General features: G+C 29.9%; 3 protein-coding genes across 3 annotated transcripts; 2 read left to right on the top strand and 1 right to left on the bottom strand.

Annotated features, from left to right (window-relative positions):
• Positions 1-11,632: 11,632 nt before the first annotated feature.
• Positions 11,633-19,456, bottom strand: LOC123224038 (probable transcription factor At1g11510). Its single transcript, XM_044647515.1, has 2 exons — positions 18,992-19,456; positions 11,633-11,776 (listed from the first exon to the last, which is right to left on the bottom strand). The coding sequence occupies exons 1-2, from the start codon at positions 19,454-19,456 to the stop codon at positions 11,633-11,635; spliced, it is 609 nt and encodes a 202-aa protein (XP_044503450.1).
• Positions 19,457-28,854: 9,398 nt separating this feature from the next.
• Positions 28,855-37,117, top strand: LOC123222771 (lysine-specific demethylase JMJ25-like). The gene is made up of 12 exons (XM_044645722.1): positions 28,855-29,104; positions 30,177-30,270; positions 30,358-30,499; positions 30,588-30,651; positions 30,746-31,496; positions 32,213-32,542; positions 33,459-33,767; positions 33,990-34,062; positions 34,139-34,224; positions 34,306-34,425; positions 34,517-34,621; positions 36,977-37,117. The coding sequence occupies exons 1-11, from the start codon at positions 28,857-28,859 to the stop codon at positions 34,580-34,582; spliced, it is 2,283 nt and encodes a 760-aa protein (XP_044501657.1). The 5' UTR covers positions 28,855-28,856; the 3' UTR covers positions 34,583-34,621; positions 36,977-37,117.
• Positions 35,759-36,361, top strand: LOC123224036. The gene has a single exon (XM_044647514.1). It carries the CDS (start codon positions 35,759-35,761, stop codon positions 36,359-36,361), a length of 603 nt encoding a protein of 200 aa, XP_044503449.1.
• Positions 37,118-53,831: the final 16,714 nt, after the last annotated feature.

Raw genomic sequence — 53,831 nt, 5'->3', positions numbered from 1 at the left:
CTCCATCTATAGGAGGAAAGAAAGAAAGAAACTTGCGAGGGTGAAAAGCAGGAGAAATAAATGGGTTCATATATAGATTAATCATTGAAATCTTTTCAAACCTTTATATATTTTGAAAATGTTATTATAGACCCAATGGTTTGTTACACTACTAATTTGTTGCTAACTATTAAATTTTTGGGGTGTAACAATCAATTTTGAAACTATTGAGAGTTGCATTGAATTTTTAAAATATCAAAAACACCTCAAAATTTTTTCAAATTTTTCAAAGAAAAACCTAGAATATGTAATTAACACCTTTAATATTTATAAAAATTAGAGTTTTCCCCAAACATAAGATTATATATCATTGACATTTCTATTCATGGGGTGAAGGTTTAAAAAAAGGGAAATAAATGGGTTCTTATATTATTTGGTTATTAAAATATTTTTTTATTATTTTTTAATTTAGGGTTATATTATAATTTAGGGTGGAAAAAAGTAATTCACTCTTATTTCTAATTCATTTAAATTTTTAGTCACGTTTCTTAATAATGAATAAAGCAAAGCCCAATAAAATAAAAAAATGTGAATAAACAAATAAATAGAGAGAATTGGAAGCGTTCAATCAAGTTGATGTTGCATTTGGCATTGGGAATTGAATAAATATGGAATATAATATATTTATTTATTTATTAATGAAAAAAATTTATAAACTTAAATGGAGAAGACAAAAAGTTTATTACATTGAGAAATCAAAAGTAAATGCTTAATTTTTTATTATTTAAAAACTTCATTCGACTCTTATCATCCCAATGAATTTAATTTAATAGCTGTGTATAAATATAAATATAAATATAAATATAAATATAAATAATAAAATAAAAATAAAAATAAAATAAAATCTTTCAACGAAATAATAAGAAAATCAATCAACGAAACAAACACAACTTAAAAGTCTCTTGACATTTTACTTCAAATCAAACATATAAAAAAAAAAAAAAACTAAATTAAACCTTCAATGCAATGCAATGCAATGGTGAGACTTTTCTCTTAACTAAATTAATTTCATCTCATGATTTCATCGTAAGCCTCCAACAAAAACTTCGTCTGGCTCTTGACAATCTCCACTCTCTTTAGGTTCAGCTTCATCTCCATTCTTTCGATCTCCCTCAACTTCATTTCATACTTTTTTTTATCCTTCTTCTTCATCACTTTCACTCCTTTCAACCTCACATTCTTTTCATAAAATTTCCTCATTCCTTCCAAGCATGTTTCACTTGTTACTTGAGCACTCACTAAACCACCCCATATTTGTTTCGACAAATTCAATATTCTCTTCTGATGGGTATCATCAGAAACTGAAACAATCTCAGCCGGTGACTTAATCAAAGTCTTTTTGTAATTGTTCCTCATTTCCATCAGTTTCTTCTGTAACTCATTTTGAGAAATATCAACGCCACTTTGTGTTCGTTTTATGAATGCATAGAAATCAGTCAAGTAGGCTGAAGGATTCAAACCTTGTGCGGAGAACTGGATCATTGCAGTCAAGATAGAGATTTCTTGGTCTTCAGTCCAGGCTTTTTTGGTTTTCTCTGTAAGAATGTTGGGGGCTTCCATTGATGAATAAACTGGATGGGAGATGAGATGGGATAATAAGAGGGTATTATTTATTTATAGTTAGTTGTGCATGCATTGAATGGATAATTAAATTAGTTAATAGACCATTCACATTCTATTCTAAATATAATTACAATAATATTATTTATTATTTATTACTTTACTACTAAAAGAGAAATATAAATAAATAATAAGGAAAATTACTTAATATAACATTAATTTTGCATTTAATTTTGTAATCTAAAATTTTGGAAAGAGTAAGGATGGAAACCTTTTGTCGCATTTAATTTTGCATTAATTTTTAATGCTATTACTAATTTCATTTTGTATACAATTGGAATATAATTACTAACATTAATTAATATAAATAAATCAATACCTACTTTTCATATGGCTTAAACATTACAAAAAAAAAAAATCCTTCTTAAAGCTTAAATTTTTTGTATAATGCTTATTAAAAATTCCAAAAATAAATAAATAAATATTCCTTTAATATTTAAGGATTTGTCCCATAACCTGCCCTTTCCCAAATTAATCCATAGTTGGTTAATCAATGTCATTGAAAATATAAAGAATGTAAGAATACTTAAAAAAAAAATCGTAATTTTATATATCATATAACATATTATTGAGATTCTCTCCCTGTCCTTAAACGAACAAGGCCAAAGTACTATTTTACATCCAAGGTTTATTAAAATGACAATTTACATCCTTAAAGATTAAAAAAGCTAGATTCTTACCCATCATATCATCCATTTTCATTAGAGAATTCTATGAAGTGAAATGATAAAATGGTCATTTTGCATAGATTTTCTTATTTTCTTTTTCTTTTTCAAAATGACATATGTTTAGAGGATGGATTTAATTTTTGAAAATGATAGAATTATTAATAAAAATTTTAGGGGTTTTTTTTGAAATTCAAAAAATTTTTGATTGTTCTAAAAATTTTAATATATTCCTCAATAGATTTAAAAATGAAAATTAAACTCACAAAGATTTAAACAAAATACAATATTCTAAAATTGGTGGAGTTTTAATTTTATTAGGGGGCCTAAATGATAAATTTTAAATTAGTAAATATATATTGATAATTCGACATCTATATCTAGTTTTAATAACAATTTCATAATTTCAATGAAAGGGTAAAACAATCATTTATACAAAATTCAAACAAAATTCATTAACAAAAGTAGTGAATATTTTGAAATTTAACTTTTGAAAACTTAATGGGTGGGAAATAGTCATTTGGCCTATTGAATGTTGGTGTTGCGGAAATATTGTTGTCCGGGCTACCAAAGCAAGCTTGACTCATTCAAATTGGTGTCCATAAAAAAATTCAGACTCAAGCTTTAGGCCTAAGATTTTTTGTCTAGATCTAGTTTATTAAAATTTTTTGAAGTTCAAGCTTATTTTAGGTCTATTTCTAACCCGTTTTATAACTTAAAAAACTTGTAAAAACACTCTTACAATTTCTAGTAGGTTTGAAAATATGACAAATATACCCTTAACTACAAAGAATTTTTTAACCCATCAGACCTGAACTTTAATTGAACAATCTCTGCAAAAGTTCAAGTTTGATAATTTAATAGACAATTTTTTTTTATTTAAGGTTGTCTAAGATTCAAATTTTGTTTAGTTTGAGACTAAATTTTTCAAATCAAACAATTTGACCTTAGACTTACCTTACTCGTCTGAATTGATAGTCTTATCTAATAGTTGTAAAAGGAGACAAAAAAGTTTATCAAGGTTGAAGATAAATAGACATAGATAGTTGTGCGCTAATAAATGAAACAATATTAACCTTTAACAATTAATTATAAATAAATTTCACTTAGTTCTCATAAAACCATCAAATAATGTCGAAAAAAAGTTTATATTCATGCAAAATCTCGTATTACATTGAAATTCTACATACATCCTTCTAGGAAAAAAAAAACAATAAATTGACTTTACATTATCATATATAAAAGTTTATATCAAATCAATAAGACTAAATAACATTTCTGCATCAAGGTTTGAGCTAAAAATACTTTTTCACTCCTAACTCTAAGTTACTATAAATAATATTATTTTACCCAAAATCAAACTATGTTAAAAAAAAAAGAGAAATTATATTAAATACCTTAAATTAAGGGGGTTTAAGAAAATTACCCAAAAAAATTAGGTTTAAGAAAAATTACCCATAATAATTAGGTTTAAGCAAAATTACCCAGAACAATTAGATTTAAGCAAAAATCCCCCATTTTGTGAAATGTTCAAATTGCCCTTATAAAATAAACCAAGAATTTTATATATTTGTCTCATTATTTTTTCACAGTTTTACTGTACAAAATCAGAGAATTTTGCGTCTCCCATAGGTATCCCATAGGCCTTCCACGGGCGAAGTGATTTTCGTCGATTTTTTTGTTTTCTGATAACCAAAAATGGCAAAGAAGGTTAGTACATCTTCCTTACTCTTATTTGAATTAATTTATTGTTAAGATTATTGAGATTTGAGGGAGATTTTGAGGTTTGAAATTTTAGGGTTCCAATTTTGAATAATACATAAATTGTTTTAATTCTTGGTTGTTTTGGTTGAATTTCTTGAGGGGTTTTCTACTATAGAAAATGTAGATTTGATTTGTGTTAAAATTGAAGTCAGAAACGATGATTTTTTTGGCCGAAAAAGGGATTAGAATCATCGATGCTCCTGTCTATGGGACCAGTGGATCTCATAGACTGAATGAATTCTCCCATGGTCAGGACAATTTTAAATTCATCCATGATTATTTTGGAGGACAAAAGCTTAGGATTTATTTTTAAAGGTATTTTTAGTTTCGTTTTTGAATGATAATTTTAGAGATGATTTTATTTTCGTTCTAGAATGATAATTTTAGGGGATAAAATTTTGTCACCAAAGATATAGGATTTATTTTTAGGGATAATTTTAATTTCGTCCTAGAATGATAATTTTAGAGATAATCTTATTTTTGTTCCAAAATTATAACTTTAGATGACGAAATTATACTTTTGTCCCCAAAACTTAGAATTCATTTTTAGAAACAATTTTAGTCTGATGATGAATTTTACTAGACGAAAGTTTATTCGTCCCCAAAAACTTAGGATTTATTTTTGGTGACATTTTTTGTTTTGTCTCATAATGTTAATTATAAAAAATAATAATTTCGTCTCAAAATGATTATTTTAAAGAACAAAATCTTAATTCATCCCAAAAAACTAAAGACTTGTTTTTTAAAACATTTTCAATTTCATTCTAAAATGATATTTTAGGAGACAAAATTTTAATTTGGTTCTCATAACTAAATATTCATTTTATTTTTGTCTCAGAATTATAATTTTAGGGGATGAAATTCTAATATTATCTCCAAAAATATAGCATTTACTTTTAGGACAATTTTAATTTTGTTTTAGAGTGATAATTTTAGGGATAATTTTATTTTTGTCCTAAAATGATAATTTTAGAGGATGAAATTATATTTTTATTCTCAAAATTTAGAATTCATTTTTAAGGATAATTTTAGTTTTTTTCCAAAATGATAATTTTAGGGGATGAAATTAAAATTTCATTCCAAAAATCTTATGATTTATTTTTAACGATATTTTTAGTCTCATCCCAAGATAATGATTTTACGGACGACTTTATTTTTGTCCTAAAATGATAATTAATTTCGTCCTCAAAACTTATAATTCCTTTTTAGGGGCATTTTTAGTTTTGTCCAAAATGATAATTTTATGAATAATTATAATTATGTTCCAAAATGATAATTTAACACAACAAAATTTTAATTTCGTTTGCAAAAATTTAGGATTTATTTTTAGAAAATTTGAGTAAAATCATATCAAATTAATAATTTATTATTACCAACTAAATATAAAAATTATTTTGATATATATCAATTTTCTCAAATATAATAATAATAATAATAATAATAATTTACACAAGCAAACTTATTAAAATAAAATATTTTTAATGAAAATCTATTATTACTTTTAACAAAAGATTATCCCAAATAAATGATTTTGTCAAATTCTCTTCTTCTTGGTCTTTCCATTTTTTAGTTTTCGTTTGTGGTAACTAACTTTGTTTGCTTTGTCAAACCATTAAGATGTAGGAAAAGAAATGTTGCAGACAAGATTATATATAAAATTGATAGGAAAATGATTGTTTGATGAATGTATAAAATTGAGTCCTGTTGCCATGGGCAGTTGGGTCGAGTCCTTTTAGATTTGAAAAATGGATTGCAGTGTTTAGGATTGAAATCTCTTCATCCTCACTCCAAAAGGTCTTAGTTGATGAATGTTGCTTTGTCTTTTTGGTGGGGTTCATTTGGCCTTTTGATTCATCACCTTCCACATTGTCATGAGGCCTCTTTTCGGACGCCAGCGATGATAATCTTTTTTAACCTGTAATCAATTGAAACAATAAAATGGTAAATCATTGAACTGAAAGTTATATATTCTTACTTACCATCAACAGAAAAATTATATAATAGAAAAGTTAACTATAAACAAATTAAAACGCTCACCCAACAGTAAATTCTTCCTCCTTGAAGATTCAGTTTCCAAAATATATAAAGCCCCAAGCAGAGAGGAGAAGAAGAAGAAGAAGCGTCACCCGGCGGGAAGCTTAAAGGTTGGACCATCTTTGCTACCTAATTAATTCATCAACATGCATCCATTTATTTATTAAATATATTTTTTCTTGATTCACTCAAAATTAATGCAACCCTAAACCCATCATCTTCTTCATCCATCACAAATCATTTCAATATATTGGAACTTCAAATTTTGATTGGTTAGGTTGCATGCAGATAAAGACTCCATTATTAATATTTGCAGGCTTTTGGGATGCTAAAAAATTATACAAAAACAAATCTTAATATTCTGCACCAAATCTTAATGCAAACATGTCCATTTCCAAGACTCTTTCATTATATATATATATATATATATATATATATATATATATATTGGAAAATATGCCATTTTCTTAAATTTTATAGCTAATGTAACTTCACTCAAATATGCTCTTTCAAAATAATTTGAATTGAATAACCAAACTAACGTGGACTTTATTTTATTTATGAACGAACAAAATAATTAAACAACTTATAAAATATTTTTTAATAGAAAAATATTTTCCAATTAATTGTCCTTATTAGTCCTTGGAAATAGAAAGTTCAGCCTCAATGTATTACCTAAAGAAATAAAAAAGTGCATAAAGTCACAAAAATGCTTTGGAAATACTTGTTTTTCACTTATTTCCCAACCGAAACCGTACCCAGGTGACAATTTACCACCTTGAAGTAAAAAAGTGATATTTTCACTTTTCCTTTTTTTTTTTCAAAACTCAAATGTTATTTTTAACAACAAAATGATATTTTTGTTATTTTATAAATATTATTAGATTAATATTATTTACACTCCTAAAATATAAATAAAGTTTATAATTTATTACTTAAAACACTCTTATTCAATTAAAAATAAATAAAAAAACATAATCTTAACTTCGATTAGTCTCAAACTAATAACTATATCAATTACAATTAAATTTATGATTAAAAAATAAATCAAAATTATAATTGAATTATGCGTAATTAATCAAAATCGCACCATTTAGTTGAAACCGCACTATTCTGATGCTATTTTAACAAGAATTACATCCAAAATAATGTCATTCTTATGCATTTTTTTGTCAAAATCACTCTAACATGATGTGATTCCAACTAAACACATTGGCTTGGTGCAATTGAAGTGTCATCAATGATGAATGTCTACCAAAAATTGTTTGTAATAAAGTAAGGGGAAAATGCTATTTAATTTTAATAAATACTAAATATAATAAAGGGCATTTTTTTTTAGTATGTCTATTATAAAAATTAAAGAGTTTCACAAATGATACCTAACAAAAGGTGGGAATTCGACTTTAAAGATGATTTATTTATCATTTTTGTATAGTTCAGATGAAAAATAGTCGTTCTCTCTTTTCAATTCTATGTCAAATGACTATTTCCTAACCATTGTTTGATTAAATGATAGATTTCCATCTGTTTTATTTGAAAAAGTCAATTCCCCACCTATTTGTCAAAATCAATTATTAATTTTAATAGTCAAAAAATATTTACGTTATTTTCTTCAAATATTATAATGGATGTGTATTATGGAGTGTCAATATTTTTTTTAAAAAAAACTCATTAAGAATAAATGCATAATTTTTTAAATCTTATTTAGGAAACTAGTATATTCACCCTATATATTTTTAAAATATAATTAATATAATCTTAATAATTTGTAATATAACATTTACATCTCTTATTATATATTTTTAAGTGGGGAAATTAATTAAAATAAGAAAAATTATAAGGGTTTATATATTTTTAGGCCACCGTAGAAAAGTTTTACTAAAATAAGCAAACCGTATTTTTTTTTACCCATTTTACCTTTATGTTGAAAAACCAAGTAAAATCCAAAGTCAATCACTTTCAAAGTTACTTTTGCCGAAAACGAAAAAGAGAAGGCCGAAATAAGAAATCTGAAAACACTGAGCGAGAATCACTGGCGAATATCCTAAAAGCAGTAGAAGCGGCACCGACAACGATAATATATCAACCAACAATGGCTTCACAGGTTAGTTATCATTTGTATTTATTTATTTGGTTTAATGTTGTTGATAAATTGATGATTCAGTGTAAATAATTTATTGAGATGGTTTAGTGTTGGGATGTATTGGATGAAAAAATTATTTTTGTTGAGAATATGCATCAGTTGTGGTGGTTACGGTGGTGGGTAGGGTTTTTACAGTGAAACCCTAAAATCTGTCGATTTATGTATATATGTTTTTGAATGTTTTGAATGGTATAAAATGATGTAGTTTTGATGTTAATAGATGTCTGAAAGCACAACTGTCGAAAGATAAAACCCATGCAAATTTGCAGAGCCACCGCGCAAACCGTGCAATCTCGCAAAGCGCACATACTGCGCAAACCACATCGACTATGCAAACCACGCCAACTGCGCAAACTGTCCGTTCCCAAACCGCGCTAATGCGCGCATAAACTGCATAAACTGATTATCCACATGCATACACTGCGTAAACATCGCATAGATACTGTGCAAACATCATGCAAACCGCGCGCAAAGTAACACAAAATGCTAATTACAGAATGTGAAATCTGCTTTATAACTATTTACATTTAAGCTTTATTGAATGAAACTAAAAACATTTCATTTCATTTTAAACTCGATTTCACAAAAATTTCCAATTAATAATCAAGTGGGAGAGAGGCGATTTCATGATGTGCATGATTAGAGTTACCATTAATATTCGTAGTCACAAGGATACAGTGAAACATATTAGAGAGCATAAAATATTATTTAGACGAACGTGTTTTGGACATTTTTTGGATCTTGAAATGCATGAATCTAGTTCAACCCTATTACATAGTGTATTATTTCGACAAGTAAATAAGGGTGAGTTGGGAAAAGTGTTTTGGTTTCGATTAAATGGGGTCGATTATAGATTTAGTCCGATTGAGTTTGCTATGATTACTGAATTGAGGTTTAGTACAGAATCGGATATAATTGATTACATAACCATAGATTCTTTGAATTTTAGAAACAAATACTTTCGAATTGGTAAATCAGTGACTCATGGGGATTTAGGTAAAAATTTCATATCTAAGGCATGGGGAGACAATGATGAAGATGCGGTCAAAATAGCTGTATTATATCTGATACATTATGGATTATTGGGAGCAGATAACTGAAGAGTGGTGTCAGAACATATAATGCAGTTAGTAGATGATTGAGACAGTTTCAATAGATTTCCATAGGGGACTATGGTTTGGAGGTTGACTGCGGAATCAATGAGTCGAACAGTGGAGAAACGATATGAAGAAGTTATGAATGAGCATCGAGCATACGATCCAGACATTCCAGTGCAAGGTTATGCATTGATGGGATTTACAGTTGCATTTCAGGTAACCTTATAAATAAATATGACTTATATTATTTACTTTTTTGGGTTGCATATTCATTTCATAAATTTTATCTTTATATGGGATGCATATATGGATATATGAAACTCTCAGTAGCCTGAGGGGTTTCGCAGCTTGCAAGTCCAAAGATAGGATCCCTCGCATGTTGAGATGGAAGTCACTTGAGCGGCCGGGGTGGGATCTTGTGAACAACATATTTGGAACTTCTTAGGTACGTTAATTTATTTTTTGACATAAAAAATCAAGTTAATTAGTTATATATAAAAAATTGATATATTTATTAAAATATTTGTTAGAATGTTGTCACTCTTGTCTTAATTCCATCTGTTGAGGAGAAAGCAATCAGTTTGGTTTAGAGAGGTTATGGATTACATGGGGTACACAGATGAATTTGATGATAACCGTATCTCTATTCAATCTAGCGTTGCAATCCAATCTCCTCACCCCATACGTCAAAGCACACCTATACATAGTCCAAGCATGTCTGGATGGTCTCCACCACCGGTTACTAGATCAGAGCGTCGTTCCACACATAGAACATCAATGTCCCCTCATGAAACGACAAGAAGATCCCCCGGTGTTACACATACTGCACCCACATCTACTACTGAATATGTTCGTATTGAGAAAATGCTACGTGGGTTTATGGAAACAGTGGAAGAACGTTTTAGACAATTTGAAGAGCGACAAACATCCATTGAAACAAAAGTGTGTGAGATGCAACGTATGTTTCATGCCACCCTTGGATATGAGGTTAGTAAGTCCAAAAATCATTTGTTTAACATTTAAAATGTAACGATGATAATTATATTATAATAATCTTTCGTGATAACACAGGATGAGTCAGCGAAGGTCATTATTGAGGTCGCCCAGGATGATGATGTTTGTGCGCCTGATTATTATGAGGTGGTCACTGAGCATAGACCTGTGGAGACACCATTTCAACCTCGGTCGAATACCCGAAAGACATTACAGGGAAGAATTATCAAGAAGGGGCGGTTACTACTCAACCCTTTTATAGATCCTATGAGACAACATCGGGCACGGGAAGGGAACCAACCAACAAATATTGATTTTGACCAATGGTATGATAACGCCGACAATAATGACACAACATTAACTTATTTGCACGGGCCTTGTAAGAAGCTTGACTGGTAGGACGAGATTTACACCGAAACCAAATGGCTAACGAATGATGTGACTAAGTTATCAATATATTTTTATATTATATTTGTACATTGTCATTACTATAAACAAAGTAATTTTATGTTTATATTGTTTTTTTAGCATATGGATAGTTACTTGGTGATGTTGCCCATTCCTACCCAAATGCTAATTGGACATGTGTTGATGCGTTTTGGGATGGTTGGCTACCACGTATTTTACAGGATTGAGAAGTGGTTAATTGTGACAACCTTCAATGGCCTCGACTATTACTAGATCATATTGAAAGGATATGTCCGCAGCTGTTAGAACGGGGAAAGGATATGAGATACGTTGCATAGGCGAGAGTTGACAAAGTAATTAAAAAGTTCAAAATTATATAATCGGTTACACATCTTTAATTAAGATTATGTTATATACTAACTTTTTGTTATTTCTTTTACAGGTGTACATTCCTATTAATTATGATTGTCAACATTGGGCGTGTGGGGAAATTGACCTCAATGCATGGACTCTGACCATTTAAACAAAAGGCCTTATGAAAAAATATCAGACAACCTCGACAAGAAAACACGCTTTGTGTCATGATACTGCACCTTCAGACAACCTCGAAAGTACGTATCTCTGATCTTATGTCAGGAGGAGCGAGGAATATATGAAAAAATATCAGTGCGTCCACTAAACAAAAGGCCTATCACCAGAGCAAACTCAAACGGGCTAAATCTCACATCAACCTCGCTAACCCTAAACCAAAACTCGTCTCTAGCAGAGGGCTGATGTAGCTGTCGTAGTAGAAATGTATGAACCAATATCCTAGAGAATTTAGTTTTAGATAAACGAATGAGATACCCGAAACATGTCCTCTCAAATAGTCATAGCTGATCCAGGGTCAATGTAGAAGTAATCCTAGATAATGCAATGCATTGTGCACGACCTATCACATTTGCCCAGAAGTATCTGGACTCATCGGGGATTTGCAGCTCACCTTCAACACGTTTTCTTTTGCGAGAAATATCCTACAAAAATTTTAAAAATTCGTAAGACATTCATAAAAAGCAAATATGTAAACAAATGTAGTAATAAAAAAACATAGAAAGATGAAAAACAGAAAACAATCAAAAAGCAAATGACAAAATTTTAAAAATAAGATTTCAGTATCTCAAAACAGTGAAAATAAAAAAATGGAACTGAAATTCAAATTTTATACGTTGAAATACCTTAGAATGTTAATAATCGAAAAATCGTTTAGAAATCTTAAAAATCACTAGTCAATATATTCTAAAAGAGCGTAAATCAGAAATACGAAACTGAAATTCGAATTCTAAACGTTGAAATACCCTAGAATATGAACAAATGAAAAATTGTTCGAAAATATGAAAAATACGAGTTAATATATCCTAAAACAGTAAAATTTGAAAAAACGAAAATGGAATTCGAATTTTATACGTTGAAATACCATAGAATGGTAACAATAAAAAAATCAGTTGAAAATTTGAAAAATGAAATGTTATATCCAAAAGGACGAAAATAAAAAAAATAGAACTAAAATTTGAATTCTATACTTTGAAATATCTTAAAATGTCAATAAGCGAAAAATCGTTCGAAAATCTTCAAAATACCAGTCGATATATCCTAAAACGGTAAAATTCAAAAAAATGAAACTGAAATTCGAACTCTAAACGTTGAAATGCCCTAAAAGGTCAATAATTGAAAAATCGTTTAAAAATCTGGAAAATACGAGTCGATGTATCTTGAAAGAGCGTAAATAAAAAAAACCAAACTGAAATTGGAACTCTAAACATTGAAATACCCTAAAAGGTCAATAATCAAAAAATCGTTTGAAAATCTGGAAAATACAAGTCGATATATCCTGAAAGAGCGTATATCAAAAAAACGAAACTAAAATTTGAATTTTGAACGTTGAAATACTCTAGAATGTCAACAATCAAAAAATCGTTCAAAAATCTGGAAAGTACGAGTCGATATATCCTGAAACTATGAAATTCGAAAAAACGAAAATAAAATTCGAATTCTACACGTTGAAATATCAGAGAATGTTAACAATCGAAAAATTAGTCAAAAATATTAAAATATGAATCGATATATCCTGAAAAAATGAAAATCAAATAAACGGAATTGAAATTCGAATTCTATACTTTGAAATACCTTAAAATGTTAATAATCAAAAAATTGTTCGGAAATCTTCAAAATACGATTCAATATATCTTAAAATGGTGAAATTCGAAAAAACGAAACTAAAATTCGAGTTCTAAACGTTGAAATACCCTAGAATGGCAACAATCAAAAAATCATTCAAAAATCTGGAAAATACGAGTCGATATATCATAAAACGGCAAAATTTGAAAAAACAAAAATGAAATTCGAATTCTATACGTTGAAATCACATAGAATGTGAACAATCAAAGAAACGAAATTGAAAATCAAACTCTATCAGTTGAAATACGTAAGAATGCCACTAATGGAAAAAATAGTTGGAAAATCTGAAAAAATACGAGTCGATATATCATAAAACGATGAAATTTGGAAAAACAAAATTGAAATTCAAAAATACGAGTCAATATATTTTATAAACGAGAAAATCGAAATATTGAGTGAAATTACGTTATTACATCGTAAAATGTGTCCAAAAGGCACAAAAATCGAAAAACTGAATCTCAAATTCAAAAATTACATATTGAAAAACCCTAAAACAGAAAAAACGAATATGAAATTCGAAAACTACACGTTGAGAAACCCTATATGTGAAAAATATCAATTTACCCCTTGAGAAAATTTTTATTACAAACAGGTCTAATATTTATCCCTTACCCCCTCAGTAATTTTCGAATCTATTAGCGCCCCTGCAATTTCAAAAAGAAAATTTTCCCCCCAACCCACAGTATTCACGGCAACAACCCATTGTCACATGACAAATTTCAGAAACACCTGTCGTGGACTAATCTCTAACGGCCAACTCCCTAATGTTTTAAAAAAACTACTTAACCCCCTAACCCATGGTCAATGTCTCCTGACTGTGGGAGTATTCGTCATGACCGTGGGATACACTATTCCCACGGTCGGACTGTCGATTACTTTGGACGCATTTTTCAGCCAAAAATTTGTCGTTTCGGCCTCCAATTTCAACATAAATCAAATCTACATAGGCTATAACCCAAAACCTCTCAACAAATTCAACGAAAACACCTAAGAATCAAAACATTTTAAGCATTGTTCAAAATTGAAACCCTAAAGTTTCAAACCGTAAAATCTCTCTCAAATCTCAATAATATGACAATAACTTGATTCAAACAAGATTAAGGAAGATATATTAACCTTCTTTACCATTTTCGATTGTCGGATGCACGAAAATCGTTGAAAATCTATTTGACCGTGGGACAGTGGAAAGAGCACGATTTATCTACTGATTTGCATAGTGAACCGTGGAAGTTTACCATGGGAAATATGAAAATTTTCCTTGTTTATATATAGGGGCAGTTTGGTCATTTCACAAAAAGTGGGCATTTTTGCTTTAACCTGATTATTTTGGGCAATTTTGTTAGACCCCCTTAATTTTGGCCTTTTATTATAATTTCCCCTTTAAAAAAATCGTAATTTTATATATCATATAACATAGTTGGCCAAAGTACGTTTTACATCCAAGGTTTATTAAAATGTCAAATTTACATCCTTAAAGATTCAAAAAGCTAGATTCCTACCCATTATATCATCTATTTTCATTAGAGAATTCTATGAAGTGAAATGATAAAATGGTCATTTTGCATAGATTTTTTAATTTTATTTTTCTCTTTCAAAATGACATATGTTTAGAGGATGAATTTAATTTTTGAAAATGATAGAATTATTAATAAAAATTTTAGGGGTTTTTTTGAAATTCAAAAAACTTTAAATTGTTCTAAAAATTTTAAAATTTTAATATATTCCTCAATAGATTCAAAAATGAAAATTAAACTCGTAAAGATTTAAATAAAATACAATATTCTAAAGTTGGTGGCGTTTTAATTTTATTAGGGGTCCTAAATGATAAATTTTAAATTAGTAAATATATATTGGTAATTTGACATTTATATCTAGTATTAATAACAATTTCATAACTTCAATGAAAAGGTAAAACAATCATTTATACAAAATTTAAACAAAATTCATTAATAAAAGTAGTTAATATTCGGAAATTTAACTTTTGAAAACTTAATGGGTGGGAAATAGTTGTTTGGCCTATTGAATGTTGGTGTTGTGGAAATATTGGTGCCTAGAGTTGTCAATCAGGCCTACCAAAGTAAGGTTGACTTATTCAAATTGATGCTCGTAAAAAAAATTCAGACTCAAGTTTTAGGCCAAAGATTTTTTGTTTAGATCTAGTTCATTAAAATTTTTTGTAGTTCAAGCTTGTTTTAGGTCTATTTCTAACCCATTTTATAACTTAAAAAACTTTGCAAAAACACCCTTAGAATTTCTAGAAGGTTTGAAAACATGACAAATATGCCCTTAACTACAAAGAATTTTTGAACCCCTTAGGCCTAAACCTGAACAATCTCTATTAAAGTTCAAGTTTGATAATTTAATAGACAATTTTTTTTATTTAAGGTCACCCAAGATTCAAATTCTATTTAGCTTGAAACTAAATTTTTCAAACCAAACAATTTGACCTTAGACTTACCTTACTCGTCTGAATTGATAGTCCTATCTGATAGTTGTAAAGGGAGAGAAAGAGGTTGATCAAAGTTGAAGATAAATAGACATAGATAGTTGTGCATTAATAAGTGAAACAATATTAACAATTAACAATTAATTATAAATAAATTTGACTTAGTTCTCATACAACCATCAAATAATGTCGAAAAAAAGTATATATTCATGCAAAATCTCGTGTTACATTCAAATTCTACATACATCATTCAGGTTAAAAAACAATAAATTGACTTTATATTATCATATATAAAAGTTTATATCAAATTAATAAGACTAAATAACATTTCTGCATCCAAGGTTTGAGCTAAAAATACTTTTTCACTCCTAACTCTAAATTACTATAAATAATATTATTTTACCCAAAATCAAACCATGTTAAAAAAAAAAAAAGAAATTATATTAAATGCCCTAAATTAAGAGGGTCTAAGCAAAATTACCTAAAACAATTAGGTTTAAGCAAAAATGCCCCCTTTTGTGAAATGACCAAACTGCCCTTATAAATAAACCAAGAATTTTACATATTTTTCTCATTATTTTCCCATGGTTTCATTGTACAAAATCAGAGAATTTCACGTCTCCCATGGGTATCCAACAGGCCTTCCATTAGCAAAGGGATTTTCATCGATTTTCGTGTTTTTTAATGATCGAAAATGATAAAGAAGGTTAGTACATTTTCCTTCCTTTTGTTTGAATTAATTGATTGTTAAGATTATTGAGATTTGAGGAAGATTTTGAGGTTTGAAATTTTAGGATTCCAATTTTAAGCAATGCATAAAATGTTTTGATTCTTGGTTGTTTTGGTTTAATTTCTTGAGAGGTTTTGTGTTATAGAATATGTAGATTTGATTTATATTGAAATTAGACTCAGAAACGACGATTTTTGGGCCGAAAAAGGGATTAGAATCATTGGTGCTCCTGTCCGTGGGAATAGTGGATCCCATGGACAGAATGAATTCTCCCATGGTCAAGAGAGATCGACCATGGATTAGGGGGAAATAGTTTTTTCAAAATATTAGGGAGTTGGGGAAGAGGCTTTGTTTCAGTGGGTTTATATTCTTCATCATCTTCCTCTTCTTGAGATGTGTCTTCTTCTTCTTTCCAATGAGAACGGACCGTTTCTTTGGTGCCATAAATGAGGTGATTAGAACTTATTATAGGGAGATAAAAAGATTGATTTAAGGTTAGAGAGAGATATAATTATGTATTTGGAATAATATTTCAAAGAAATATTATGCTAATTGATTCACTTTTAATAATATTTCAAAGGCCGAAAAGAAATGTATTTGGAAGCATGTGATGATGTGCATGAATGTATTTAATCTACTTATTCAATGAAAAGATTAAGATACCCATGATTCTTAATAAATCCTTTAAAAAACAAAAAAAAAAAAACCCTTGATAGGTGACATCTACAATTCTACAAGTATGATCAAAGAGTTCATACACTATATTTTTTTGTCAAATAAAATTTTTCCCATAAAAATATTAAGAAAACTTACGAAGGCCATAATAATTTCTTTTGGCTTAATGTAAGTAAACTTGTGAATTGTGTTTACATATACAAACATAAGATAGAAAACTCAAAATTTTTACAAGTTCCACAACGTTAATGAAATTCTAGAAAGAATAAGAACACTTGAAAATATCGTTTTATTCAATTAAAAAGACCGAACTTGGTTTTTATCTATTGATGAAATTGAACTCTCAAAATTTTTTTATTAAAATAATTAAACTTTTAGATTTTCCTATAAAGAGACTCAATCTTTAGTATTTTTTATTGAAGTTACTGAAAAACACAATCATAAACTTTTTATTTTGTCTTGTTTTAGAAAGATTAGTTTGGTACCTTTAATAAAAAACTATAAACATGTTCACTATAACAAATATTTAATTGAGAGATGAAATATTTATGGACAATTTTAAATTCATCCATGATTATTTTAGAGGACAAAAGCTTAGGATTTATTTTTAAAAGCATTTTTAGTTTCATTTTAGAATGATAATTTTAGAGATAATTTTATTTTTGTCCCAGAATAATAATTTTAGGGGATAAAATTTTGTTACCGAAGACATAGGATTTATTTTTAGGGACAATTTTAATTTCGTCCCAGAATGATAATTTTAGAGATAATTTTATTTTTGTTCTAAAATTATAACTTTAGAAGCTTTACTGGACAAAAGTTTATTCATCCCCCAAAAACTTAGGATTTATTTTTTGTGACATTTTTCGTTTTGTCTCATAATGTTACTTATAAAAAAAAATTTGATTTTGTCTCAAAATGATTATTTTAGAGGACAAAATCTTAATTCATCCCAAAAAACTAAAGATTTATTTTTTAAAACATTTTCAGTTTCATTCTAAAATGATAGTTTAAGAGACAAATTTTTAATTTGGTCCTCATAACTAAAGATTTATTTTATTTTATTTTATTTTTGTCTCAGAATTATAATTTTAGGGGATGAAATTCTAATATTATCTCCAAAAATGTAGCATTTACTTTTAGGACAATTTTAATTTTGTTTCAGAGTGATCATTTCAGGGATAATTTTATTTTTGTCCTAAAATGATAATTTTAGATGATGAAATTATATTTTTATTCCCAAAACTTAGAATTCATTTTTAAAGACAACTTTAGTTTTTTTCCAAAATGATAATTTTAGGGGATGAAATAAAATCTTATGAAAATATAATAATTTTACGGACGATTTTATTTTTGTCCTAAAATGATAATTAATTTCGTCTTCAAAACTTATGATTCCTTTTTAGGGGTATTTTTGGTTTTGTCCAAAATGATAATTTTAGGAATAATTATAATTATGTTCCAAAATGATAATTTAACACAACAAAATTTTAATTTCGTCTACAAAAAATTTAGGATTTATTTTTAGGAAATTTGAGTGAAATCATATCAGATTAATAATTTATTATTATCAACTAAATATAAAAATTATTTTGATATATATCAATTTTCTCAAATATAATAATAATTTACACAAGTAAACTTATTAAAATAAAATATTTTAATGAAAATCTATTATTACTTTTAACAAAAGATTATCCCAAATAAATGATTTTTTCAAATCCTCTTCTTCTTGGTCTTATCATTTTTTAGTTTTCATTTGTAGTAACTAACTTGTTTGCTTTGTCAAACCATTAAGATGGAGGAAGAGAAATGCGGCAGACAAGATTACATATGGTATTACTTAACTCTTAAATTTCCTCTATGTTTGTTTTGTAATAAGTTAGTGCTTCAAAATACCCAAAACTACACTTGACACAAAGGACCCCCCCTTGTAAAGCTCAATTGGTATTTCTTTCTTTTATATATATTTACACGTTTTTGGGGTCTTTCTTTGTATTTGATGATTGTTCATTATTAAGTTAAAAAATGAAATAAGTGAGAAATAATGAAATAAGTGAATATGTTAAATGAAAAATAAAATCAAAGTTTTAATTTAATGACCGTAAAAGTGCTTAAAGAAGAAAGTGAAAACACATCATCTGAGTTTCAAACATCACAAACTTTTCCCTCTTCTTCAACTTCACTACCAATTTGAGTTGCGTCTTGGACCTCTTCATTGGCAGTAGCAGGAGTATCTTTGCTTATGCTTTTGCTTCCCCATAAGTTGAGAGAAAGCTCAAACACTTTGTTTTGATGTGGATCTAAAAAGGCCTTTGATTCGACAACATTTCTTTCGAAATTTTTCTTCAGGCTTTTCAATTTTTTGCGAACTTGGCGTTTGGAAAAATCATGATAGGAAAATGATTGTTTGATGAATGTATAAAATTGAGTCCTGTTGCCATGGGCAGTTGGGTCGAGTCCTTTTAGATTTGAAAATTGGATTGCAGTGTTTAGGATTGAAATCTCTTCATCCTCACTCCAAAAAGTCTTAGTTGATGAGTGTTGCTTTGTCTTTTTGGTGGGGTTCATTTGGCCTTTTGATTCATCACCTTCCACACTGTCATGAGGCCTCTTTTCGGACTCCATCAATGATAATCTTTTTTAACCTGTAATCAATTGAAACAATAAAATGGTAAATCATTGAACTGAAAATTATATATTCTTACTTACCATCAACAGAAAAATGATATGATATAAAAGTTAACTATAAACAAATTAAAACGCTTACCCAAAAGTAAATTCTTCCTCCTTGAAGATTTAGTTTCCACAATATATAAAGCCCCAAGCAGAGAGAAGAAGAAGAAGAAGAAGAAGCGTCACCCCGGCGGGAAGCTTAAAGGTTGGACCAACTTTGCCACCTTATTAATTCATCAACATGCATCCGTTTATTTATTAAATATATTTTTTTCTTGATTCACTCAAAATTAATGCAACCCTAAACCCATCATCTTCTTCATCCATCACAAATCATTTCAATATACTGGGAACTTGAAATTTTGATTGGATAGGTTTCATGTAGATAAAAGACTCCATTATTAATATTTGCAGGCTTTTTGGATGCTCAAAAATTATACAAAAACAAAATCTTAATAGTTTGCACCAAATCTTAAGGCAAACATGTCCATTTGCAGACTCTTTCATTATATATATATATATATATATATATATATATATATATATATCCAATAATCAAATATATAATGGAAAATAAGCCTTTTTCTTAAATTTTATAGCTAGTGTAACTTCACTCAAATATGCTCTTTCAAAATAGGGAAATTAAAATAATTGCCCCAAAGATTAAGGGGCAAAACAAAATTACCCCTAAATTTTAACATTAAACAAAACTGCCCCAAAATTGCGAAGAGGCGAAAATGCCCCTCCACTCAAAATCGTCCATAACCACGCGCACCACCGCCAAACACACGAAAACAGACAAATTTGAACACACGTTTCACACACTTGGCAACTCTGATTTCATCCGGTGCTTTTTTCGACGTTTCCAACGATGACGATGGACAAAAAGGTTAGTAAAACAACCCTTGTCATCTCTTTATGCATTTCATTTCACGATTTGAGCAATTTGATGTGAAATTTGGGTGTTTAGCGTTAGGGTTCGAATTTGAAATTTTCGAAGAAAATGCTTGATTGTTTGCTGATTTTGATGAATTATGTTAGGGTTTTATGTTAGATTAGGTGTAGAGTTGATTGTTGTTGAAATGGAGTTTGAAAAACGAAGTTTGGAAGGTGAAATGTGGCCACACGAATTTGACAGTCACCACGCGAATGGCGCAGTGACCAAACGAATTCATGTGGTCATAATTCGTGTAGACGGGGAGGTGTTTTGCACTTTTCAAACTTCGTGGACTACACGTAATCGTGTGGTTGGGGGTGAAACTGCGCTTTTTCATCGTGTGGTAGGGTATAGTAGAAATTGGAAAACTTTGTGGACTCGCATAATTACGGTCAAACCCTCGAATTCGTGCGGTTGACTCACGAATTCGCGCGGTTGACGCGTGAATTCGCGTGGTGGGGGCAAATTGCGGTTTTCCAGAGTTATCCAACATGTGTTTCCTTTGGTTGGAATCAGGGGGGAGAATGTGATTTTATTAAATTTTAGGGCTTTTTTGATAATTTTCATATGGGATCAAATTGAAATTTAACCATCTTAAGGTTTTTTGACGTGTAGAATTCGAATTTGATATCTGTTTTTTCGAATAAGGCCTCTATGTATAAAATTGAATAATTTATTCCCTAAAATTTATATAAATTTAATATAATTGTAATTTAATTTTCATACAAGGAGCTATACAAAAGAGAAAAAGAGACGAAAGCAGAGATGAACTGCGATTTCCTCTCGAAAAACACTTTAAGGCTCAAGTTACTACACGTGGATATAGAGATATTGGAGCCATGATAAAAAAATTATTAACAGAGAGACCATTACAAATGTTTCGACATACATGTTTCGGACACTTCCTAGATTTGAAGGATAGTCGATTTAGTGGGGTCCTAATACATTCCTTCATCCTTCGAGCGATAAATAAGGTGACTTCTGGAGAGGAGTTATGGTTTCGGGTTAATGACATGGATGTCAGATTCAGTGCATATGAGTTTGCTATTATGACAGGTCTTCGATTCAGTCATCTGGTAGATATTGACCTTTACATTCCATCGAAGGCCACAGATCGGATCTTCCAAACATATTTTCACGGGTGTAAATCAGTTACATATGCTGATATGAGTCGTGTTTTCCTGCAGAGACCGTAGGGGGAGGATGACATTGATGTAGTGAAGTTAGCACCATTGTTTTATCTTCACATGAGGTTGTTAGGGAGTCACTTGAGAAAAACAATTCCCCAAAAGATATTACAATTAACTGATCATCTTGATGGGTTCAATGCATACCCGTGGGGAGTACGAGTGTGGCAGATGACATATCGCTCTATATGCGATAACATCTCCCGAATTTCTATGGATTCCAGTCCGAAAAAGAAAAAGGAAAACCAGCTTAAGCAGTATGACATCATGGGATTTCCATTAGCATTTCAGGTAATTATGGTACTTATTAATTCAAACAAAAAATGAATGTTTAAAATAAAATTAGTTTAATATGATTGTAAATATATACAATAATCGATTTATATTGATATTGCAGTTTTGGATTTACGAGACGCTGGACTCGTTATTTCAATGGGTAGAGGAGTTGTCGTATGTGGGAGCTGCCTGGATGTTGAGATGGCACACGAAGGACATTCCGGGATAGGATTCTATCTCAGCTATCTTCACTGGAGATACAGTAAGTACTAATTTATTAAGCATTAACATATACTCTGAATATAACAATAATGAATACTGAAAATAAATATTTTGTAGGATGATGTTAATTTTTCATTAGATTTATCTCCGGTTGAGAGAGATACAGAGTGGTATGAGGATATTGTCCGATATACAGGGGTGTCAGATAGTCGATCTTCTTCGACGTCAGGAGATGCACCATCGAGTCCTCATGATGTTAGTTCTTCGATCATTGCTCCTCCTCCTTTTGATGCTTGTGTTCAGCCTCCTCCCACGTGCCCGATTAGCGACCCTATCGAGGAGCACATATCATCAGATCCCGTGCTTAGGCCCCCTACCACTGAGCACATATCACCGGATCCCGTGCCTATGTCTCCTACCACTGAGTAGATATCAGATGATCTTCCTGTCACTGTACCAGATTTCTCCATTCATCACTTCGATGCTGCATTGGCTCGATGGGGAAATCTTATCTTAGCTCGACTTACTGGGTTAGATGCTAGGATGGAGGATAGGTTTAGTCGCATTGAAGGTAGGATGACTCTCGTGGAGGATAGATTGAGTCGTATAGTGGATGCAACGACTCGTACAAAGGCCGGACGATCTCATCACCATACAAATACTGTCGGACAGGTAAACAAGTTAATACTTTACAAGATATTTCATCTATTTATATACGAAATCATCTATAACCTTATAATAATTGTACATGCTATTATAGTCTTCTCGGGATGATGGTGACAGACTATCGACAGGGCCTTTTACATTCCCATCTCCATCTGTTATTGATGTGAGTGCTAACTATTTCGAGTGTTTTAAAAATGTTACTTTTGAAATAAATTTTAATCTGTTAAAATTATTACAGAGTTAGTTGTTTGATGAGAGACCATCCCGAGAAGATCAGATATTGCTTCTTGATATTGGTGATTATATATCATCGCATGAGGTCTTCTTGATGGCACCTTCTACGATGGTTCAGGTAATTATAACGTCCTTTTTAAATTAATGTTATATCTGGATTCTTTGATTATACATCTAATAATCCCGTTAAATATAACTCTTCGATTAATCAAAATATTAATTGCTACTACTGATACAAGATGTTGGGGACGATAAATCACTTCACATGAGGTCTTCTCCGTCTACAACTTCTGTGATTATTCCGGTTAGTATAACATGGATATACAATATTTTATCTTATTTACACATCTGTGGTCTAATTTTCTCAAAACTTGTTATTATCAATATTATGTAAGCAGCCTAACATTTCTACGGTTGTACCAATTGCGGATACCATTGTGCTGTCTGTTTCGACATTAGAGGTACGTACATTGTATAATGAAAACTTTGTTGTTTTTTTGTTCAATATTTTGATTTCATAATATTAAATGTTAATGTTGTCATAGGATATTGGCGATGTCGATCGATCACCACATGCGGATGCTCTAGTATCGAGTTGGGAGGAGGTTGAGGTGAAGTGTCAGAAATTTCATGTATTAATTGTTGCATTTGTTAAGTTCAACAGTGGTTTACACTTTCTTTCCTATTACAATAGGATCTTCGTTTGGTCTATCTCAACACTCCAAGCAAAGGAAAACAGGTGATCAATATTGTCTCCCAGGATGATGAGGTCACTGATGATGTTGTTCAGATCTCTGTACACGAAGGCCAAGAGTAGGTAATTGAATATTTAAGAAATTTAATAACTACAATCGAAATAATTTATTATCCCATTTAGTTAATTCATGTTTTTGAATACAACCGGTCTCAAAAGAAAATATATTCGATATAGCTTCACTTGCGGATTCTCCAGCTATGACTCCAGCAATGCAGAAGGTATTAAAAAGTTTAGATTTTTAATAAATTTTGTAAGTTCGGTTGGAATAATTTATTATTCATTTGACCTAACGTATCATTTGTTTTGGTGTAGTATTTTCGCACAGTTCGTGGTAGGATTGTTAAGAAGGGACCCCTGATTCATAGTCCATACACGAATCCTCTGAAACCACGGGGCCAACGAATGAAACCGTCTGTGCAGTTATCGAGAACCGAACGTGAGGAGGTATTCAAGAAGTGGTATGTAAAGCCAAACTTGTTCGAGAAACGTCATGTGTATGACATAGGTGAGAGGACCAAAATTGCATTTTGGGGTACACTCATGAACACCTCCAGATGGTTGTCTGACGAGGTGAGTTTACTTTAACAAATGAATTTCGTATTTTGGTTAGATAATCCTTTTATGGCCTGATGACGTTATATCTTCTGTTTGTTTAGCATATTGATTCGTTTTTGGGGTTATTACGTCGACGCCAGTATGATGATACTACGAATGTTCGACAGAATTGGATGACGGTTTTGAGTTGTTTTGTTGGACACATCCCTCATGAGTATGCGGCCTAGACGAGAGATCCGGATAGCTATCAATTCCCTCCACTCTTTACACGTATGATGGATACAAATTACCCACCTGAGTTGCATTTGCAACCTTGGGGTATGATCGATGAGGTTAGTAATCAAATCTCAAGTACATTTCGAAGAATAATCGATTAAGATTTAACTACAATTATATCAACGTGTGCAGGTTTTTATCCCAATAAACTTTGAAAATGCTCATTGGGTAGCAGGGGTTTTGGATTTGAAGGAATGGAAGATTACGGTTTACGACTCCTTACAGAGTTTCACAGTTGACCCGGAGCTATTTTGGCGAAAGATGTTGGGATATACGTCGATGATGCCATATTTGCTAGCTGTGACATCATTTTGGGCCGTTTCGCATTGGAGTCCACAGGATGATCCATTTGCATTGCATAGGGTGGTGGATATACCACAGCAGACGCCCCTATCAGGTGACTGTGGGGTGTTAATGTTATGATACATCAAGTGTTTAGCACTTCACCGCTCGTTATGCTTTGAGGGGGAGGACTCGTTACACCTGCGCATTCGTTTAGGCACGCAGTTATATTTTCAGGATATTGATTGACGATTATTTTATATGTTATTTGTATTTGTATATATGTTTATTTATTTATTTGTATATATATTTATCCATATATTGATTCATCCATTTGCTTTTGCATTTGATATAGTTATCGAAAGCGACAAATATAATGAAAAAAAAAATGACATAAAAAGATAATATCCGCAGTAACAATCACAAACATTAGAGTTACAAAAACAAGTAAAAAAACAACATTTATATTAAAATTAACATCCACGAACATTAGAGTTATAAACACAAGTAAAAAAACAACATTTATATTAAAATTAACAAGTACAATTAACAAGTGCAGTTATTTCCCAGCTTTCTTCTTTCTTCCTAAACTTGATGGTACAAAACTAGATACTAGAATAGGGTTTCTGCAATTCTGTCTTGTATGTCCAGGTTGATGACATCAGCTACAGATAAGTTGTTCAACAACCTCTCTTTGAGAAGAACGTCTGTTTTTATTTGTGGGACGACCTGTACGACGACGATGCACATACGGTGGGTGGATAACAGTTGCCTCCTCCGGATGAAGCCACTCTGACTGATTTCCCAATGAATTGACTGCGTCTGCATAAATTGTATGATAAAAAGCTATGTTGTAGTATGAATGCACCCATTGAATGCATGTTGTGAGCTTCATATATCTGGCTAGTGTAACTTCACTCAAATATGCTCTTTCAAAATAATTTGAATTCAATAACTAAACTAACGTGGACTTTATTTTATTTATGAACGAACAAAATAATTAAACAACTTATAAAATATTTTTTAATAGAAAAAAATTTACCAATTAATTGTCCTTATTAGTCCTTGGAAATAGAAAGTTCAGCCTCAATGTATTACCTAAAGAAATAAAAAAGTGCACAAAGTCACAAAAATGCTTTGGAAATGTTTGTTTTTCACTTATTCCCCCACCGAAACTGTACCCAGGAGACAATTTACCACCTTGATTGAAGTAAAAAAGTAATATTTTCCCTTTTGTTTTTTGTTTTTTGTTTTTTTTTTCAAAACTCAAATATTATTTTTAACAATAAAATGATATTTTTGTTAGTTTATAAATATTATTAGATTAATATTATTTACACTCCTAAAATATAAATAAAGTTTATAATTTATCACTTAAACACTCTTATTCAATTTAAAAAAATAAAAAACCTAACCCTAACTTCGATTAATCTCAAACTAATAACTGCATCAATTACAATTAAATTTATGATTAAAAAATAAATCAAAATCACAATTGAATTATGCGCAATTAATCAAAATCGCACCATCTAGTTGGAACCATATTATTCTGATGTGATTTTAATAAGAATTACATCGAAAATAATGTCATTCTTATGCACTTTTTGTCAAAATCAATCTAATATGATGTGATTCCAACTAAACGCATTGGCTTGGTGCGATTAAAGGGTCATCGATGATGAATGTCTCCCAAAAATTGTTTGTAATAAAGTAAGGGGAAAATGCTATTTAATTTTAATAAATACTAAATATAATAAAATGTATTTTTTTTTTAGTATGTCTATTATAAAAATTAAAGAGTTTCACAGATGATACCTAACAAAAGGTGGGAATTTGACTTTAAAGGTGATTTATATCATTTTTATATAGTTCAGATGAAAAATAGTCGTTCTCTCTTTTCAATTATATGTCAAATGACTATTTTCTAGTCAAGGTTTGATCAAATGATGGATTCCCACCCGTTTTATTTGAAAAAGTCTATTTCCCACCTATATGTCAAAATCAATTATTAATTTTAACAATTAAAAAATATTTATGTCATTTTCTCCAAATATTATAATGGATGTATATTATGAAGTGTCAATATTATTTTTTTTAAAAACTCATTAAGAATAAATGCATAGTTTTTTAATCTTATTTAGGAAACTACTATATTCACCCTATATATTTTAAAAATATAATTAATATAATCTTAATAATTTGTAATATAATATTTACATCTCTTATTATATATTTTTAAGTGCAACAATCAATTTTGAAACTATTGAATGACATATTGGAATTTTAAAAATTTTGAAAACACCCCAAACTTTTTTTCAAAATTCAAAAGAACCTTTAAAATTTCATTAACACTTTTAAGATTTTCAAAATTATAATGTACCATCATTAATACTTTTATCTAAATTTGTATCAATATTTTTTTATTATTTTTAATTAAAATTTATGTAAATTAGAGCATAAAACAATTTAATAAAAATTTCGAAACAAAGAGTTATTTAGCTTGAAAGTTTTTATGTCTTTTAAGTAATTTTATACAAAAATATTAACAAATTGTCAAAAAAAATTTAACAAATAGAAATTATTATTTCATTAAACTTTAGGTGAGAAATTCTCATATATGATCTAAAATTATAATTAAAGTTTTATCAAAAAATAATAATATATATATACATATTTTTGATATATAATTTATTTATACAGATAATATATCATTATATAAGAAGGTGTTGCGTTATAATTTAATTCTACACTTCTGCATGCATTCTTACACAACAGGAAATGACTCAAATTAATATCATTTTTTCAAAAAAAATAAAAACTTTCATGTGCTTATCCCACAATATTTATTGATTCTGGATATACAGTATGACCCACAACCCAATGCCACCAAAACCACTTGAGTAGGATTTGCCTTGTCTTTCTCATATCAAAATTTACCTTACCAAAGCCACTGAGCTTAACTTGTCTTTTCATTCTCTCTGTTTTAATGGCTGGAATGCTTCCCATCCCACCGGATGATCTCCGTTGCCGTAGACGTGGCGGCAAAACATGGCGTTGCAGTGGATGGAGAATACACAACAAGTCCCTTTGTGAGTTTCACTTTCTTAAACGATGCGACGTTAAGCAAGGAACATCACATGGCCATGTTCAATCATCAGAAAGGAGGAATGGAAATCGAAAGTTTAAAAGATGCCATCAATGTAACCGGATTGACGAAAGAGTTGTGGAATGCCGCAAATGCAGACGCAAATACTATTGCCTTTCATGCATCCAGACACGGTACCATTTCATTCTTTTTTTAGCACCCACTGTATATTGGTTTAATTCTTCTTTATATTAAAAAGTAGTAGTCTTTGTACAAATATTTACAATGTTCTTGGTCTAAGTATCTCTCGGCAGAGAAATTAAGATTATGACTAGTACAAGGATCTTATTTCATGCTAAATTTTTATTTGAAATTTTTTAACCCAACAAAAAATCTTCAAAAAATGTCATGACAATAGCAAGAGCTAAAATATTGTTAATTTCTTGTTTGATTGAATCATATTTTTGGTAATGCATACAGGTACTCATCAGTGACAGAGGAAGCTATTGCAGAATGTTGCCCATTTTGCAGTGGAAATTGCAACTGCAAAGCATGTTCATGCCAGAATCAAATAGTTAATTATAATTGTATTGTTAAATCAATTTCTGTGCTGATACTTTGCCTCTTATCATTTTACTTTTATTTAATTATCTTTCTTGTGATTCATTGTAGGGTACTGGCAATGTTGAAGTTGAAATGCAAGTAAGTAGAGGGGAAGGAAAGTTTCAATGCAAAGAGAAATCTGATGATGAAGAGAACTACAATGGAAAAACAGTTAATTTCGATTTGTTTTAAGTTCAATTAATCATTGCTACCTTGTATCACTAACTTATCCTTGTGATTGATTATAGGATACCAGCGATATTGAAGTTGAAATGCAACTGAATGTAGAGCAAAAGTTTGAAGGCAAAGACAACAATGATGCTGAAATTGAGATGTTTGCAAGGAGGACAAATAGCAAGCGACGGAGGATAAGCAGCAAGCTGCCAAGGACAGACGGGCAGCATAGTCAAGCACCAGTGAAATCTAATTATTGCCACCAATGCCACCGAAGTCATAAGAGGGTGGTGAATTGCCTAAGATGCCAACGCAAACGTTATTGCGTCACTTGCATCTCGAAATGGTATGCGTGCATCTTTACACTATGGAAGCAGTTCGTTTGAATGTCGAATTGATTGTTTTAGTTAACAAAAAATGCCTAAGGTAACAACACATATCTTTTTTATTTTGTCTCCTTTTATAAATTTGCTTTGTTAACATATAGAACAGTATTAAAACATAAATATTTTAGATAAAAGTCTCTGGGTTTCCATTTGATTTCAATTTTTTTATGAATAAATTTGTAAGAAATCAAATAGTTAGCATATGTAATATTTTTGGCAAGTTTAGTAATTTTATTCAAATTCCCTGTAATAGCCTTGTTATAAAAGAAATAATAACAATCAAATGTAATTTAAATTTTGATCATTTATACAAATATAGACAGAAGAAGATTAAAACTCAAAATAGTTGAGATTCAATAAATTATAAAAGATTAGTGAATTCTAATTTTTTAATAATAATAGTGAATATAATTTTTTTGAGTAGTTGTCATAGCATGGGCTAGGTTTTTATAATAGTTTCTTAATAAATTTTATCAACTATATATTTATTTGTATATATACTAAAAATACTGTTGTTTATTTTTTTAATTACTTTTTATTATTTCTTTAGAATAATTTTGATATAGTAAAGTAATTGACAAATAGAAATCCTAGAGAAGTTTCTCTAGTAATGCAAATTTAAATATAGGCTTGGTTTCATCATGTTAGTTATAAATGGCTAGAAATGAGAATTTAGAAGTTTAAGAGTTTTGTGGTTAATTTTCTTTATCTATTTATATGCTTATGGTGTGATATTAATCAGAATTTTTTAACCTCTTTACTATTGGACTAACAAACATACAAAAAGCAATATTCTGAATTTCAATTAGTAGTTATAAAATTTGGGCCTTCTTTGTGGAAATAATAGTGTCAAAATTATTTGGACTGGAACAATTTCTTTTTACTAATTTTTTATTTAAAAAGTCATTTCAATTTCTTTTGTTTGAAGTTTTTCTTGAAATTTTTAGGCCTTATCGTTGAATTACTTGCTCTTTTGACTTCCTATGGATGAATGTTATTATTGCTATTAATGCTTTGTTCTACTGAATATAGGTACCCAACTATGTCGGAGGATGCTATAGAAGAGGCATGCCCATTTTGTCGAGGAAACTGCAATTGCATTGCATGTTTGCGTGGGAATAAAATAGTTAAGATTAGTTTTTGCCAAAGCATTTCATAACTGATATGATAGTGTTCTGAGTTTTAATTAGTTATCCTTGTGATATCATTGTAGGATGCCAGGAATGTAAATATGCCAACAAGTAAAGAAGAAAGGTCTCAACATTTTATGTATATGGTGGATCTTTTATATCCATTCTTCAAAAAGTTTTACCATGAGCAAATGAGAGAAAAAGAGATAGAGGCCAAAAATAGAGGTAGCCATTCATAACAATGTGATTAAAGTATGCACTTCATTTTAAACTTATATTTAAGCTACTATATTTCATATGCCTCTGTTGGCAGAATTAAAACTGTCGGAGATAGAAATACAACAATCTGTGTTTGAGATTAATGAGCGTGTGTATTGGTAACTCCAATTTCCTTATTTTAAAAGAACTTTTTAATGATCGATTGTGCAATTTTCTTGTTTATTTTTATTCTATTTTTCTTTTTGTTTGCAGCAACAATTGTAAAACCTCCATAGCTGACTACCACAGGAGCTGCCCAAAATGCTCATTTGAATTATGTATTTCCTGTTGCCAAGAAATTCGCAATGGTTGTTTGCAAGGCGGACATAAACTGACCATGAAACATGTCGATTGGGGGAAAGGTTATCTACATGGAGGCGAACCTCTCTTGCTCCCCTCGGTTAAGAAAAGTTCATCAAGGAACCAGACTAAGTTAATCTCGAGGAAACGTATGAGACTAATGGCTGAATGGAAAGTAAATGAAAATGGTGACATCCCTTGTCCGGTGGAAAAGTTAGGTGGTTGTGGATATGAGCGACTGGAGTTAAAATGCCTATTTTCAAATAGATTGCTGTCGAAGTTAAGGAAGAAAGTTAAAAAATTGATGAAAATCCATAAAATGATGGACGAAACTCAGGGTTCGAAGAATACCAGTTCAGGCTCCAATGCAGCTGGCGAGATTGATTCATGTAACAAGAAATTAAGGAAAGCAGCTTGTCGGGAAGGTTCGGTTGCTAATTTTCTATACTGCCCTTCAGTTGATGATATCAATCAACAAGGTTTAGAGTGTTTTAAGTACCATTGGGTTAAAGGAGAGCCGATTATTGTTACAAATTCTTTAGAAATGACCTCTGGCTTGAGTTGGGAGCCAATGGTAATGTCACGTGCTTTTTGTGCCGCATCGCATGCTAAAGGCTCCTCAAATTTGGTGTTTAGAACCATTGATTGTCTTGATTTGTGTGAGGTATTTTCCTTTAGATCATTTTAATTTTAACTATTGTCATTCTCATGATAAATATATTAATGATATCTAAATTTGTTATTTGCTGCCTCAATATTGTTTTACCCAAGTGTAAATTCGGTTGACTAGTATTGTGCAATGAAAAGAATTGATGGTTGACATAATGCTACTCCATACAGAAATACAAATTGATTGACTGTCTGAAAGATGATAATATTGTACTCACTGGCTTCAGATAAAGTATTTTTCAAAGTACTCTATTGCAGGCATTAACAACTAATTACATTTGCATGTGAAAATTAAAAATAGTTAAGTATGAAATAATTACATGTGACTTCAATGGTTTTTTATATAATCAAATGGTTAAATATGAGACCTGATTATGACTTTGCTAATAGCATTTGAGTGCTATCAGGAAACTTTCCTGGGATTATTATGATGGAATCCTTTTTTGGTTGGATTATGTTGTCTTTCCTCAATTCTCTCACCTTTATTGTGAAATAATTATTTTCCTTTTATCATCCATAGTCTTGTGCTTCCTTGTTTATATTGCTTTATGTAACATCATCATTAAAAGTCAGTATCTCTATGTGTACTATTCATATCTAAACGTAGAAAAGAAGAAAAAAAGGAATAATGAGAAACATTTTTTTTTTTCACATTTATGTGGTATTTGTCATTTGTTTAATAGATGACATTGATGATCAATGCCTCTGCAGGTTGAAATAAATATTCACCAATTTTTCAAAGGGTATCTGGAGGGCCGTGAGCACTCAAATGGTTGGCCACAAATCCTCAAGCTCAAAGATTGGCCCCCATCTAAGCATTTTGAGGAGTGTTTACCACGCCATGGTGCAGAATTTTTAAGTGCCTTGCCATATGCTGAATATACACATCCTTACTATGGCATTCTCAATATTGCAACAAAGCTGCCTCCAGATATGTTGAAACCAGATTTAGGGCCAAAAGCTTTTATAGCATATGGATTTGGTGAAGAGCTTGGACGTGGAGACTCTGTGACCAAGCTGCATTATGACATGACAGATGCGGTATGTAGTGTTTACTGAAACTGATGATTTTCCATTTATTTGAAAAACTCTGATTTATCTTTTAGCTTAGAAATGTGATGTTGTCTGAAAAAGGCAATATATATTATTGAATTTATTTTTTTACTTAAGCTTAGCCACTTGAATATAGAACAGTTACATCAAGCAAAAATTTAATCTTACATTTTTATCTTGGAGGTGAATTAAGCTAAGAATTGAATGAGAAAGCCAATGATTATGTTGTCCATTTTAATATTCACTAGGTATTTGTTTTTTTATTTTTATGATAAATTCTATCGATCGATGGACCAAAATTGTTGACAATGCTTTCTATATGTGTGAGTGAATAAGTTTTACAAGTGAAAGTTTTAAACATCAAAAGAAGTTAATCTTCAGCTATTCAGCTCGTGTTTCCAAGGTAGTTTTTGAAAAAATGATTTTATCTTCTTTAAAATCATAATTTGCTGCATTTTAATTATAAAAAATGATTCTTGATGATGACACAATGGTTAAGAGCAAACATGTAACTTAGATTGATGATGCTCACTGAAGTGAGATATGAATGTGAAACCACTTGATTAAAATTAACATATAGTGATTGAAGTAAATAAGGGTATCATTAAGGTAATTCACTGAGTGATATCTAAAGCTAGTTATTGGTTAAAGATGGCTTTCTTATTATCAATTTCTTCTTAAATTTTATCTCTTTTGTAATGTATGTTCTGGATAGGACGTCAGTCCATATATTTTAGTTTTTTAAATGTGGTTGGTGAGTTTGTTACTATGCAGTATAGGTTTGTCAAGGAAAAAGTTACGCTTGGGCCTTAGAAGTTGGGAACCTTTGATTGATTAAATTGTGATTTGTCATGCTCTTTATTTGATTTCTAATTAACTATTTGGTTGGTTTTGCATAACTCAGGTGAATATTTTGATGCATACTGCGGATGTTATTCTGAGTTCTGAACAGCTTGCTAAAATAGAAAATTTGAAGAAATTGCATGATGCTCAAAACCAAAGAGAGTTGTTGGAACTTGAGCATGAAAGACAACAAAAGGAATGTCCCTCAGAAAGGTTTAGGTCTGAGTTTTTTGATCTTTTAACAATGGAGGCTTCAGATGGTGGTGCTCTTCGGGATATTTTCCGGCGGGAGGATGTGCCAAAACTTGAGGAATATCTTAAGCTTCATCACAAGGAGTTCAGGGATGTTTATTGTTCTCCAGTAGAACAGGTATAAATTTTTGTAATTCTTTTTGCAGCTACTCTACATATTTAAATTATGGGCTTTCAGAGATTATAAAGAGATGAAGAATTATTTATTATGGGCATAAATGTGAGACGAATGTGGTAAATAATTAAAGTTTCAGATTTTGTATTGTGGATGGTACAGATAACATGATAATTAGGATATTGAACCTAGGATACTGATACTTGACTTGCCTATTTGTTATAGGTTGTGCACCCGATTCATGATCAAACATTCTACTTGACGAAGCATCATAAGAGAAAGCTGAAAGAGGAATATGGTTTGTTTAAGTTATGTTAGATACTTAGAATTATGGCAGAGTAAGTAGCTTTGTTTTTTTTTTTTTTTTAATGCAGGCATAGAGCCTTGGAGTTTTGTTCAGAAAGTTGGAGAGGCAGTCCTTATACAGGCTGGATGTCCCCATCAAGTGAGAAATCTGAAGGTGTGTGTGTAAATCCTTGATGTTACAATTTTATTTTGGTAAGTTTTGTTGGTTTGATAGGGTTTAGGGTTTTGTTTGCAGTCATGCATAAAAGTTGCACTAGACTTTGTATCTCCTGAAAGTATGAAAGAATGCATGCGGCTATCTAAAGAGTTTCGCGCCCTTCCTCATAAGCATAAGGCTAAGCAGGAGAAACTAGAGGTATGTTGTTGATAGAGATTTGTGGTTTTATGCACTTGAATTAAGTATAATATCCTAATTTTTAATTTGTTTTTATTAAATATTAAAATAGGTGATGAAAATGTGTATTTATGGTTTAAGTAATGCTGTGCAAGAATTGGAGAAACTCAATGAATGAGTTTAGGTTAGGGAAAGGAGGAACAAGCAGAGGAAGAAGGTATGGTAGATTTTTTGATATGACATTTGGATTTTTATTTACCAACAATTCTTGTATTTTTTACATGCAATGGTGAAGGTTTAAGGCGTGTATGAATTCTAATTACCCACATGGCATGCCTTGGAATTAAGTTTAGTTTGTATGAGAAGAGAGAATACCTCCAACATTCCTAATTACAAGTATGCTCACTCTTTCGGTTTACAAGAAAACATTGATACCATAAGCCAATGTTGAATTTTTAGATGATGATTACATTTGCTTTATCCTAAAATAACAATTTCAATAATCAATTAACAATAGCTTTCCAACAAAATTAATCTTTTTTCTTTATAAATAAAACATAATAATCCCTATAATACAGACAAAAATCCCAACAAGAATAATCTCCTTAAAATTTATGGATGATAAGGTAAGAATCAATTTGCCATCAGACTCTTTGATAAGAATTTAGGTCAAATGAATCCTAAAAAGAGAGCCCTTTAATTAGGGTTCGCAATAATAATAATAATAATATCAATATTATAAGAAGATGAGAAACATGTATGTATACATATTTTTAGTGTTGATGTTTATGTTCCAGATCCAGAGTTTATAATTAATTTTTATTTGTTTTTGGAATTCAACATCCATTCCAACGAATACTTTAATTATAATGAGTCTATAAATTCAATTAAATGAATGAAACTGTTTCACTTCCCTAATTAATTAATTTAGAGAAGTGGAAACACTTCATTCTTTTCTTTTGAAGAAATACAAATTATCTCTAGATACGTGTAGCCTCCTTCCTTGTCTATATATTTATAATTAATTTTTATTTGTTTTTCGAATTCAACTTCCAATGAATACTTTAATTATAATGAGTTGATCTTCTATGTCTATAACTTAAATGAATGAATGAATGAAACTGTTTCACTTCCCTAATTAATTTGGAGAAGTGAAACAGTTTATTCTTTTTTTTTCGAGAAATAAAAATTATCTCTATATATGTATGTGTAGCCTTCTCTATATATAAATATATCAATCACACACTTCAATTCTTACTTACTAGTTAGTTATCAACTATCAAGAATGACAACAACAAATGGCATGCAAAAGCAAATTTTTTCACCGGAAGATGATGAAAAAGCTTTGGAGAATATGGTGGTAGAAGACAGTTATAATAGTGAAGACGAATGTGATAAGGCAAAGTCACAGAAGCCCTTCGAGGAAGAATCATCTGAGAGAATTTGGAATGAAGATGAAGAAATTGCAATTTTAAAAATTGCAATCAAATTTTGGCATGAGAGAGAAGTTGACCCTGCCACCCAAGAGAGAGATTTTTTTGTTTTTTTGCAGGAAACACAACAATTAATAGGTGAATTTAGTAAAGATGAAGTGACAACAAAATTAAGGTTGATGAAGGAAGAATACGAAAGCAATTTGATTAAAGGTAAGAGTTGTCGTCATGCAAATAAAATATTAGAGTATTGTGAGAATATATGGGGTGGTGAGAATAATGTAGAGGAGATATTACTTATCAATAAAAAATATATTGGATTAGGAGAGAATATTGTTAAGGAAGCCATGAAATATATTGAAGAAAGTAAAAGGATTGAGTTGATGCAACAATGGAAACAAGTTCAAGCCTTGGAATTTGAAATTCTCAAAAAGAGGGCTGCATTGGTAGAATATCAGACAAAATTGATGTTAGAGGAAGCAAATAAGCGAATGAAGAAAACACTAGCTCCATCATCAACCTGAACCAAATAAGGGAATGAAGAAAATATTTATTGGAATATTACTCTCAAGGAAGGGGAAGGTTTTATTTGTTTTGTTAGCGAAATCTGTTGATTTACTTACTTTATCAACTTGAAGAAAATTACTGTAATGTTTAATTTGTTTGCGTAAAAAAAAAAATGAATGTTGAAAGACTAATTAAATGACTTGAATGAGATTTTGAAATGGCATACATTGGAACACGTAACAAGAAAGTATTTTTAAAGCATTATGCAACTTTTGATTTCTCTAGGCTCAACTTTCTGTCTTCTTTAAGCAGTAATAAGGATAATTATTATTAATTGGAAAGAGCTTAATTACGTTCCCAATGCAATGCAACCTCAAGCTTTGCCATCTTCTTAATAATTTATATATATATATGTTGGCCGATTGTTGATAATTCTGAAATACCCATTGATTGTAGTTGTGGAGCAAAGGTAAGCAATCTGGCATTTACTACTTGTAAAGTTTTCTTTCTTGTATGGTGATTTGTTTATTTATATTGTTATCGAGATGGACTTGAAGAAAAATTTGGTTTGCATAAAGGAGATAAAACAGTTTAACATTGACAACTCAGGCATAGATGAATCTGTTTTGAAGGAATTGTATGAAGTTATTGCAGCAAGTAAGAAGGCCGAGATTGAGAGCAAATTAAGGGAAATCAAAATCATGGAGATGGAGCTTAATATTTACAAGGCTGAAGTGGTTCAATATCAGACTAAATTGATCTTAGATGTTTACAGAAACCATTGTAAGTAAGTAGCTAGCTAGCTAGTGAGGGAACAAGTTATATGTGGCTACTATTTTATATATCATTTAAAATTATCTATCTATGTGGATGGAATCCATATCCATCTATAATTTTGAGTAACTTGCCCGTGTTCATCGTGAATGGCCATTTCTCATCTATGCCTAGCTAAAATAATGCCATCAAACTTCTGGAATTTTGGTTATGAATGCTGGAATTGCAAGTTGTAAATAATTCTCAAATTGAAGTTGTGCTTCTAATTTGATTAAAATGAATATGTTTGTGTAGCTTTATCATATTAACTTAGCAACTGTAATATTTTATATTCAGACTGTGCCTTAGATATTTATTCCACAGGATCTGGATCAAGAGACCTGGTCAATTGAATACTGCTGCACAACAGCTGGTATTTTGCTTATGCAATCTCAATCCTTGGTGTTTAAAACTTAGTGTTATGAGTAGTAAATACCATTACATGGTGAACATACTAGCCTTTTCCTGTGCACATTTAGGCTTGGGTCCGGTAGTTTGGGAAATTACACTGAAATGCAAAGTCATATATGCCACGCTTTAGAGACGCTGCAAACCTCTAATTTCGCCAAAAAGTTATAAAAAAAGATATTTGGTGGCAAAGCTCTTCGATCAATGGCTTGCCACTGCACATTTGACGACATTGCTTGGCTTGTGAGGGATTGAAAAACTAAATATTTGCAAATTTGTACCAGTGCTTTGATAAAGGAGTTGACCACCTGTGGCTAGCTAAGAAAGCATACATTGATTGTCAAAAATTTGTCATGTTGGCCAATAAAATCACCTTTCACCTGAGTGTATTGTGCATACAAACTACTGTTATTGTTGGAGGATATGTGTGTTGGATTTTTGGATCCCTATACTAACAATCTTTAGCAACGAAAACTTGTATGATAATAAAACTTTGACCACAAAAACCTTATCCCTAAACTCTAGGGGTTGTTATATATATAATTGAAAGAATGTAATAATGTAAACTTGCATTTGGAGACTCCTTCATATAAAGATCTTCTCCAAATTTGTCTCAAGCGCTTCCATAGCTTCTAAAACATTAGAAGGGCCTTTATTCGTCTACACGATGGCAACCACGAACATACATTTGTGTGAATGTTGGTTTAGGGCGCTTGTTATTGCAAAAGGAGAAGATGTCTAGGAGCATTATCATTCATGGGTTTGTAAAAATGTTTCAATTTATATGAGACATTTTGATGACCGTAATCCCTTCTCTATATATTGCACCCCATGACTTAAAGTATTTGCAGTTTTGGCCTATTTCTTTATTATATATTAATTCAGCTTATTAATGTCTTTAATATTCATTCCTATTTATTATGCCACATTATTAGAGATCTAAATTGACCACTTTTAGGGTGACCCAAGGTGATTCACTCTATGCATTTACACCTTAATCTAACTTCCAATAATTGCATTCCAACCCTCAAACTTATGGATTATTATTGTTTGACCCCAAATATATTAATCATATATATTTAGGTCCAATAATGCGTAAGACATCGATCTATCATAATATGATTAGATTCATATTTACTTATTAATAAAGCTCACGATGTTTGAGTGCGATTCATTCTATATACAATAAATTCATTACCTTTTAATTATGACTATTAATCTTCTATTGTATATGACTCATAGGTTTTCTATTGTATTAGCAATGCATAAATTCGTGATCAATCTATAATCAGTCAGTTGTTTATTCACAAACCATGAGCGACTCCTAGAAGTACGTTATGGTTACCCTACTAATAAAGAATCAATAGAAAACTAATGTTAACCTTTCAATGGTACAGTTATTATGCATTCAAGTCATTTCATCAATCGATATTTTGTCAAGGTTAAGACATAAAAGTAGTGTCTACTTTATATTATCCTTGATATTAATGATACATCTCGTCTAATAAAAGATTTCCCCATTGAGTTAATGTAACATCCAAGGGTGACAGAGTAATGGGGGGCATTCCTAGGGCATTGATAGTAGTGAAGGGCACGTTTGCGGGCGCAAGCGATATGCACTCGATCATGAGGGTATGTTTGAGGCATCAACAGTAATGGGGGGCGTGCTTGAGGACGTGGACGATATGTGCTCAATTATAGGAGGGCATGCCTAGGTCATCAATAGGTGAGATGATGGGAGAAGCGATATCACGAGGAGTAGATGCTCTATCTCCTAATGAGGAGAATGTCGAGGAGAAAGACTGTAGAGCCAACATTCCCATGTACCCAACAACATCGACATACCATAATGTGGCCTCATTATTTTTTACAGGCACGATGGGAAATTAACGTCATCCTGTTCATTAAAATATATCAATAAAAATTTTTTGCAAGTTGATTACTAAATTAATTAAGCAATCAATTAATTGATTTAGAATTATTAGCCACATCACCATTGAATATTTGTTCCATATGACTCCATCTTGGGATTTCTATTGTCTGCCATCGAAACATGCAAGAACACATATAATAATCAAAACATTCCACTCAGACAACTAATGTGTCTAGTGTCTCATATATCCAAAACTACAATATCAACATTAATGTTCAAATTCCACAAATTACCACTATAGTAAATATTTTTTTTTAGCTATCAAAAAAAGTATAAACAATGATACACTTGGAATGTAAGTGGGAACCCATAGATTTCATACTTCTCCATATTTTTTGATGTATTGGAGCATAATCTCTCAATGGACTTGCACATAGAGTGGTGGGTCATCTTTCATACCTGTACACCCTACAAGGAAGAATTGAATCAGTCTAAGCAATCAACCAACTAGAGATACTTTTTTTCATTTGTCATTCCCCAGTAACGCCATATGAAGATAATACAATATTGCCAATATTGACAATGTTGGTACAAGTCCCACCTATACACAGTAACCATGTACATTATATGGGAGGAATAATGCACACCCATACATGTACATGCACAACTCACACAAGATGTCTTTTGGTCAATGCATATATTCCCTAATCAATTCCTAATGATTTTTGGCATTCAACCTAAAATCATAGGATCACAACATCAATCAATCCTATCATCTGCTTACTTTGAATATCAAATTAGGTAATGTAGGATTTGAGTCAATCCAACTTAATTCCTCATATTTAGTATCAAATTTCATTGTACTTTATGTTATTGAGTCAAAATTACATAGTTGGATCATTTTGGCTTGTTTATACTTAATATGGGACAACAAAGTGCATAAAATATACACCAGAATTTTGCAGAATTCGGCTGACGAATTGGAAAATTCGGTCGACCTGATTTGTCAAAATTCGGTCGATCGTTTACTACAGTATTCTGCAATGTATAAGGGCAAATGTTTCTCCACTTTTTACATCATGTTTCTTCAACTTTTTTTTTATCAAATTGGTTCCTAACATATTTTCTACACTTTCTAACCAAAATTCTCTTTCAAAAACATCATAGTTCACCTAAATTTTCAACAAAATCTCTAAAGACTTTAGACCCTAAAAATTTGAATTTTGCTCTAATTCATCCAAAATTCAGTTTTTGTCTTAAAATACCTTTTTTGGTCATCCTTTTTGGATTTCAACTATACCATTGGATTTCTCTCACCATTTTAAACTTGGGTGTGTATTCAATTTCAAATGTGTGAATGTTCATATGGATTTATATTTTTGCCCTTGTACATACATTCGAAGCCATGGTGCATTTCATCACATTTTATTGCACTCAATATGGCATTTATACTTCTTCTCTATTTTCCATTTGAAAACTTACTCTTGTGCTTCATTTTATTTAAGTTGATAATTATGTGATTTGTTTGTGCATAGTTAAGCACTTATTAGTTTATGTAATATATTCATGTATTTTACATGAACTTACACTTTATATTGTCTAAGCATTAGTACTCTTACTTGGATGATTATGATTGTTTGGATTTTTTTTCATTGGTTTAGCCTTGATAATCATATCTTCTATGTATGTGTTAAGGTATTTTAGTCTTCCTTTACCTTATTGGATATATACCTTGCATTTTTCTAGATTATTACACCTTTAGCCTTTAGGATTATTACACTAAGGTTCCAAAATACAATAAAATATATTTTAGGTCCATATATCCTTATAAGATTCTAGATTTTCCATCCAAAATCAGAACCAAACTCAACTTAGACAATCCTCATGCCTCTAGAATTCATCAACTCTTTTTATGTGTGACCTATAGGCTCCTCACTAAATCAGTAGTGTTCAAATTCGCATTAGGCTTTAGATCTGACATCCGTTTGGACATATATCAAGATTGACTTTTAGCAAAACATCATGACTACTCAATTAGTAGAGGTCAACATGTGACTTGTTTTAACTTGTCAATGATATAGTTAATCGTACAATTTGATTTTTTCATCATATGATAACTCTTTAAGGCTAAGGTGCAAATTAAGTGTCTCCCTTAAGATTCCATGAATTACATAGATTGATTTTTGTCAATGACTAGATAATATTAAATCGAGCATCAATTTAATCTTACTCTCACCACAGATTTAATTGGTCATTAACATCCATCAAAAGACCCTAATTGAGATATCAGCTTTCATGCTCGAGAGTGACAAATCCTTTATTAATCCATCAAAGTCTTTATACAGATCTCGATATGGTCAATCACTACCTTTCTAACAATCTTTCGATCAGACTACGTTAGACTGATGTCAAACCATATCAATCCTTATATAAGATGGTTCGGTGACCTTAATTCCAAAGATCACATGTATCTTTCCGTATAGGTGTATAAGATGGTCCAACAACCTCAAATCTAAGGATTACAGACCTATCCAACAAGTAAAATTTATACAATAATGTTTATCAATAAAAACAAAACATCCATCCAAAAAGGAGTATCATTGGTAGTAACTTTCCATATCTCAGTGTGGCCTAGAATTATTTATCAGGTTATTAAAAATTAACCACATTTTTAGGGGGTTATATGAAATTGGCCAACACCTTAAACACTAAACAATATAGCGAACAAATTCTATATGAACAAAAATGCCCCCTATATATAAATCAATTTTTTAGTCCATTATTGCCATTTTCAAAATTTCAGTGTAGTTTTTATCACAATTCTAACCAAGAAACCGATTGAAATTTGTCCATATTCAACTTTCAAACCTTATAAGACATATTTGTCATCTATCTTCTTCATCTTCTCAATCGTGTTTCTCAACCATATTTTTGGGTTTATTGTTTGAGATTAGTGTTTTTGGTTTAGTGATGGGATTGCTTTTGTGATTAAGTTGTGAATTTTTTTGGGTTCATTAAGTTTTGAATCTATTTGTAATAGATTGAGTGGATCTGCATGGGTTTAGGGTTTAAATTGATGAATTTTGGCTCAAAAATGAAGTTCAATGTATAGGTACTTTGAATTTTGTACAATATTTAACAGATTTGTTAAACTTTGAAAAAGGGGTAAGTGATAAATTTATTAGCTAAGAAGTGTTGTAATTTGTCTACATAATGTTGAGATGTCTAAAATAAAATTTTATAGCTAAGAAGTTTTGGGGTGTATATGCAACATTTATAACCTAGGAGTGCTAAAAAATCTTCCCACTAATGTTTACGCTGTTTGCAAGAAATCTTTTGGTTTTTTCTAAATAAAGTTTAGCTTGAAGAGAATAAATTAACAATGTATAGGATGTTTGGTAGCGTAAGTGCTAGGTATTAAGCAGTTTGAAGGATTTTTGATATTTTATATTTTAAAGGAAGAAAATTTGAAAATTTCTTTATTTTCTTACTTTTTAATGATTTATCATAATTTTTTGGATAAAATTTGAATTTATTTATCCTGTTAATGTTATTAACTATTTTTTATTATCAATTTCTTCTTAAATCTTATCTCTTTTGTAATGTATGTTCTGGATAGGACATCAGTCCATATATTTTAGTTTTTTAAACGTGGCTGGTGAGTTTGTTTCTATGCAGTAAAAGTTTGTCAAGAAAAAAGTTACACTTGGGCCTTAGAAGTTGGGAACCTTTGATTGATTAAATTGTGATTTGTCATGCTCTTTGTTTGTTTTTGTAATTAACTATTTGGTTGGTTTTGCATAATTCAGGTGAATATTTTGATGCATACCGCGGATGTTATCCCGAGTTCTGAACAGCTTGCTAAAATAGAAAATTTGAAGAAATTGCATGATGCTCAAAACCAAAGAGAGTTGTTGGAACTTGAGCATGAAAGACAACAAAAGGAATGTCCCTCAGAAAGGTTTAGGTCTAAGTTTTTTGACCCTTTAACAATAGAGGCTTCAGATGGTGGTGCTCTTTGGGATATTTTCCGGCGGTTGGATGTGCCGAAACTTGAGGAATATCTTAAGCTTCATCACAAGGAGTTCAGGGATGTTTATTGTTCTCCAGTAGAACAGGTATAAATTTTTTTTGTAATTCTTTTTATAGCTACTCTACATATTTAAATTATGGGCTTTCAGAGATTATAAAGAAATGAAGAATTATTTATTATGGTCATAAATGTGAGACGAATGTGGTAAATAATTAAAGTTTCATATTTTGTATTGTGGATGGTAAAGATAACATGATAATTAGGATATTGAACCAAGGATACTGATACTTGACTTGCCTATTTGTCATATAGGTTGTGCACCCGATTCATGATCAAACATTCTACTTGACGAAGCATCATAAGAGAAAGCTGAAAGAGGAATTTGGTTGGTTTAAGTTGATGTTAATTACTTAGAATTATGGCAGAGTAAGTAGCTTTGTTTTTTTTTTTTAAATGCAGGCATAGAGCCTTGGAGTTTTGTTCAGAAAGTTGGAGAGGCAGTCCTTATACCGGCTGGATGTCCCCATCAAGTGAGAAATCTGAAGGTGTGTGTGGAAATCCTTGATTATACAATTTTATTTTGGTAAGTTTTGTTGGTTTGATAGGGTTTAGGGTTTTGTTTGCAGTCATGTATAAAAGTTGCACTTGACTTTGCATCACCTGAAAGTATGAAAGAATGCATGCGGCTATCTAAAGAGTTTCGCACCCTTCCTCATAAGCATAAGGCTAAGCAGGACAAACTAGAGGTATGTTGATAGATGTTTGTGGTGTTATGCAATTGAATTAAGTATAATATCCTAATTTTTAATTTGTTTTTATTAAATATTAAAATAGGTGATGAAAATGTGTATTTATGGTTTAAGTAATGCTGTACAAGAATTGGAGAAACTCAATGAATGAGTTTAGGTTAGGGAAAGGAAGAACAAGGAGAGGAAGGTATGGTAGGTAGATTTTTTGATATGACACTTGGGATTTTTATTTACCAACAATTCTTGTATTTTTTACATGCAATGGTGGAAGGTTTAAGGCGTGTATGAATTATGCTTACTCTTTCTTTCGGCTTATCACCAATAACCCAGAGGTTTACCATAAGCCAATGTTGAATTTTATAAACTAGATGATGATTAACAATGGCTATCCAACAAAATCTTTTTTTCTTTATAAATAAATAAATAATCTATACACACAAAACATAATCCATTCACACACAAAAATCTCCACTGATTAAAGGGTTACACGCCTCCTTAAAATTTATTGATGATAAGATAAGAATCAATTAATTTGCCATCAGACTCTTTGATAAGAATTTAGGTCAAATGAATGCTAAAAAGAGAGCCCTTTAATTAGGGTTTGCAATAATAATAATAATAATATCAATATTATAAGAAGATGAGAAACATGTATGTATACATATTTATGTTTTAAACTTGAATTTAATGTTGCTACCGGTTACAATATGATAATTAGAGTTACCAAAGTTCTTCTCGTAGCTTTCCAACATCTCCATCCTGAAATGCAAATGTAAATGTTTATTAATAATTACTACTTAATTATTAATAATTATCATTTATTTATTTATTTAAGATTAAATTTACCAATACACTAGACACTGGAATGGTGCATAGTTATCATAAATTTCTTTCACATATTTATCAACTGTTTTCGAGTTACAACTCTCTCTTGAATGTACCTGAAAAGACAATTAGATTAATTAATTAATTAGTTTCTACAATTAATTAGAGATGCCCTAGAGATCCTTAGGCAGGAAAAGAGCCAAGCAGAAGCTTGGGGACAGGCATCCGACACGCCAGTTTTGAAAACCAAGCAAAGAGTCAAGCTATCGAGAGTTTGAGGTAATATTAGAATATTTTTAGAATATTTCTTATTATTGATTTTCTTGTTATATATGATGTTATTTCTTTGTCTATTCATAAGCTTAATGTATAAATTCAAGCTTGTATTAATACAAAAAGTTTTATTCCATTCAATTATGAAGATCATTCATAAATGGACTGCATATTAATTAGGTTATTCAATTGAAATTATTTTGAAAGCGCATATTTTCCAATATTTGATTATTCAGTATAATGAAACTTAAGAGCTCGGAAATGGTGAGGCATTAGGAATGAAAAAGGCATTAGGCTTATTTTGTCAGCTGTATTTGGATTATAAACTAACAACAAAAAGAATATATATATATATATATTAAAAATAAACAACCTTTTAAACTTCCAGGTGATGATAATTATCCATCCGATTGCTTCTTCTTCTTCTTCTCCTTTACATATTTTGGAAACTGAATTTTCAACACATACGTAAAGGGTATATTTACCAACAGTAGTTTGGTGATTCTTGTTCTTCTTTGAATCTGTAATTTCAAGCATATATATAGAAATTTCTTGATTGATTTAAATTTTTAGTTTTGTTTCTTAATAATGAATAAAGCAGCAAAGCCCAATAAAATAAAAAAAATGTGAATAAACAAATAAATAGAGAGAATTGGAAGCGTTCAATCAAGTTGATGTTGCATTTGGCATTGGGAATTGAATAAATATGGAATATAATATATTTATTTATTTATTAATGAAAAAAATTTATAAACTTAAATGGAAAAGACAGAAAGTTTATTACATCGAGAAATCAAAAGTAAATGTTTAATTTCTTATTATTTAAAAACTTCATTCGACTCTTATTATCCCAATGAATTTAATTTAATAGCTGTGTATAAATAGAAATATAAATATAAATATAAATAATAAAATAAAAATAAAATAAAATCTTTCAACGAAATAATAAGAAAATCAATCAACGAAACAAACACAACTTAAAAGTCTCTTGACATTTTACTTCAAATCAAACATATAAAAAAAAAAAAACTAAATTAAACCTTCAATGCAATGCAATGCAATGGTGAGACTTTTCTCTTAACTAAATTAATTTCATCTCATGATTTCATCGTAAGCCTCCAACAAAAACTTCGTCTGGCTCTTGACAATCTCCGCTCTCTTTAGGTTCAGCTTCATCTCCATTCTTTCAATTTCCCTCAACTTCATTTCATACTTTTTTTTATCCTTCTTCTTCATCACTTTCACTCCTTTCAACCTCACATTCTTTTCATAAAATTTCCTCATTCCTTCCAAGCATGTTTCACTTGTTACTTGAGCACTCACTAAACCACCCCATATTTGTTTCGACAAATTCAATATTCTCTTCTGATGGGTATCATCAGAAACTGAAACAATCTCAGCCGGTGACTTAATCAAAGTCTCTTTGTAATTGTTCCTCATTTCCATCAGTTTCTTCTGCAACTCATTTTGAGAAATATCAATGCCACTTTGTGTTCGTTTTATGAATGCATAGAAATCAGTCAAGTAGGCTGAAGGATTCAAACCTTGTGCGGAGAACTGGATCATTGCAGTCAAGATAGAGATTTCTTGGTCTTCAGTCCAGGCTTTTTTGGTTTTCTCTGTAAGAATGTTGGGGGCTTCCATTGATGAATAATCTGGATGGGAGATGAGATGGGATAATAAGAGGGTATTATTTATTTATAGTTAGTTGTGCATGCATTGAATGGATAATTAAATTAATTAATGGACCATTCACATTCTATTCCAAATATAATTACAATAATATTATTTATTATTTATTACTTTACTACTAAAAGAGAAATATAAATAAATAATAAGGAAAATTACTTAATATAACCATTTTGTAATCTAAAATTTTGGAAAGAGTAGTAAGGATGAAAACCATTTGTCGCATTTAATTTTGCATTAATTTTTAATGCTATTACTAATTTCATTTTGTATACAATTGGAATATAATTACTAACATTAATTAATATAAATAAATCAATACCTACTTTTCATATGGCTTAAACATTACAAAAAAAAAAAAAAATCCTTCTTAAAGCTTAAATTTTTTGTATAATGCTTATTAAAATTTCCAAAAATAAATAAATAAATATTCCTTTAATATTTAAGGATTGGTCCCATAACCTGCCCTTTCCCAAATTAATCTATAGTTGGTTAATCAATGTCATTGAAAATATAAAGAATGTGAGAATACTTAAAAAAAAAATTGTAATTTTATATATTATATAACATATTATTGAGATTCTCTCCCTGTCCTTAAACGAACAAGGCCAAAGTACTATTTTACATCCAAGGTTTATTAAAATGACAAATTTACATCCTTAAAGATTAAAAAAGCTAGATTCTTACCCATCATATCATCCATTTTCATTAGAGAATTCTATGAAGTGAAATGATAAAATGGTCATTTTGCATAGATTTTCTTATTTTCTTTTTCTTTTTCAAAATGACATGTTTAGAGGATGAATTTAATTTTTGAAAATGATAGAATTATTAATAAAAATTTTAGGGGTTTTTTTGAAATTCAAAAAATTTTTGATTGTTCTAAAAATTTTAATATATTCCTCAATAGATTCAAAAATGAAAATTAAACTCACAAAGATTTAAACAAAATACAATATTCTAAAATTGGTGGAGTTTTAATTTTATTAGGGGGCCTAAATGATAAATTTTAAATTAGTAAATATATATTGGTAATTCGACATCTATATCTAGTTTTAATAACAATTTCATAATTTCAATGAAAGGGTAAAACAATCATTTATACAAAATTCAAACAAAATTCATTAACAAAAGTAGTGAATATTTTGAAATTTAACTTTTGAAAACTTAATGGGTGGGAAATATTCATTTGGCCTATTGAATGTTGGTGTTGCAGAAATATTGTTGTCCGGGCTACCAAAGCAAGCTTGACTCATTCAAATTGGTGTCCATAAAAAAATTCAGACTCAAGCTTTAGGCCTAAGATTTTTTGTCTAGATCTAGTTTATTAAAATTTTTTGAAGTTCAAGCTTATTTTAGGTCTATTTCTAACCCGTTTTATAACTTAAAAAACTTGCAAAAACACTCTTACAATTTCTAGTAGGTTTGAAAATATGACAAATATACCCTTAACTACAAAGAATTTTTGAACCCATCAGACCTGAACTTTAATTGAACAATCTCTGCAAAAGTTCAAGTTTGATAATTTAATAGACAATTTTTTTTTTATTTAAGGTTGTCTAAGATTCAAATTTTGTTTAGTTTGAGACTAAATTTTTCAAATCAAACAATTTGACCTTAGACTTACCTTACTCGTCTGAATTGATAGTCTTATCTAATAGTTGTAAAAGGAGACAAAAAAGTTTATCAAGGTTGAAGATAAATAGACATAGATAGTTGTGCGTTAATAAATGAAACAATATTAACCTTTAACAATTAATTATAAATAAATTTCACTTAGTTCTCATACAACCATCAAATAATGTCGAAAAAAAGTATATATTCATGCAAAATCTCGTATTACATTCAAATTCTACATACATCCTCCTAGGAAAAAAAAACAATAAATTGACTTTACATTATCATATATAAAAGTTTATATCAAATCAATAAGACTAAATAACATTTCCGCATCAAGGTTTGAGCTAAAAATACTTTTTCACTCCTAACTCTAAGTTACTATAAATAATATTATTTTACCCAAAATCAAACTATGTTAAAAAAAAAAGAGAAATTATATTAAATACCTTAAATTAAGAGGGTTTAAGAAAATTACCCAAAACAATAAGGTTTAAGAAAAATTACCCATAATAATTAGGTTTAAGCAAAATTACCCAAAACAATTAGATTTAAGCAAAAATCCCCCATTTTGTGAAATGTTCAAATTGCCCTTATAAAATAAACCAAGAATTTTATATATTTGTCTCATTATTTTTTCACAGTTTTACTGTACAGAATCAGAGAATTTTGCGTCTCCCATAGGTATCCCACAGGCCTTCCATGGGCGAAGTGATTTTTGTCGATTTTTTTGTTTTCTGATGACCAAAAATGGCAAAGAAGGTTAGTACATCTTCCTTACTCTTATTTGAATTAATTTATTGTTAAGATTATTGAGATTTGAGGGAGATTTTGAGGTTTAAAATTTTAGGGTTCCAATTTTGAATAATACATAAATTGTTTTGATTCTTGGTTGTTTTGGTTGAATTTCTTGAGGGGTTTTCTACTATAGAAAATGTCGATTTGATTTGTGTTGAAATTGGAATCAGAAACGATGATTTTTTTGGCCGAAAAAGGGATTAGAATCATTGATGCTCCTGTCTATGGGACCAGTGGATCTCACAGACTGAATGAATTCTCCCATGGTCAGGACAATTTTAAATTCATCCATGAATATTTTGGAGGACAAAAGCTTAGGATTTATTTTTAAAGGTATTTTTAGTTTCGTTTTTGAATGATAATTTTAGAGATGATTTTATTTTTGTTCTAGAATGATAATTTTAAGGGATAAAATTTTGTCACCAAAGATATAGGATTTATTTTTAGGGATAATTTTAATTTCGTCCTAGAATGATAATTTTAGAGATAATCTTATTTTTGTTCCAAAATTATAACTTTAGATGACGAAATTATACTTGTGTCCCCAAAACTTAGAATTCATTTTTAGAAACAATTTTAGTCTGATGATGAATTTTACTAGATGAAAGTTTATTCGTCCCCAAAAATTTAGGATTTATTTTTGGTGACATTTTTTGTTTTGTCTCATAATGTTAATTATAAAAAATAATAATTTTGTCTCAAAATGATTATTTTAGAGAACAAAATCTTAATTCATCCCAAAAAACTAAAGACTTATTTTTTAAAACATTTTCAATTTCATTCTAAAATGATATTTTAGGAGACAAAATTTTAATTTGGTCCTCATAACTAAATATTCATTTTATTTTATTTTATTTTTGTCTCAGAATTATAATTTTAGGGGATGAAATTATAATATTATCTCCAAAAATATAGCATTTACTTTTAGGACAATTTTAATTTTGTTTTAGATTGATAATTTTAGGGATAATTTTATTTTTGTCCTAAAATGATAATTTTAGAGGATGAAATTATATTTTTATTCTCAAAATTTAGAATTCATTTTTAAGGATAATTTTAGTTTTTTTCCAAAATGATAATTTTAGGGGATGAAATTAAAATTTCAATCCAAAAATCTTATGATTTATTTTTAATGATATTTTTAGTCTCATCCCAAGATAATGATTTTACGGACGATTTTATTTTTGTCCTAAAATGATAATTAATTTCGTCCTCAAAACTTATAATTCCTTTTTAGGGGCATTTTTAGTTTTGTCCAAAATGATAATTTTATGAATAATTATAATTATGTTCCAAAATGATAATTTAACACAACAAAATTTTAATTTCGTTTGCAAAAATTTAGGATTTATTTTTAGAAAATTTGAGTAAAATCATATCAAATTAATAATTTATTATTACCAACTAAATATAAAAATTATTTTGATATATATCAATTTTCTCAAATATAATAATAATAATAATAATAATAATTTACACAAGTAAACTTATTAAAATAAAATATTTTTAATGAAAATCTATTATTACTTTTAACAAAAGATTATCCTAAATAAATGATTTTGTCAAATTCTCTTCTTCTTGGTCTTTCCATTTTTTAGTTTTCGTTTGTGGTAACTAACTTTGTTTGCTTTGTCAAACCATTAAGATGGAGGAAAAGAAATGTTGCAGACAAGATTATATATAAAATTGATAGGAAAATGATTGTTTGATGAATGTATAAAATTGAGTCCTGTTGCCATGGGTAGTTGGGTCGAGTCCTTATAGATTTGAAAAATGGATTGCAGTGTTTAGGATTGAAATCTCTTCATCCTCACTCCAAAAGGTCTTAGTTGATGAGTGTTGCTTTGTCTTTTTGGTGGGGTTCATTTGGCCTTTTGATTCATCACCTTCCACATTGTCATGAGGCCTCTTTTCGGACGCCATCGATGATAATCTTTTTTAACCTGTAATCAATTGAAACAATAAAATGGTAAATCATTGAACTGAAAGCTATATATTCTTACTTACCATCAACAGAAAAATTATATAATAGAAAAGTTAACTATAAACAAATTAAAACGCTCATCCAACAGTAAATTCTTCCTCCTTGAAGATTCAGTTTCCAAAATATATAAAGCCCCAAGCAGAGAGGAGAAGAAGAAGAAGAAGCGTCACCCGGCGGGAAGCTTAAAGGTTGGACCATCTTTGCTACCTAATTAATTCATCAACATGCATCCATTTATTTATTAAATATATTTTTTCTTGATTCACTCAAAATTAATGCAACCCTAAACCCATCATCTTCTTCATCCATCACAAATCATTTCAATATATTGGAACTTCAAATTTTGATTGGTTAGGTTGCATGTAGATAAAGACTCCATTATTAATATTTGCAGGATTTTGGGATGCTAAAAAATTATACAAAAACAAATCTTAATATTCTGCACCAAATCTTAATGCAAACATGTTTATTTCCAAGACTCTTTCATTATATATATATATATATATATATATATATATGGAAAATAAGCCATTTTCTTAAATTTTATAGCTAGACTCAAATATGCTCTTTCAAAATAATTTGAATTGAATAACCAAACTAACGTGGACTTTATTTTATTTATGAACGAACAAAATAATTAAACAACTTATAAAACATTTTTTAATAGAAAATATTTTCCAATTAATTGTACTTATTAGTCCTTGGAAATAGAAAGTTCAGCCTCAATGTATTACCTAAAGAAATAAAAAAGTGCATAAAGTCACAAAAATGCTTTGGAAATACTTGTTTTTCACTTATTTCCCAACCGAAACCATATCCAGGTGACAATTTACCACCTTGAAGTAAAAAAGTGATATTTTCACTTTTCCTTTTTTTTTTTTTTTTTCAAAACTCAAATGTTATTTTTAACAACAAAATGATATTTTTGCTAGTTTATAAATATTATTAGATTAATATTATTTACACTCCTAAAATATAAGTAAAGTTTATAATTTATCACTTAAACACTCTTATTCAATTAAAAATAAATAAAAAAACATAATCTTAACTTTGATTAGTCTCAAACCAATAACTATATCAATTACAATTAAATTTATGATTAAAAAATAAATTAAAATTACAATTGAATTATGCGTAATTAATCAAAATCGCACCATTTAGTTGAAACCACACTATTCTGATGCTATTTTAACAAGAATTACATCCAAAATAATGTCATTCTTATGCATTTTTTTGTCAAAATCACTCTAATATGATGTGATTCCAACTAAACACATTGGCTTGGTGCAATTGAAGGGTCATCAATGATGAATGTCTACCAAAAATTGTTTGTAATAAAGTAAGGGGAAAATGCTATTTAATTTTAATAAATACTAAATATAATAAAAGGTATTTTTTTTTAGTATGTCTATTATAAAAATTAAAGAGTTTCACAAATGATACCTAACAAAAGGTGGGAATTCGACTTTAAAGATGATTTATTTATCATTTTTGTATAGTTCAGATGAAAAATAGTCGTTCTCTCTTTTCAATTCTATGTCAAATGACTATTTCCTAACCATGGTTTGATTAAATGATAGATTTCCATCTGTTTTATTTGAAAAAGTCAATTCCCCACCTATTTGTCAAAATCAATTATTAATTTTAATAGTAAAAAAATATTTACGTTATTTGTAACCTCTCCTAACCATTAGGTGTGTTACAGAAAAATGGCAAGAGTTCCCCTATTTTTAGAAGGCCCGGGGAATTTTTTTCTCTTTTTAATTATGCCCTGTAACACTCCCAATTAACAATTCACACAAACCAGTCTTACCAACCGACTGGATTTTCATCAACTTAATCACAATTACTACAATAAGTACATAATAATAATCATTATAAAAATTATCACCCACAGAACTTTATAATCAATTTTCATAACTAGCCGTATATATATACATATATATAGATATAGCTATACAAAATCATATATATATATATATGGATATAGGAAACAAAAAAATATATACATATCCACCAATATCTACATCAAGTATATTTATATATATGCATATATTCACATATACATCAAAACATATAAATCAATAATAATATGGTGCCTTCATCCCTCAGCCTCATGTCTCATTAGTGCTCCCCGGGAACCTTTGCTGTATTTCTTTACCTGTAAAATATTAAATTAAACGGAGTGAGCGACTATGGCTCAGTAAGAAAATCATACTCAACACTTAAAGCAATTTATACCAGTACTAATTTTTTCTAATCTTTTCCATACTCAGCGTGTCTGAACTATTTACAACAAAATAATTGATACAGAGCATGCATTTAACAAGAATCGTAATTCTTTTCTTTCACACATTTATTCATTTCCTTACTATACAGATATGATTCACTCGTTATGATTTATGCATGTATGAGTGCCATGACA

This window comes from Mangifera indica, chromosome 8 (genome assembly GCF_011075055.1).
Source record: "Mangifera indica cultivar Alphonso chromosome 8, CATAS_Mindica_2.1, whole genome shotgun sequence".
NCBI classification, from domain to species: Eukaryota; Viridiplantae; Streptophyta; class Magnoliopsida; order Sapindales; family Anacardiaceae; genus Mangifera; species Mangifera indica.
Note: the sequence above shows the minus strand (reverse complement) of the source record. Positions and strands in the feature narration are given on the sequence as shown.

What these genes read in the sequence shown, in the direction of transcription:
- LOC123224038 (XM_044647515.1), bottom strand. Translation starts at nt 19,456, where the DNA reads ATGGAGTCCGAAAAGAGGCCTCATGACAGTGTGGAAGGTGATGAATCA. An exon ending in AAGTTGAAGAAGAGGGAAAA is followed by an intron (nt 11,777 to 18,991) that starts GTTTGTGATGTT and finishes AAATTTTTGTAG; the next exon opens with GATATTTCTCGCAAAAGAAA.
- LOC123222771 (XM_044645722.1), top strand. Translation starts at nt 28,857, where the DNA reads ATGCAACTGAATGTAGAGCAAAAGTTTGAAGGCAAAGACAACAATGAT. An exon ending in GTTTGCGTGGGAATAAAATA is followed by an intron (nt 30,271 to 30,357) that starts GTTAAGATTAGT and finishes ATATCATTGTAG; the next exon opens with GATGCCAGGAATGTAAATAT. An exon ending in ATTAATGAGCGTGTGTATTG is followed by an intron (nt 30,652 to 30,745) that starts GTAACTCCAATT and finishes TTTTGTTTGCAG; the next exon opens with CAACAATTGTAAAACCTCCA.
- LOC123224036 (XM_044647514.1), top strand. Translation starts at nt 35,759, where the DNA reads ATGGTGGTAGAAGACAGTTATAATAGTGAAGACGAATGTGATAAGGCA.